This window comes from Protopterus annectens, chromosome 2.part2 (genome assembly GCF_019279795.1).
Source record: "Protopterus annectens isolate FY-2018-M chromosome 2.part2, PAN1.0, whole genome shotgun sequence".
Classification (NCBI taxonomy): domain Eukaryota; kingdom Metazoa; phylum Chordata; order Ceratodontiformes; family Protopteridae; genus Protopterus; species Protopterus annectens.
This window is the reverse complement of record NC_056730.1, coordinates 883453670-883525758: the sequence shown is the minus strand read 5'-3', so window position 1 is coordinate 883525758 and position 72089 is coordinate 883453670.

Here is a 72089-nt window from a genome sequence, read left to right as displayed (position 1 = left end):
TAAAGGTATTTAAAAAAAGAAGTACATTTAAACATGACATTTGCAAGTCAATCTTAATTGACAAGGTTATATTTGTGATGCTTTGTACACGTGTACAGAAAGATAGATTCTGATCAAATGGTAGGACTAAAAATATTTACTTAATTACAGCCAGGAAAGGTGTGCCATATGGGTCAAGAATAGATAGAGGTGGGTTAGCTTTGGTTTCCCAAGTGGTACCAAATAGCATAGTTGTTTTTTTACAATTTATTATAAGGTGCATTTCATTTAACCAATTTTGTATCTGTCTTATTGGCGTTCTTCCTACATTTTGTGAAGTAGTTGTCAGATTTAAATATTATTATATTATTTGTGTAAAGTATACAGTTTACACTGGGTAAATCAAATGGTATACTACTGATGAGCATTGAGAAAAGAAGGGGTCTTAGAAGAGCCATTGGGTACTCTAGTTGAGAAGCTTCCATTTTCTGAGGTGTTTTGGCTTTGCTTGACTGGAGATGCCCTGTTATGAAGGTAAGAACAGAACCACTTTAGGGCATTTTCACTAATCCCAAACTTTGCTAGTGTGCTTAGTAATAGTAGACTTTGGTTGACTGATTAATGTTTTAGACCTATAAAGGGAGCTGCTGATATCCTGTGTTTGTCCACTCCTTCATAGATAGTCGGTTAGTGTAAATAAAACTGTTTGAGTATTTTATTTGCTATGGAATCATTCCCAGTTGTTGGAGAGGCATTGTATTTAGTAATGTGTTCTGTCAATTAATTGTAGAATATTTTTCCAGTAACTTTGCCCAAGGACCTGTAATCAATTGCAGAGAGAGGGTTATTAGTTTTGGGAATCTGGACTATTGCATCATGCTTCCAGGAATTTGGAATGGCGCTTGTTGTCAGTGTAAGTTAATGTGTAAAGTGATAGTTTTGCACATATTTTATAAAGTCTGGGGATTATATTAACTGCTTAGTTGATTTGTTAGTGTTAATATTTTGCAAAGGCACTAACTCTTGCTTTGTTGAGATGGCCATAAAATAAAAGGGTTGGAATTCACACTGTTTCGATAGATAATCAGATTTAGCAGCAGTGGCTGTTTGAATGTTGTACAAGGTGTTCAGCTTGGGCACTGAGGAAAGAAGGGTTTTAATGTCATTAAGAAAATTGGCTTGTAGGGTATTTTGATCGTTAGTTGTGGCTCAGAGATTGTTGTGGATTTTAAACTTTTCCAGGATTATTTAGGTGACCCAGTAAGGGGTACGTGTGTGCTTGTAATAGCCTGAGCTGCATTAACATTAGTGTGTGTTTGTTGTTTCATTTAAGGCATGCAATTTTATTACTATTCTCTGATGTTTACCTTCCAGGTTTATCAGGCAAGATACCACAGCTTTACTAGTTTACTAGCTTTTTTAATGTTAGTTTAAAAAACAGAACAACAAATCAAATGCTTTTTTTTTATTTTTTTTTTTACAAAGTATGCCAAGCTGCATCTTGCAGATTCTGCAGCAGGAAAATAATCACTGGAATCATTCAACTCATAAAACATTGTATGCATTTAGCCAGGCAGGAATGATCAGTTCAAGAGATTGTCCAATTAAAATTTGGGTTGGTTGCAACACTTGCAGCATAACAGCTATAGTATAGGGAATGGATGGGAAGGCACACTGATGACAGAAAAGATCAGTCTGCAACACTTATAGATAGACTGTTACAATTGATAGGAAGTATTGAAAAACAGCCTAAGGAGACATTAGGTCAGTCAGATGTATGCAGTGTGTGCTTTCTCCTGCCTAATTCACAGGCGTATAAGTGTGATGTGGTGTGTTGGTGCTTGACATGGTTCACAAGTGGAGAACTAAGTAATTTATTTCTATTTATTTTATTTGTTTTATAATTTGTTTACTAGGTAAGTGAGCTGACCTATTGCCCTTTTCATTCATGATCTGGATATAAGACATTCGCAAAGTCAAAACATGTAGTGCAGATCAAACAAATATAAAAACAAATGTAAATGTACAAAGCAGGAGCAATGGATTAACACAGAGTTAAGTTGACATGAAGTAGGTGTAGTGCATGTAATATATTAAGATTGCTGCTTCATGTTGATAATGATAATTATTTACAGAGTGTACAAGTACAGATTTTGTACAATGGCATTCAGGTCAGTAGGATGCTGTGCAGAAAATTTATGACTGAGAAAGCCGAATAGGCTTGAAATGCACTTGAAATGTAATTAAATCATTTGAGAAGCAAGAGTATGTGTTGTCCATATAAAGATATTCTTTCAGAGATGTTTTAAAAGTTACTAGGGTGAAATTTTGTTTTACTTTATTTTGAAAATGGTTCCAAAGAGCAATGCTTTTTCTGGAAAAGGCTTGTTTTACCAATAGCTTTTTAAAAATCTTGTTCTGGATAATTTGAGAGTATTATCTTAGCTACCACAAATTGAGTGGCTTTTGTTAGAATATATACATTTAAACACTTACAATAGTCCTTGTACATTTCTGTTTGTCAGAATATATATATATATATATATATATATATATATATATATATATATATATATATACATATATATATATGTGTGTGTGTGTGTGTGTGTATTAAAGGGTTAAAACTTTCTTAGCTGAAAATAAGTAGAAAAAATAGAAAAAAAAGTAGAGTAGCTATGTTCTGGCATCCATACAGTGTGCGATAAACGTTCTGTGACTAGTACAGCTGCAAGGAGAACTGCAGGTAAGGATGACTCCCATTTTCCTGACTAACACAGGTGCAAGGATGACTGGAGACAGGAATGACTTCCTAAGTTTTAAAGATTGCCCATAATTTACCTTGAAACAGAACTTAAATCAGCTTATCTGCAGACTGCATGACATCAAGCAAATACCAAAAGTAACTTCAAAAATTGTTTTCATTAACAGGATCCGAATGGTACAAAAAAGTGTATAAGAGGACAGTAAAACCGAATGCTGTTAGATCTGATACTTTGTTAGATATGGTATATTGTAGGAACACATTTGTTCTGAGGTAAATGGAGAATCATCATCTGTATCTGTATCGAAAAGCAAACCTTGTACATTAAAAGCTGTAAGCTGCAACATATAGTATCTGTTGTCTATTATATAGATAAGTTATTTTATTAGTAACTGCACTCAAGTTAATAAAGTACAGTGCTGTAAAGTATATTTATTTCATCAGTGAGTAGCCTTCTAAAATTTATCAGTGGCAAGCCTAGCCTGTATTCAAACATAGGGGCAGTGGTGCCCTGTACAGGGTCATTCCAGTAAAGGCACAGTATCTAAAATTTATGAGTTTGTCCTAAACAACAGCACTCTGGTTTTATACAGCTTTCAGGAGTATAGTTTTCAGACATCTGAATCTGGAGTGAGACTGCTTTGCAGGAAGGTCCCATTGCCATACATTCTCTAAGTAGCTGAATTCCAGGGTTTCAAGTCTGCAACTGTCAGTTTTGTTTCACCAGCTTTTTGAATGACTACAGAGATTTTCAACCATCTACAGTAAGCAGCCTGGCCACCTGTTTTTCTGTCGACTTGTATGAATTTATGTGTGTTACATAGAATATGGATGCCATTAGGGACTGCAGTAAAAAATGTAAACAGAGTTTTTCTCTCATTGTCGCAGAACAACCAGATAAAATCTGGGACAGAATGCAATATTGGTATCAACAGCATATTGGTAAATGTAAAACCTTACTAGGGCAAGTTAATGTACTTGCATTATGCAAATGGGTAGCAACATTTGAATGGTATCTCAAACAAAAAGAAGTGTAATATGACAGTAAATGTTTATTTTGTGAGTCATATGAAACTGCTTTCTATGTACAATGCCATAAAAATACAGTCCAGACCACTGTTGAAAAGTTAAACTGTAAAGAAAAATATTTTGATCGTAAAGAACCAGAAAAGGGTGATATGCTTACATTATATACAAATGTTAAACAGCTATGTCCTGTCACTACATGCGAAATGTTAATTTCAGAGCTAGAGCAACAATCAAATCAATTACTGACAGCATTTCCTGTATATCTTGTTACACCCTTTAAAGAGTATGTACAAAAGTGGAATGAAACCACTAGACAGGAAACAATAGATAAGGACAGGGACGAGGTTCATGATAAATTGACAGACAAATTTAACAAATTCTTAAAAGACAGACAAGGTGAGTTCAGAAAGTTGAAAAAAATGTACAAGAAGTTTACCAAAAGTGCATAGGGGCTCTACAATCAGCTGATCAGTCTACTAAAAAGTATCATAGAACCTGTAAAGAATTACAGGAAGAAAATACAGACCTTAAACAGAAGTTACAGGATAAAGACGATGGATTAGCTAAGCTGACATAGACTAATTTACAGCACACAACTTTAATAGCCCAGCTTAAGGAAGAATTGCAAAATACAAAGCCAGTTCTTGTCATAGAGCAGGGAACTACTGCAGATTTATATACACAGCCAAAATTGTTACAAAGCTTACCACAGTGGCATGATAAAAGAAGTATATTTTACAATATGCTTGCATTTGAAGAATGGGTAGCATACACAGCATGATCTGATGTATGGACAGATGCCTTACTCAGTTGTTTTTGGATTTTTATTCCCAAATGTTTTAAAACTTTCATCCAGTTAAATCAAAATGCTTACAAATTAAACAGTTAGGTAGGGCACATGACAGCTGTTCTCTTGGCATACACACAAGGACAGCCTCTCAAAGCTAAGCTGTTAGACTATTTCAAGATCACCATCTCAGATAAAAATTAATGGAGCAAGCTGAACATTTTAAACTAGCTTTCCAAATCATCCATCAAAAGTCAGATAGGGACATGCAACAAAGAGAAATACAGAAACAGTTAATACATTGCTTTTTAGAGCAGGTAAAAGGGGTCCCAGGGGATATTAAATGCATTTATGAGGAAAATTCAAATGCCCTCACTGACTTAGTACAAAACTAATGAGGGGATGGACTGTGGCTGAAGATGGGACATCATTCTCGTATCATATTTTTGCCTTAGAGGAAAGTAGCGAGCCATTTGAGGTAATAAGTGAAGTAAGAGGTTGAGGTAGAGGACAATGGTGTGATGATCTTCCATCAGTGAGAGCAGTGTCAGCACTTCCATCTCCAGATTTTAAAGCAGGCAATGAGTAAAAGGTGTTAACATGATTTTTCTGTAAAAAGATAGGACGCGTTAAGCAAAACTGTGACCATTACAAAGTCTGGCATAAAAAGAGGAGCATGTCATGTGTAAAATCTGAATTTTCCTTCTTCGTATTGGAACAAATTAAAAATGATATTAGGGGAGGCCCATGGGAAGAGAGGATAGAATTCAGGGAATTGTGGTGGCAAGTCACCCTTGAAGCAGGAAATTTCCCTGGGTTGAATGATTTTGTCTCTATATTGCCATTGTTGAAATTAAAATCTGCAAAACTTTGAATGGCAAGGGATGTAATTAAATTTTCTGCCAGGAGATGGCAATGCTCCCTTAATTTAAATAGGCCTATAACCACACAAAAGGAATAGTGAAACTTTTTAATTCACTTATTTTTTTAAAATATGACACTTATTTTAATCAGTTACTCAATCTATTTTTAATGAGATTTATGAACATCTTTTTTAGTTTATGAGAAGTGTAATAATACATGAAAATGGTTTTCAATGAAATATTAACAGTATTATAATATGGTGTTTTATGTTTAAATGTCACTGTTTTTTTTAAATGTACTGTGTACAAATTCATTGGCCCAGCATTAATAAACTTCAATATAAATGATGAATTGTTCCTACACTAGTCATCTGATAAAGTATTTTCTATTGAGATGAAAACGCAAGTGAATGTGTAAAAGTGTAAAAGTGTTTATGTTTGCTTCGACTACTTTGTGTGTAATTCAATAAACGGCTTGGATATACCTTGTTGGTTTCAGCTTTGCCCCAAGCACTCTTTTTGTGTTTTATTGACTTACAGAAGGTTAATCAGTACACAACTTCTAGAGCACACCTAATTCTGGGAGTTCCAAAACTGTCTGCACATATTAAACCACAAAGTAAGTGGTTTACAGTAATAGATTTAGCAAACAGCCTTTTTGCTGTGCCACTCAGAAAGAAAGACTGGCCAAGATTTGCCTTTACATTTAAAAATCAACAGTATGTCATGATGAGGTTACCTCAGGGATTTAAGAATAGTCCAGTTATTTTCCATCAGATGGTAGGGTCCATTCTGCAACATTTGGAAAAAGATGATTCAGTACTGCATTATACTGATGATATACTAATTCAGTCTGAAACAGTGGAGGAGTACGTACAGCTTCTTAAAAAAAGTTTTCCATACTCTGCAGAAGGCAGGGTTTAAGGTTAAATGTGAAAATATTCAGTTCATGAAACAAGAAATTTCTAGGTACTATCATAAAACTATCAGGAAGGTCTCCTTGCCCAATTCATGTGCAAGGCATTTTACAAATGGAAAAGCCACTGACAATAGCATGTCTACATAAATTCATGGAATCATGAATTACAGCAGGGAATTTATAGAGGATTATGCAGCTGTGGCTGCTCCTCTATACAGAATGTTACAGGAACAAAAATACTCCACCCTCTTAGAATGAGGACCTCATGAGGACAAAGCATTTTCACAAATAAAGGTAAAACTAGCACAAGCTACAGGTTTAACAGGACCGCACCAAAGTTACTGTTTGCCTTGCAAGCAGCATGGATAAAAACATTATCTGTTGTACATTTACAGGAATGGCCACATGGTGGTGACAACAGAATGGAAAAAATATTATGTCCAGTCACTTTCTGTAGTCACAAAATGACTCCAGTGGAATTAGGCTATCACTCCTGCATTCAACAACTGTTAGCCATTTACTGAGGTATTAAGCAAACTGAGTATTTAACTGCAATTTCCATCATTATAGTACAAACACCACATCAAGCAGTAAAAGCTCTGACAGTCAATTTTGAAATGAATAAAATCGCAGATGGTATTGGTCAAGCAGTTTTTGCAAAATGGATGGCACTTTCCGGAATGAAAACTGTCACCATACAGACAGGGGACAAATATTATTTGTCAAATCACATGGGATATGAAGGAAAACAACATATCTACTTAGAAAAAATAACGTCTCCTGATGAACAATTTCTGGCATCTGACTTTGACCATTTTAAGCCATCCATCTTTATGGATGGAGCACAGTTTTGGGGCAAAGATAAATACCGGACAGGATCTGCCGTAGTTCCGGCAAATGCAAAACTGGGTTTTACCAAACTAATCAAGTTTCCAGGACATGTGTCAGCTCAGAGAGCTGAACTGGAGGCAGTACTGTATGAGCTCAAGTATTACAATCGTGTTAACATTTTCTCAGACAGTGCTTATGTACAAAATTATTAAAGACTCCATATGGACACATGGGTAAGACAAGGATTTACAGACAGTCCAGGCAAACCGTTATGGCATGCTGAAGTATTAAAAGACATACATAAAGTAATAACAATGTTAAATCAACAGGGACAGTAAAGCATTTTAAAGGGAAAAGCACATTAGAGACCAACAAGTGAAACTTTCAGGATGCGTTAGCTGAGACGTTAGCAAAATAAGCAGCACAAAATGAAAAAGAACTTTCAGAATATATAGATACTGAGAAGAAAGATCTCATAAATATTCAAAAACAACAATGCTTAAAAGAAGAAACTGATCCGTGCAGGCTAGCAGGAATACCATCAAAGGAATATTATGCATACACTACTTCTAATGCATTACAGTTGCCATATGTGCCATTTCAGTTGGCATGACAGTTGGTCAAGTTAAATCACCAAATACTGGGACATCTAGGAGCTAAGCTATGAGCAGTTGTAAAAGAAAAATACTGGAATCCAAGTTTAAAAAAGGTCTGTAGGTTAATTGTAGAAGAATGTCTAATGTGCTTACAGGTAAATGCTAAGAGCAAAAAACCTGTTACACTGAGTACAGCCAGCAGATGGGCCATGATATGCAGTTCAAACAGATTATGCAGGTCCTTTGCCAACAACAAAGGGAGGTTACAGATACCTACTCGTAGCAGTGGATGTTTTCTCAAAATGGGTAGAGGCAATCCCCACCAAAAGCATGACAGCAAAGGCAATGGCAGAAGTCTTATGAAAAAATATTTTCTGTCATTGGGGATGGCCAAAAGTCATTGACTCAGACAGTGGTCCACAGTTTTTGAGCAATTTAATAAAGCAAATGTATAATCTGTTAGGAATTCAGCAAAGATTTCATGTGCCTTATCACCCACAGTCAAACAGAACTGTAGACCGAATGAAGCGTACACTCAAAGAGTGTCTCAAAATATCATGTCTTTAAAAGGGAAACGTATGGATGCATCATTTGCCAGGCATTCTTATGGGCAAACAGGCAACACCCAACAGTAAGACAGGAATATCTCCTGATGAAATTATGACAGGGAGAAAAATGCCATTACAGTTACTTTTTGATCCTGACACACCAGATGATATACCTATGTTAGAAATCAACAAGCATCAGGAATGGTTAAAGCAACTTACAGAAATATGTGATTACAATGTAAGAGTGCAAGCTTTCCATCTATAGAGAAAGGTCCCAATATTACTGCCAGAAAAAAACCTTCCCTATGGAACAAAGGTATTAGTGAAAATGTTCCAGACTGAAGAGTCCTGAGATAGCAATTTGCAGGGACTTTTTGAAGTAGTGGAACAAATAGGTTCACTGGTGTACAAAATAAAAGGTAAAAAGAAAAACAAAACAGTTCTAGTGCATAGAGATCAAATGAGAGTAGTTAAAAGCAGTGAAGACACAAAACCACAAAAGTGACATGCATGTATTTTCTTTTCAGAAAATGAAAATTAAGCTACGTAAATTGCACCTGTTTGGAATACAGAAGAGTAAAATGCAGACAACAGCAAATGTAAATAATTATGTAAAAATGTGTAAATTTAAGCATGTGTTAATTAAACCAATCTCTATATTGTTTTTTTACAATTTTTTTTGTAATTGTATAATAGCATCAGGAATAGCAGAGACTATGGCAGAAAAGGTATACAGAAGTAACATATGGCAGAAAAGGTATACAGAAGTAACATTACTAATGTAAAGTTGTACTGGGTACATGATACTACAAATAGAAGTCATGGTAATTTTTCTTGTCCAGGAGGACAAGAATGTCACATTGGAAACCTTTCCCTAGACCAGAGTGTTAACGTCTGGAGGACAGCTAGAGAACAAATATATATCCAACTTTCACCAAGATATAAAGATACAGAAAGTTCCAATAATCCACTCCACGATCTGGAAAAACACAGGTTTAATGCAGTCACAGGTTAAGCACTTTCATCCACACAAGGTAGACTTCTTCAGAACCAATGAATACAATGATTGAGATACATATATATAGCGGATTTGGCGCCAAAAAAAACAATTAATATACTTAATTTTAGTTAATTAAAATTACGATTATAAAATCTACTTACACAATTCTCATACACTCAAAAAACAATTGTTTAAATAAAATAATCTTATAAAAGAATCCTTCTAAAAAATTCTAATATGGATTACACTGACAGGAATGTATAAATAAACCAAAATGTGTTTCACATGAAATATACTATAAATAACATTGTAAGGAAAAAATATAAGGGAAAAATATCACACTATGTGATCAGATCATGGGGGGACAAATTTCTCCCGTTATTAGGAAGCACATTTGCTGGAAAAAACACCCACAAGGAAGTTATGAGAAACAGTAAGAATGTGTGTGTTGTTATGTTTAACCCATATTCCAATTTGGTTAAAGAGATTTTGAAAAGGCATTGGGATGTGTTTTCAAGTATTGATGATATCGCTATGGTGCTAGGTGACCATCCTGTGAGTGTATTCAAAACCTCGTTTAACCTCAAAAGAATTATTGAAGGTGGAAAGAAAAAAGGTGTTATGAGTACTAAAGATGACCATACCAGGAAATGTGGTAGTTGTAAGTACTGTCAGTACATTAATGTCAATAGGATTACGAAATTGGGAAACAACAATAGAACCATATGCTATGGTAAAAAAGGAAATTGTAACACTATGCGGGTGGTTTATTTGGCTTCTTGTTCTGGTTGCCAAGCTTACTATATTGGTAAGACGGAAAGGAAGCTAAAAACTCGTATATATGAACATCTATATAAAATTAAAAAAGCGGATATGAATAATGCACTTAGTAAGCACATTAGTGAGAAAGGACCTCATCATGGTTTCACTTTTAAAATCATTGACCAAATTGGGGTGAGTGAACATGGGGGTAACTGGAAGGTAGGACTGTCATGTTTAGAGACGAAATGGCAGATATTGTGTGATGCCACTTCTTGGCCAGGCCTAAACGACAGTATTAGTATAAAACCCTTTCTCCTTTTGGATAGGGGTTAAACACACAATACATTATTGTAATTGCCTTTTGGGGCTGTTGGTATCAGTATTTTGTGCCTTATAGCTTACTATATATATATAAAAAACTTTTGTTAATATAAAAAATAAAAAACTTTTGTTAATATATTGTATTAGTTAGTGTAGGATCTTTTTACTAGTGTGACACATTATTTTCCCTAACAAAGTCATTTATAGTATTTTTCATGTGAAACATATTTTGGTACACTTATATATTTGGTGTACAGTGTAGGACTTTTTTATTAGTGTGATATTTTTTCCTTACAATGTTATTTATAGTATATTTCATGTGAAACACATTTTGGTTTATTTATACATTTCTGTCAGTGTAATCCATATTAGAATTTTTTAGAAGGATTCTTTTATAAGATTATTTTATTTAAACAATTGTTTGTTGAGTGTATGAGAATTGTGTAAGTAGATTTTATAATCGTAATTTTAATTAACTAAAATTAAGTATATTAATTGTTTTTTTTTGGCACCAAATCCGCTATATATATGTATCTCAATCATTGTATTCATTGGTTCTGAAGAAGTCTACCTTGTGTGGATGAAAGCGCTTAACCTGTGACTGCATTAAACCTGTGTTTTTCTAGATCGTGGAGTGGATTATTGGAACTTTCTGTATCTTTATATCTTGGTGGAAGGTAGTATCCTAGCTCTGTCTGCTCGAGCTACAATGGTCTAGGCGGGCCTTTTTGTGTATTGGTACTTGGACTGATTTCATTTCTTTATATATCCAACTTTCACAACATAAAGCAAATGTATCCTTAAAAAGCAATACTGCTATAAAATGCTGCATACTGAAAGGACAAATGGCACTCTTTCAATTTTACACTGTGTATACAGTATTGCAGAAGGGTCTACATAGAGCTACATGAGAGAAATATCAATGATTCAGTAATTATCAGGAGACAACCTTGTCTTTTTAAGTTTTAATAATAATCCCACAGCCAAGTCTGATCAAGTAATCAGGGTACCATCGACATGTATGGTAGTGGGACAAAACTACCAAAAAACAGTAATACACTTTAATATCTCATTCACTCCTGACATTACTGGCTGTAGAAGATGAAGAACATGGTATGATACTCTTTTAAGGGGAATGGGAACAGGCTTAGGTGTATTGAACTCGATCAGTATAGAAATACTGGCAAACAGATTAAAACTGACAGGGCAGGATATTTCAGAAATTGTACATTTACAGGCACAATGGTTACCTACTATATGGACATCACAGAAGAAACATGAATTTTCAAAAAGGCTTTTTGCAACATTTTAATGACTCTTTGATTAGCAGGTTAGGGTCTGATGTTAATATTGCTAAATTTGTAGATTGGACTAAATGTACTTTGCAGTCTTTGTATGTAGAAATGCAAAAGAATTCAGTGCAAATGAAATTAATGTCCAGCAATGAATATGTGTGGATAACCATGTTTAAAAAATGTATCCCAAGTACCAACTGGATTGAAATGCATGGGCGGCAAATAGTCTGTACAGATAAATACTGTACAGGAAAAGTTACACATTATAATATAACAAGTTCAAAAGTAATATGTCAAGTTGTAGTTTTCCCACTAGTTTTTGGACCACCATTCTATCCGTACTGGTACTGGTTACTTCAGTTAGAGGGAATTATATGGATTTACAAAACAGAACTCACAAAATTGAATGTTGTACACATACAGCTAATGGACTGGTCTGTGGTCAGCACTCACCAGTACATGATCCATGTTTTATACAACATTCTGTAAATTTATCTTCTAGTTTTGAAATGTTTACAGGAATAGTCCTGCAGTTTGTATGTATGGTAACAAATCAAAGCTTAACATTTACTAAACAATGCCTTTTTGTGGTTGTCTTAACAATGTCACTCCTCTGACATGGCATAATGACACATATGTGTTTACTCCAGAAAGCAAGGCTGCAATGCCTTTGCAATGGAATCCAGAAGCATTGTCAATGATTAATGTAGGATTTTCATTACATAAAGTCATAAATGAAAGCAAACAGTTAATTCAACAATTGCAAAAAGTTAATAGAACAAACCTAAGTCACAAATTAAATTCTGTAATTGTAAAAAAATAAGTTAAGTGAGTTAGTGGAAAAAAATGAAGTAGACACAGCCCATTATTGGTGGGATATTTTTACAGAATGGTCTGCAAAAGGAAAAAAAAGTTGTTAGACTGGATTACACACCCACTTCTGGTAGTAATGCTTGTTATCATTGTATTAGCCATGTGGAATTGTGTTTTAACTTGTATCAAAAGAACCCGAAAGGTTTTGTTTCCTAATTTGTTTTCTGTAAATCATGATGGAAATTATGATCTGACCAAATAATACATATCAATGTAAACTGTTTTGTGTGTTTTTAAAACAAAAGGGGAAACCGTTAGAATATATACATTTAAACACTTACAATATTGCATGTACAATTCTGTTTGTCAGAATATATATATATATATATATATATATATATATATATATACATATATATATATATATATATATATATATGTGTGTATGTATTAAAGGGTTAAAACTTTCTTAGCTGAAAATAAGTAGAAAAATAGGAAAAAAAGTAGAGTAGCTATGTTCTGGCATCCATACTGTGTGTGATAAATGTTCTGTGACTAGTATAGCTGCAAAGAGAACTGAAGGTAAGGATGACTCCCATTTTCCTGACTGTGGTGCAAGGACGACCGGAGACAGGAATGACTCCCTAAGTTTTAAAGGTTGTCACATAATTTACCTTGAAACAGAACACAAATGAGCTTATCAGCAGACTGCATGACATCAAGCAAATATCAAAAATATCTTCAAAAGATTGTTTTTATGAACAGGATCCAAATGGTACAAAAAGTGTATAAAAGGACTGTAAAACTGAATGCTGTTAGATCTGATACTTTGTTAGATATGGTATTTTGTAGGAACACATTTGTTTGAGGAAAATGGAGAATCATCATCTGTATCTGTATCGAAAAGTAAACCTTGTACATTAAAAGCTGTAAGCTACAACGTATAGTACCTGCCGTTTGTTATATAGATAAGGTATTTTATTAGTAATTGCACTCAGGTTAATAAAGTACAGTGCTGTAATGTATATTTGCTATTTCATCAGTGAGCAGCCTGCTAAAATTTATCAGCCTTAGTCTCTGAGTGTATGTTTCCTTTTCAGAGGTAGGCAGTAACCTAACTGAAGAATTTTAAATGCTAGTGTGCCTAGTAGAAGGATAGCTCTATTTTATATAGGGAGCCAGTAGAGTTTTCCAGATGGTGACAATGGTCTGTATTTTGTCTGGCAAGGAGAGCAACATATAAAATCAAAAGCCTCTAATGAAGGAAGGAAAAAGAATTAGAAAAACAAATTTCCGATTTGAGTGCTTTTGTTCTTTATTTATCAAACTTCATCAGAAGTCTTTCAGTATTCAAATGAATACTGAAAGATTTCTGATGAAGTTCGATTAATAAAGAAAGAAAGCGCTGAAACTGGAAATTTGTTTTTCTAGTTCTTTTTCCTTCCTTTGTTGGAGTTTTTTTTATTTTATATAGTATTCAGTAGTACCCTCTTGGATAGTTTTATCACACTACATTTTCAACAAAGGTCACTTAAACTTCAAATTAATTTTTTTCAAAGAATTTACTTGTGCCCCTAAACAGTCACAGATTACACTTTAATTTAGGTGGTACGGTAAATTGGATCGAGAGTGGAAGTTATTTTTAAGAGCCTGAGGTATGTTGCGAGTATATTCCACACTGCAGAACCTATTTTAGAGAAGGCCCTGTCACCGGCTAATAGCCAAATGTCAGAAGGGTTCTTCAGTTTTGACATCTTTGAGTATTATGTGATATTTACTCTTAGTTTGTTGTGATTGAAGGGCAATACTCATGATAATCACAATAGATACATTCAAGGGTAAGACAAATAGGAGCAGAATTGTTTGCTGTGTGAGTGAGTTATCTTCAGGAAGTGTAAGTATTCTTCACAACTGCTGCCATTTAAGCATAGCATTATGATTTTCACCCTCAGATTTAACTGGGTTCTTCCTAGATTTACTGATTTCCTCATAAAGTTAGACCTGGTTTTGTGGATATAACTTGTTAACTAAATGAACTAATCCTATACAAATATTCCCTATCAATTACTATGTAAGGTCTAGTATACAAAGAACATTTGTTGCTAAAAATAAGGAAGGGCCTCTCTTTCTGATACTCTGCTATGGTTTTTAAGGGTCAAAGCTGAGATTTATAATAGTCAGAGGTTGAGAGTTATGAGTGTAAGACAAAGGTGCTTCCCAGAGTCTAAGATATATATATATATATATATATATAGAGAGAGAGAGAGAGAGAAAGAGAGAGAATGTGAAGGAGAGAGAGTGCATGAGAGAACAAGTGAGAGAGATCTACATACCCTGTTGATGTAGTTTGTTGTATTCTGCTGTTATATAAAAAGATGAGAAGCTCAAACCAGTAGTATTGATTTTGGATGACTTGATAGCAGTGATAACACAGCACCCCGATCTCTGAGTAGCAGCAATTGTGGAGCTTACCAGTTGTCAATGGGAGTTAGAGAAGTCTGTGTGATTGGAAGACTGACTTACTACCTACCTACTGACTCTAACCTTACTGGAAACTAATGGGCTGATAGGGCTCTCTGGATGGGGAATGAATGGGTCAGGGAGCACTCTCCCTCTCTGAGGATGTGTGGCTTCCACTCTCACGAGGAGTGAATGATTGAAAGGGGCAAAAGGAGGGAAGTCCTTGGGTAAATCACACAGATTAGTGGGACAGGGGGTTAAGAATGAGAGAACTGATTAATAAATAGAAAGATATATGTACACTCAAAGATCTCAGTAGGGCATCTAAAGTAGGCACTGCAAAATCACGTTCAGTGGTCCATAGGCATGCTCTAGTGGTCTTTTTCAGAAAATTATTTTTAGCCCAGGTCAGTGATCATACCTTAAAGTCTGTTTCAGTGAGCATCCTTTAAATGAACGTGATCAATGGTTTCAAATGTCCTTTTTAGATTTAGAAACGCAACACATTATAGAGACCTTTTTTCATATTTGAAAATATGGGGTCAGTCATTTGTTTAATAGTTGCAAGAATGCTATAACCTCTTCTAAAGGCATGGTGGGGCAAAGAAACTCATTAACATGGTTTATCATGAAAAATTCACCATTCTGAAGCTTGAGTACAACTGTACGAATCCTGCATGTTGACAGTTGGCATGTCAAATACAAGCATTATCGACTGTCCAAACATGCCCTATTTCTGGACCGCTGTTAGCACTTGCTCTTGAGTCTGGAGCAATAGGGAGTTTCGGTGTTTGGTGCTATGTTTGTGCATGTCAGTATTCGTCATGCTAACTTTTGAGGAAAGGTTACTGTGATATATGCATTCGAACTTTTGGATGAGAGATTTTGATAGTAAATCTACTGATATATCTTAATATCTGGCAACAGACAATCTTTTCCAAAGTTCTCTCCAGTGGTTGCATACTTAGGATGGGTTAGAAGTGGTCCAGTAAGACTAGACATATTGAAAAGTCATAAACTAATGGTTGTTTTTGCATGAATGGGATGATCCCAGTGTTCATACAGAAATTATGACTAAGTGCAAGGGGGTTAACTAATTTTGGGGCATCTGTTTTTTTTTAGAATAGCAGTGACATTTCACTTTCCTACTAAGGTCCTTCCAGGACCCTAATCATGGAGCTTCTATAGGAGTTCTTAGATTGGTCAGGTAATTATGACTTTAAATCGAAATCCAGGATTGGGAAACAGCAGTCCTTACAGTCTAAATTAGCCTCCAGGATTGCAGGAGTGGTTGAGGTGGGAATGGGGGATTGCTACATAAATCCTTATGATGTTTAGTCCATGAGTTAAGGGCTAGGATTTTCACTAATAGCTCACTAGTGGTAGGTTTTGGTTTGACAGCTGACTTGCATATTCTCTAGCTAAAGGAGGATCTATAAGAAGTTTTTTCACTTCTAGGTTCTTATGCAGTGCTGCCATGACGTCTGACCACAACAACTCGACCACAATGTAGGCAAATAAGGCACCAGCTTAGGAACACGAAGATAAAAAGATTTTTATTCCTTTCGATAACAAAAGACTGAGCGCTTTCACCAGTCAACCTGGTATCATCAGAGTCATAATACCACATACAAAACTGATCTCATTATATACACACCCTAATTTCCTACAGCTTAATTTATTAATTAATTATTCAATTATACAAATAATTGATTCACATGCCTTCAGTGAGTTAGTCGCACTATACGATAAAACAGGTATGGAACTACTTGACATTATTATACGTAATAATGATAACAAATTGTCTAATTTACGTGAAGAAATCAATACGTTGCATACAAGTATAACAACAGATTTATTATTTTTCGAGTATAAAAACAACTTCGAAAAAGCTATTAAGAACATTGAATTGTTTGTCAATCAAAGTAGGGCAGTTAAACAAAAGAAACTGGTTAGGGACACCGCGGAATATGCTAACAAAATGGCCTACCCTCCAGGTAGAAAAAATAACAATATGGTAACAGATACTGTTGAGAAATTGTATATGGAGGACACAAGAGCACCTTTTGAGGTATCCATACCTGAAGAAGAGGAAGAAGTTTTTTTAGAAGCTCAGAATTATCCACGCAGGTCAGAGAGGCTTCTAAACAAGAAGCCACAAGGGAGAGAAGTCCCACAGTTTCATCCTATGAGAAACAGGATGCAACGATATTGACTCTGAATAATAATTCTATCATTGATTTTAATATTTGTTTTGATTTAGGTTTTGAAGTATCATATGTTGAAAATGGTTATATGAATGAAAATTTTGAGAATGTCAGTTTTATTGTAGATGATTTGCAAGGTTACAATATTAGTTATGGACAGGAACGAAATGGAAATGATTGTAATGTTACACACACATCTGTTACACTGGAAAGTGAGAGTAATGTACATGAGAATGAATATCAAGGGAATATACTTGAAAACACACTTTTTGGGGAAAATGAAATGACAGAAGTGAGTCAAAATATAGACATCATGAATATATACACAATTGTCAATGGTACTACATTTGATGAGATTTTAGAAAATAATGATGAAGGGACAGAAACGTCTCAATATAGGGTAGTCAATATTGAGCCTGTTTTGAAACATGAAATCCTCAGAAACAAGGGATACACAATATATAATTATACTGATTTGGATATTAGTCAGACTCATTTCGAGTTATTTAGTAAGGGGATTAGTTTCATTCCTAATTTTAAATTAGATATAACACAAGTGCTCATTAATTTGAAACTTTACATGAGAAAATTGAATCTCAAGTTATATTTCTCGGCTTTAGGACCTATGAAGGGAGTTTTAAATACTGACCCTGATACATCTGTATTAAAGAGAAAGAGTACATTTATGCCACCATCCAACAAGGAAATAAGTGTATTTGAGCAAATGGTTGAAAGAGATTACAGGAGAATATGTTCACAACGTAGTCAGACTCAGGATAATTTAAAAGAAAATGAAAGAAAAATATTGTATGATTTGACTACAAATAATGAATATAGATGCATGCGCCCAGATAAAGGTGGTGGCATGGTCATCATGAATAAAATGGATTATATTGGACATATAATGAGAATGTTAGGAGATGAACACACTTACGACCTAGTATCATTACATGAAGTTAATAGGACATATAGCAAGATAGACATTCATCTCCTGGATGCACTATATCAAGGGGCAATAAATGAAGAAGAATTTGAGTATTTAAATGTTAAATTTCCAAAAATGCCTAAAATATTTGGGATACCGAAGGTCCACAAAGGGACTGACAATTTACAATTTAGGCCCATAGTATCAGCGAAAGGTTCTAAAACGGAGCCTATGGCAGCCTTTGTGGACCATTTGTGTAAGAAAGCCTTGATTGATGCCCCACACATCCTAAAAGACTCCTGGCATTGCTTAGAGAGGCTTAAGGAAATTTATGAGTTAGACATTAAAACATATAGTTTCCTAACTATTGATGTCGTAAACCTTTTCCCAACAATTCCACACAAAGAAGGTTTAGAACTATTTTATAATAGTCTAATGAGTTGTCAGAGTTTTAATAAGGAAAGAATAAATATTTGTCATGAATTCATGGAATTGGTATTAACAAGTAACTACCTTTCCTTTGAAGGTGAAATATATCAACAGACCAAAGGAGTGGCAATGGGGGCCAGGTGCTCCCCAGTTTATGCCAATTTGGTTCTGTTGGCATGGGAAAGGTATCACATTTTTTCATCTAAATTTATGGATTACATTTTAATGTACAACAGATTCTTAGATGATGTACTAATTATATGGAAGGGTAGTGAAGATACTATACGTGAATTCATGTCATACATCAACAACTCTACTGAGTTTTTTAGGTTTACTTATTCATGGAATGAAACGTCTATAAACTATTTGGACATTTCCATATTGAAAAAAGATGGGAAGTTGATGAGTAACATATACAGGAAACCAAGTTACTCCAATTCTATGTTGCACTTTAAGAGTTGTCACCCCTTTCATCAAAGGAAAGGGGTGATAAAAGGACAAACAGTTCGTTTATCTAAACTAGTAAGTGACGATGAAACATTTAAGAAAGAAATGTACAATATGATAGGGCTATTCCTGGAGAGAGGATATCCCCTGGCTTTATTGATTAAAGTTAAAAAAGAAATATATAAGAAAAGAAGAACTGTTTATATTCCGATACTAAGAGGTAGTAACAAAAAGACGTCACCGACTGGTAGTGAAAAAGACACGAATACACAGAAGAGCGAACTTAATTTTGTCTTGAGATTTAATGACAAAGCTATGGAATTATGTAATAGCTTGAAAAATATATGGGATCAATGTATTAGTGCACAAACTAGAGTAATAATAGGTGAGAGTCCAAATATAGTTTTCAGTAGAGGAAGTAACATGAAAAACATCTTAGAGAAAGAAAACACGAGATACAAGAGGTCTCGTATGAGTAAATGTGGTAAATGTAGTAGTTGTAGATTTATAGCTGAGGGAGTATACACCTGTGTGATTGGTTATAAATGTACAATAGCATGTCCAGGTTTATGTAATTGTAACACAAAGAATTGTGTATATATTGCAACCTGTATGACATGCGAAGCATACTACATAGGTATGACTACTCGGAGATTGAGGGATAGGATTGGTGAGCATAACAGATGTATAAAAAGATGAGATGAGCACAATGCTTTATATACACATAGCAAAGTTTGTAGTAATTTTAGTAAATTTTTATTTTTTGTTATCGATAGAGTGATGCCTTTCACAAATGGTGACATTGACAATAAAGTGGCATTACTGGAAATGGAATGGCAGTTAAGGCTTAATGCCACAAAGTTTCCAGGACTGAATGAGTATATTTCTTTAAATCCCCAACTTAAATACAGAGCAAGTATGGTATAAATGAAATGTAATACATTATGAATTTACAAAAAGTATTTACAGTTCAACATATACATATGAAATAACAATGTATTTATTTAGTATAGATAGTGAATTCTATATATTTTATATTATTTGTATAATTGAATAATTAATCAATTAAGCTGTAGGAAATTAGGGTGTGTATATAATGAGATCAGTTTTATATGTGGTATTATGACTCTGATGATACCAGGTTGACTGGTGAAAGCGCTCAGTCTTTTGTTATCGAAAGGAATAAAAATCTTTTTATCTTCGTGTTCCTAAGCTGGTGCCTTATTTGCCTACATTGTGGTTGAGTTGTTGTGGTGAGATTACAAGTTTGGATCCTGTATTGGCTCCTCATTGTTTGTTTCTGCCATGACGTCTGGCCTGTTTCAGGAGGATGGTATGTTTGTTTTTATTGAATGCATTTTTTTTCAATCTTAACCACAGTTCTATTTGTCCTTTTCAGAATTAATAGATATGATGAAAGGTATCTAGTGCTACTGTTTTCCATTGCCTCCAAATGTTATAATTTAGCTAAGTCTTTAAATCCATTGTTAGCCATGACCATCTAGAGCATGTGACTGTTCAAGTGGGTATTGGGAAATGTTACTTTGATTTCTAGAAGGTTGGTTTTGAGCTAGTGAGAGTCCATTTCAGCATCAGAGGAGAACACTATGCTACCAACTCTTGAGGAGTGAGTTAACTAGGAAGGTCTAGATCTTTGCTGGGGGATGTGATGACCTAACATTAAAGAAGGGCTGAGTTTAAGCTTTTTAAATGACACATGACAGAGCAAGGGGCAGTGATTGCTTAAGGTGTTTGGAATCCATTACTCCATACCATCTTACTGACCTGTTTGTAGCTATAATATCTAAAACTGAGTCTTTGTTCATCAGAGGTTTAGGCCTAGTGATTGAGTCTACCATCCAAACTAAGACATACAATGCTACATAATGACACAAATTGTCTAAACAGGGAGTTGATTCACTTTAGACTGATGTCCCAAGAAGGGATCCTCTTATCCTTTGGCTGTTCTCGTTTTAAACTCACTGTCTTCTCTAGTTGTCCACCCTTATTTTATTTTGAGCATGTAATTCTTTCCCTCACCTCTTTCATTGGCTGTTGTCAGTAAACACAAAATTATTATTTTGTAAAGTCACCTCCCTCAAACTATTCAATTTTTTTTCTGTCCCATTACATTCTGTACACCCAGACTACGGAGTGGCCAACCCCTATCCAACCCGTCTTCTTTTAAAAATATTGGTTCTCCCCCTTTTAGACTGCAAAAGCTCAAGTTAGCCTCTTTAATATCTTCCTAACTGCTTACTGCATACTGCCCCGGGTGCAATGTGTTAGATGATGCAATCCTGAAGTGCCATTCCTGCATACATTTTTCTGGACTGGCATTTCTGAATGCCAGTACAGAAACCAACTTGCAAACTTTTTTTCTTGTTATTGTTTTTTCACTCTTTCTCTAATGAAGAGCTGTGGCAGGGAGGGGGACTGTGTCTAGGAAGAGGAGTATGCTTCAGACTACTATAAGCAGTCTATCAGAGCTGTACTCTTTTTTTGGCTCTTCCAATGAATTGCTGTGGCAGAAGGGGGGGGTGTATGGGAAGAGGCATGTGTCTGGGAGGGAGATTGTGTTTCAGACTGCTGTGAGCAGTCTGTCAGAGCTGTGGCAGGTAGGATGTGTGGTTCTGGGAGCTTAAGGTGGCATGTGCTGTGCTTCAGACTACTGTAAGCAGTCTATTGGACCTGCCTTTTTTTTTTTGCTCTTCTATTTCAGAAAGGGGCTGTGGCACTTGTTCAGGACCAGCCCAGGGTGGCCAGCTATGCCTCTGTCATACTTCCACAGCAACCAATCAATAGCAGCACAGTACTAGACCTATAACGTATGCTGAGGCTGTAAAGAAAAAAATTGCCAAAGCCTCCTAGAACTCACAGTAAAGTATCACAGCCTTCAACACACAAGGCAACAGAAACGTCTCCTTTCACACATTTTGCAAATCCACAAAACTCAGCTAGGGGTCATCAGGAAAGCAGGTCTAAGTTCATAAGGCCTAATAAGTCTGCTTTCTCACAGGAAAATGTTTTAGTCATAGGTGACTCTATAGTTTGACATAAAAACTTCGCACTCACCAGTCTGGACAAGAGGAGGGTGACTGTAAGCTGCTTGTCCAGTGATGTTACAAGGACCCTAAGGTTACTTAAGCCAGACAGATGTGACTACAACCTAATGATTGCCCTTTTGGGAGTGAATGACCTGAGGAGCTCCATCCAGAGGGACATGCAGAGCGACATGATGGAACTTACAAGCATGTGTTAAAGACAGGAAAGACAATGGTCTTGAGTAGTATCTTGCCTTCACCGAGACTGATGCCTAAATACAAAGATGGGATAATTGGTTTTAACAATTGGCTAAGTAGTTTGTGTGATTCTAAGGGGATCCAGTATGTGTTAGCCTGGGATGATATGATAAATAATACCTCTTGTTTTACTACGGATGACATACACCTGTCATAGCAGGGCTTCTGCATACTGCCTAAAGCCTTTGCTGCCCTCATAGTGCCTTTTGTAGGCACAGCCCCCCTACCAGACACTCCTAGAAAAGAAAATTCAAACTTAGATTTGGACAACATCAAGGTGTTATTACTCAATGTTCAAAGTCTAAATATAAAGGTGCCAGGCCCTCCTGTGACTGGATTGCATTCTTATTTATACTGTTAATGAGACATGGTTTCAGTGCAATGACAGCACTCCCTCTATACCAGAGTTTAGCACCTATCATGCCTTTAGACCCTATGAAAACTGCAGGGGAGTATCTATATTTGTTAGAAACACCATTAGTTCACATCAAATTACCCTCAACATATACAATACATAACTTGGAGCTTGTAGATATGGAAATTAGCCTTAACAAAGCCAGCTATTACTTCACCGCTAGTTACAGATACCCATCAGTGTCACCAAAAGATCACACAAATTACCTAAACACCATTGAGGAATTAAGTATTGATCCAGATACCTGCTTACTAAGAGACTTCAATTACCCAAGCATCAATGGGCACACTTACACCTCTACAGATAGTTATGATCAGCAATTCCTAGACTTCATTAATATCAATGCACTGGAGCAAATTGTAAAAATACCCAAAAGAGGTTCTAATATTCTTGACCTGTTTCTTAGAAACCTAGTCCCTGACTGCACCCCACCTTTCATCTCTTCATCACTGGTTAAGTCTGACCATAAATCAAGTCATCATCTCTATCAGGTCTAGTGGTACCACCCCACCACCAAATGAGACCATCTTTCGGGACTTCTTCAATGAAAATCTACTTCAGCTATAATAAGACCTATGCAAAATTCCCAATAATCCTGTGCAAATGGGCCTAACAGAGAGGCCTGCTGCATTCACTTCTGACTTTTACCAGTACCCGAACAGTTGCATAGAAAAGTCAGTACTCATTCACCTTAAATATAACTGTACATTTGGGAATTGACCTCTCTGGTGGAATTTCCATATTAATAAACTGCACAACAAAAGAAGGAAAATAATGAAAAGTTGCTAGAAATCGCCATCTTCCTACCTCTAGACTACACTGAAACATGCCAACAAGTACTTAAAAACACTATTAGAAAATATAAAGCAGACTATGAACTTAAGATGGATTCAGATTCCAAAGGAAACTATAACTCTTTCTATAGATAGGTCAGAAAATTAAGGAATAATGTCCAACACTGCACTGAACTCATTCACGATAATATCATCCTTTCTGACCCCAAGCACATAGCTAATGTATTAGGACATAGCTAATGTATTAGCAGACAGATTTAGTGCTAATTTTACATCTTCTACCCACATTGTTGCCCCTGAAAATTTAATTTTCTTCTGATCACCTTGGAACAAGTATTAAAATCCCGGTCAAATCCTTTCATGGCTCAGAAAGTGCGACACAGGTCACCTCGCAGCAACCTGTAGACTATAACGCATAAGGAGAATTATGCTAATCTATCAGGGTAGTTGAATAAGTTAAAACTTTTCACTTTCTTGGTTAGGAATCTTTGGGGCCTTTCCTGTTGAACAATATGCTTGTATTTGTACATACCAAAGTGGCACTGTATTAAAGAATGGGTCTGAAAAGGGAATTTTTAGGATTTGACAGGTCATGCACAGCTTTATTCAGTTTGAGAAGTGAGTACTATTAAGTGCTTGAAAAGGGTGGAAAGAACTTGTACATTTGTCTTCTTAAAGGTGTATATTGCTAGGCATCTTATGGTCCATGTGATCTCTTGCACATTAGATTCATATATTTCTATGTTTCTATGTTCTAATAATTTTGTAAAGAAGAGGGTTGGGGAACATAGGCAGCTTTGTTAATTATTTTAGTGTTTCAACCAGTTGAATCTGAGAAATTACTGGCATGATATTTTTCAGATGAGCCTGTGGCTTTCCCTATTACTTGATGCATCCTGCAGACTAAAAGAAACAACACTCCCACCACCTTTTGACCTAGCCTATTATTTCTGAAGGTTAAGTAATTACTGTTAGTTAGACAGTTAAGGGGAAATCATGTTTAAGCCAGGATTCAGTCGTAGCTATAATGTCTGGTTATCTGTCCTGACCCAGCATGAAGAAGGCCCATCTTACTTTTGCTACTTATTCTGAGATGTTCAGTCCTGAGAGCACCATTCCTCAACTGTATTAGAGTGATGAGAGAAGTGACATCCATGAAAGAGTAATGAAAGGTAAGTAGAGAGTGATTGGACAGGGATGGAGGGGTTCATGCTTGGAGCTGTCTACTATGGGGCCAAGACTAAATTCATTATCTCTGCTGACAGAGATTCTGAATTGTGCTGTGCACCAAACCAGAATACATTTCCACTGTGCTCTCATTGTAGCATACACAGAACAAAGGGACTTACCCAGGACTTAGGGTGTGTTTGAGATAATAGGGGTAGACACCTGTGGAGGGTTTTCAAGTAAGCCTCAGGACCAACCTTAAAATGAAATTGAGAAGTTTTAATGTGGAATAGATAACTAAATCTAAGGGTAGCCATGTTGACATAAAGAGTCAAGAAGGTGGCAGATACGATGGAAAAACGCCCCAAGAAAGGATGATGTTAACAACAGTGTCAAAGGATTCATTTTTACTAACTTCTGGGACTAAGTAATAGTTACTGACGTTAATGAGTTTTCTGTTTTTATTGTTTCTTATTTGCCTTTTGTATATGTACCTTTTTTAATAAAAGAAGAAAACGTACACATCTGAGCCTGATGTAGGAGACAGATTATACTGAAAATAGGTTAGGTGATGTGATGTCAGCATTTGGTGAGCATGCATTTAATTAATGAAGTGATGTGAGCACAAAAGTCCAGTAATTGTTCCAGAAATGTAATAGTTTTTTATTTATTATTATTTATTTATTTTATTTTACATTTCTTTACTGGAAAAGTCTGAGTGGACACATGTCCTTTTTCAGTGGAGGCCCGGGCAGAAAAGCTCCAAATACAGAAAGTAAGTATTCCATCAGTCAGTTATGATGGTGCAATGGTGCAGCGGTAGCATTGCCATCTCACAGCAAGAGGTTCTCCAGTTCTATTCTCAGCTGGGGAGCCTTCTGTGTGGAGTCTGCACATCCTCCCTGTGTTCATGTGGGTTTTTTTCAGGTGCTCCAGTTTCCTCCCACATAGAAAGACATGCATCTGGAGCATTTCTCTCCAGGCCTCGCTGAAAATTGGCTTCATTCCATGTTGGACTTTCCTGGTAAATAAATAAATAAATTATGTATACATAATGCAATTTGGAATACATAGTAACATACATATATACATAGTTTTTAACAGTGAAAAAGCTAGCTACTTGTACATACAGTATTTTGTTTTTGAGTTATAGCAGTTTGTACATGTTTTAAAATTATGAATAATTACATATTTAGCGTGCTATGCAGGTTACAGGATTTCAAAGCTGAGGATGAAGTACAAATAAATATAACAAGTGAGGGGGTAAATGAAAGCAGAATGGAGAAGGAAGAAGTATAGTAGTGGGGGACTAATGAGTTGAGAGAGAGACAGAGGGGGTTGGTAGAGAGGAGTAGGTAGTATAATGGTTAATCAGAGTTTTAAGAATAACAGAGCCAGGTTGCTGAAGGTGAATTTTAGGCTGCGGATGTTATACATGTTAGTATAGGAAGGTGGGAAGCAGGGGTAATTAAAGTAGGATGGAGAAGGGAAGAGGTACCTTAGATGGAGCAGCAGAGTGCTGTGATAGGGGGGAGTGTTAATAGAGTAGAAGTTAATATAAGAGATTAATCAGGGTTGGCACAATTACAGAGCCAAGATTGCTGTAGGTGGGATTTTAATGCCTTTTTGAAGGAGGTGGAGGAAGTTGTGGCTGAGATGTTGGGGGGAAGGTTATTCCACTGCTTGGCAACAGTGTTGCTGTAGAGGGAAATACCTGTGGAATTATTGGCTTTGGTCACATCTAATAAGAGTTTCTGACTGGATCGCAGGACTCTAGCTTTGGTGCTTTGGTGAAACAGGTTTTGTAGAGCAGGAGTTTTCTCAGGGTTGTGAAGTAGTTTGGAGGTTAGTGTAAGTTAACTATAAAGAATAAGGTTGGGAAGTTCCAGCCAGTCAAGTGTTTTAAGGGGAGTGCAGTGGTGTGTTCTGTGAGCTGTATTGGTTGCAAATTTGGCAGTTTTATTATAACATTTTTGCAGTTTGGAAAGGTTGGCTTTTCTGAGATTGGTGAATATTGGTGAGGCATACAAAAGAGTGGAGATGAGATGGGTACATGCAACAGTGGCTCTGGTGGAGTCTGTTAAGAACTGTTTGCTCCTGTATAGCATGACAAGTTTCTTATGTACTTTCATTATGGTATTGGATATATGTATGTCAAATTTCATGTTGCTGTCAATAGTAACCCCTAGTAGTTTGGTGTGATAGACAGGAGATATGACTGTGTTATTACTGGAGGAGATGTTGAATATAATGTTATGAGAAGTGTGTTGTGTGGGTGGAAAGATAATAAGCTAGGTCTTATTGGGATTTAATATTAATTGTGATTCAGAGAGCCAACTTTCAATAGCAAAAAAAGAGGATTGCGTTTGTTCTAGGAGAGCCTGGGGGAAGGGGGAAGCACAGATTAGTGTAGAATTATCTGCATATTGGATAATGGAAGTGTGAAGTGTGGCAGTACGTAGGCTATTAGTGAAAACAGAAAACAGCATTGCCCCAAGAATGTAACCCTGTGGGATTCCTAGTGAGACTGGTAGTAGTGGAGAGACGTCCTGGTGCCAGACCTCTCAACCGTCCCGAATAACTGGTTTTTACCGAGTTTTGAGGTCCCAATAATGAGGTGCCACGATTCCTGAGTGGCACCCCATTATTTCTGATTTTTCGCATCTATTTTTTAAATTTTCGCTCTTTCGGAGGTGACGTCATCCCCTGCAAGATGACATCAGCTCCGTCAGCATGCCATGCATCTTTAAATAGTACTGCTGTTTCACAGGAAGATTTACTTAAGCCGGGTCTAAGATTTTACTTCTGTTCTGCCTGTGATTTACTTTACTAAGCCATAAGTCACATTTAAGATTTACTTCTGCCATTCGGGCAGAACAGGAGTTACTTTACAAGCCACGTCTAAGGCAGAACACAGGATTACTTTACTCATGCGGGTAGAACAGGAGTTACTTTACAAGCCGCGTCTAAGGCAGAACACACGATTATTTACTTCTGCTGTTCGGGTACAACAGGAGTTACTTTATAAGCCATGTCTAAGGCAGAACACAGGATTACTTATGCAGAGCTGCCGTTTCACCGTTCGGGCAGAACACAGAAGTCATGCACTTTTTAACTGCAGAGCGCTAAGGTAGGGTGTGTGTGTGTGCATAATACAGAAGTCATGCACTTTTAACTGCAGAGCGCTAAGGTAGGGTGTGTGTGTGCAGAACACAGAAGTCATGCACTTTTTAACTGAAGAGCGCTAAGGTAGTGTGTGTGTGTGTGTGTGTGTGTGTGTGTGTGTGTGTGTGTGTGTGTGTGTGTGTGTGCAGAACACAAAAGTCATGCACTTTTAAGCGCTAAGGTAGGGTGTGTGTATGTGTGTGTGCAGAACACAGAAGTCATGCACTTTTAACTGCAGAGCACTAAGGTAGGGTGTGTGTGTGTGCAGAACACAGAAGTCATGCACTTTTAACTGCAGAGCACTAAGGTAGGGTGTGTGTGTGTGTGTGTGTGTGTGTGTGTGTGTGTGTGTGTGTGTGTGTGTGTGTGAGAGAGAAAATGCCCCCAACGGGATACATCTGGTGGCTAGAGGTACTCAGGCTCAAACCCTGTACCTTGGGTACAGGTAAAAAGAGCCTAAAGTCCCTAGCCACCATCACTTGTGAATTTATATCTCACATTTTTGTTCTGTTCCTCATTAAATCTCTGGTTTTCAGTGGTAAAACAAAACCTTTTATTCTAGCAATTTTTCAAGTTTATAAGATCAGTATTTGAAATGTGTCCCTAATTTGGGGCTGTATTCCCCCATTACTGGCTTTGTTCTGTATTTTTGTGCTAAGAGGTTGATAACTATGGTGAAAACTGAGAACTGAATTCACTAAATGATAGCCATTTAAGTTTGTCTTCCTGAATTTCAGGCAACTGCTGATTTAGTTTAGTGGTATGTTACTGTGACTGGAGTGTACAGGGTTCTGGATTCAAGACATGGCAGTGAAATGCATGGTGGTAACACAACATTTTATGCAACCAACTTTCCAAAATTATAAAAGCAATGTTTAAAATGTGTCCCTGGTTTTTGGCCTTTTGCCCCCCCAATTGAAAATAAATGCAAGAAGCTGTGCAACATGACTATGGCTTACACTACTGTGATTCTGTATTTTTAATATATATATATATATATATATATATATATATATATATATATATATATATACACACCCCCAAAGCAATCCAGCACTCCACAGTTGCAAAATAAATCCAAACAGCCAAGGTGAAAAGAAGTTTATTCAGCGTCATCAGTGTGTATATATATATATATATATATATATATATATATATATATATATGGGTACCTATCAGATTGCCAAAAGCTCATTTCACCGAAACCAAATTGCTGAAATCTCATTTCGCCGAAAACTCATTTCACCGAAAATAGTACAGGCAGTGTATATGCCCTTTTCCCCACTGTAGTGTGACCCTGGAGTTAGAATATATATGTAGGATGGTGTGGGGGGCATAGCCCCCCACCTAATGTTGTTAGAAACTACTAACTTACCTAGTTAATAGGAACTGGACAGTATAAAACTAAGCTAGGTGGGGGGCTGTGCCCCCCAAACCCCCCCCCACTTATATATTCTAACTCCAGGGTCGCACTACAGTGGGGAAAAGGGCATATACACTGTCTGTACTATTTTCGGTGAAATGAGTTTTCAGCGAAATGAGTTTTCAGTGAATTGGTCTAGGTGAAATGAGTTTCGGCGATCTGATAGGAACCCATATAGGGCATTTATAAGCCTAGCCAGAGTGTATTTGGCTTCCGCCTCCCTATTAGATTAGCCTACTGTGCCTCTGTAAAGTAGGTCACAGAAGGTACCCTTTTAAGATTAGTTTACTGTGCCTCTGTCTAGCAGGGACACTGGGGAGATCCCAGGGGTGAATTTGCGATTTCCCATCCACGCGTCCAAATTTCGCTTGAAGAGGGTCAGCGAGGGGCTATGTCTAACATGAATTGGGATTCTATTCCAGAGTGAGGGGAGCCTCTGGGAAATGAATCTGTCCCTCCAGCATGTCTTATTTATTTTTGTGCTGAGGTTTAGGTCCCTGGAGCGTGTAGCTCTAAGGGACTTGGATTTTTTGAGGTGGAGCATGTCCATTAATTCTGGGTTTGACATGGCTTTGTACATCAGGCATAGATCGCCTCTGAGTAGGCGGTAAGCAACTGAATAGAGCTGGAGTTTCTTTAGTCGAGCTGCATAGGACATCTGTTTGTAGCCCATGATCCTCTTGGTGAGGTACTTTTGGGGTCTCTCCAGTTGCTGCAGGTGTCAGGTAAGGTACATCCCCAAAAGGGGCATTGTATTCAATTATGGGCCTGATGAGTGACGAGTAGAGGGGCACAATGACCTCTCTTGATCTAGATGCGAACCCTTTCGTGATAAGGTGGGCTATAAAGAAGGTCTTTCTAACCACTTTGGCAACGTGATTATCAAAGGAGAGATTACTATCTACATTGGTCCCCAAATCTCTAATTACTTCTTCCATACTTAATGGATTACCACCTATGTGGTAATTTGTGGGCACCTTGTTTTTCCCCAAAGGGGATGACTATGCACTTTTTAGCATTTAACTTGAGGCCGTGGCTCTGGCACCAAACATCCGTCTCTGTGAGACCCTTTTGGAGAATGCTTGTGTCAGCTGGAGATTCGATTATGGCCCCCAGTTTGCAGTCATCTGCGAACTTTGTCAGCCATAATCCCCCTGTGTTAGCCTGGACCTCAGAGAAGTATATACCGAACAAGAGAGGTCCCAGAACTGAGCCCTGTGGGACGCCACTTGTAACTGGTTTGGATTCGGACATGGCACCTGCGATTCTGACCATGTGGGTTCTATCTCTGAGCCAGTTTGCAACCCATCTTGTAATATAGGGGTTGATATTTATGCTGGTAAACTTATTTATGATACCCGAGTGGGGTATTTTGTCGAAGGCTTTTGCGAGGTCCAGGTAGGCTGCGTGGACTACCTTGCCCTCATCTATGGCTTTGGTAACTGTTTCAAAGAAATCAACTAGGTTTAAGAGGCAAGATCTGCCCTACAAAGCCAAATTGGGTAGGGTCCAGTGTCTGGAGGCTCCCAATGTCTTTGTTTATGAGTTCCATGATAATACGCTCCATAGCTTTACAGACCACACTAGTCAGGCTTATGGGGCGATAGTTTCCGGGGTCTGTTGTGGCACCACCTTTGTGGAGTGGGACCACTGTAGCTGTACGCCATTCTTTGGGTACATATCCTGTAGTAAGGCTAAGTTTGAACAGTGACTTAATGTGAGGGTTCAGTTCTTCTTGGAGCTCATGTAAGACACAGCCTGGGACACCGTCCGGTCCCATAGATGCTGTGTTTTTTGCTTTGGAGAGGGCAGCTTTCACCTGTGCATCTGTGATGTCAGGGAGGTTACATTCAGTTGGGATAGGCATTTGCTTCTTTGGGGGGGAAGGGGGGGAGAAGTTTGCACTGAATCTGTCTGCCAGGATGTTGGCTATGTCTGTAGGTTCGGTATATTTTGTACTGTTATGCAACAATTCAGAGCATATCTGGGAGGTTCCGCCCATGTTCCTGACATAACTAAAGAAGGCCTTCTGATTATCTTTAGTGTCCAGGGCAATTTTTCTTTCGAAACTGTCCTTTGATGATTTTATGAGGGATCGAAGTTTCTTGCTAATTCTTATCAGAGATGCCTTCCCTTTTTGGGATTTTGCTCTGTCATGTAGTAGCTTCCTCCTTCTGTTGTATAGCTTATTTATGGCTGGGGTCCACCAGACCGGTCTTCTGTTTTTGGAGGAGTGAGTTTTGGTTTTATTTGGGATAGCATGATCCATGCATTCCTGCAGGTGCTCATAGAATGCATTTGTAAAGGATTCTGCGGATTGGGCTGTATTATACTCTGGCCCAGGGGCTTTGAAGGATTCCACCTCAGTCTTGAGAAGTGCAAAGTTGGCTTTTGAGAAATTCTTTACAGTGATTTCCTTGGCTGGGGGTGGGGACGGGATATGGATGTCCAGGGAAATTTGTTTATGGTCTGATCTTACCAATGAGGGGTTTACCTCTGGTGTGGAACATAGAGTCCCCATGTTGGTGATGACCAGGTCCAATATGTTGTTCCCTCTTGTGGGAGTGGTGACCAGTTGTTCCATTGCATTAAGAGTTTATAAATTCAAGGAACCGTTGGGTGAGGGTGTTAGGGCTTGAGTAGTTTTCCCAGTCAATGTTTGGGTAGTTGAAGTCACCCAATAACATAGTGTTTGGAGAGACCTTCATATTCTCCAGTGTTCTCTGGAATGCCAAGTGGGGTTCCTGTAATAGGGAGGGTGTTCTGCAGTAGGCTACAAACTGAAAGGCAGTTTTGCCCGCTGTTAGTTGCACATGGATGGTTTCTGATGCTTCGTGCAGTGCCACTAACCTGGAGGTGTAGGTATCTTTGATGAATATAGATACTCCACCTCCTTTTGTGCTTCGGTCCGAGTTTTGGGGCCGAAACGCATGGTATGAGTTATAACCTGGTAGTGCTGGGTTGCTCTCAGGAGCCTTGAACCAGGTTTCTGTTACTGCACAGACATCGATTTTCTCCATACTGAGGAGAGCCTCGAGTGCATGCATCTTGAGGTTTAGACTTCTGGCATTGAGTAGCATTACCTTCAGTTTTTTTATCCTTGGGTTGTCTATGGAGGTGGGTTTGTCCTTTGAGCCTTGCCTAAAAAAGGCACTATGGGGGTGGCAAGAGCCTTGGCCAGTATACGAAAGTCTAAGGGTGACAGGTGCAAGCCGTCCCTAGCGAAGCAACATGGCTTGTCGAGCATGTCATCCCAGGCTGACAGACACTGGATCCCCTTTGAATGACACCAATACTTTAGCCAATTGTTGAAACTGATCATTTTGTCTTTATACTGTGTCATCATTCTTGGTGAGGGCAAGATGCTACTCAAGGTCAGGGTAATACCAGCCTGGGCTACATGGACAAAGAGCTCCTCTATGTCTCTTTTCATGTAGTCCAGGGAGGTATGTCTCAGGTCATTCACACCAGCATGGACAATGACGGAGTCATACTTGTACTTGCTTTGGAGTGACCTGAGTGCTTGCATTATGTGGTGGATCCTGGCACCCGACAGGCAGCTTAAAGTGACCTTCTCCTTGTTCAGTCTGGTGAGCGGGACGTCAGTGTGCCAGACAATGGAGTCCCCTATAACAAGTGTATTTGGTGTGTTGTTTGGCCTTAAGGGCTGTGGTTGTGAGGCACACTGATTTTGTGAGATATGTGATTCATGGGTATTGTTGAGGGGTGGCTGTTGCTTGGATATCTGCTTAGGAGGTCTTTGCTGTTTAGGCAGATTTTTATTTAGAGCCTCCGAGTATGTTTTTGTGTGTTTATGTGTTGGGTATGCAGATGCAATAGGTCAGTGTGAGACTGGATTTGTGGTGTGGGTGGTTACCTTTTCCTCCTGACTGACTGTGCCAGTCTTGGGTTGAGAGAGCTCTGCCTCCAGTTTGGCTGTGTAACTGCATCTCTCCACATGTATTAGAGTTTGTTGGAAGGAGGAGAGGGTTGTCTGTGTACATAAGGCAATTGTAACATTGCTTCAAAATTCCCAGATTCACCAGCTGGACTGGAGAGTAGCCTTGAAACTGACCCTTGGACATACCAGATTAGTATAGGGAACTGTTTTTTTACTGATCAGATGATTAGGAAAGGGAACTGATTTTTCACTTGATCAGGAAGGACCAATCGGGAGTCTAATACTTATGAGAAGTCAAGGAGGGTGTAGTGCTTTAGTTAGTTAGTGTTTCCTTATAAGAGCTGAGCAAGTGCAGGGCTTTAGAAAGAGAATAGAGTGATTACTTTGAGAGTTTGAACAGTTCTAAGGGAAAAAGTGAAGAGCAGACTTTGTGGAGCCTGGAATAGTTTAAACCTGTTTAGGCGGCGCTGCCCGACGCTGCTCAGTGCGCAAAACCACGCAAAAAGAGAGTTGTAGGGTTTTAAGAGAGAGAGAGAGATCAAGGAGTTTAGAATTGACCCAAAATGGCCAATAAAACTACAGCTTCTAGGTAGTAACCACTCCTCCAGGGACAGGCAGGCTGTTCAGTGTTAACCAGTCCCACCGGTGAACACAGAAACTTCCCTTTAGCCCAAGCAAGCACTGGCCTTCTAGAAACTTCCAAACAGTTCAGAACAGCAAATCTGCAACTGAACTTTCTTAACTTTCAGAAAGCGGGAAAAAAGCAAGATTTTTTTTGTTTTTTTTTTCTTTTTGTTGTAGTTTAAAGGTATCAGAGATACACAAGCAGCAAAATAATCACAACAGTGCAATAAATGACCCCACACTTGAGTGCTAGGCCAAAATCAGGTAAAATGCAGTTTTTAGAGAAAAAAAAGATTTTAAATTAAGTGCAACACAGGAAATGCAGTAAACAGGCTCTAAGATGTGTTCCAAGTACTGTTACTGTTACAGATATAAACTTTAGCAAACCAGAAAATGCCAAAAAGTAGGCGGCAAAGCTTTGGAAGGCAAACACCTTAACCACTAGGCCACCCGTATAGTGTGTTGAAGTAGACTGTTATCATGGAAATGTTCTGAATAGGGCAGTTTTGTCATTATTGGTGTATGCATTTTTCTTCATTGCCTACTGGAAAAATGTTCAAACAATACATTTAAAATGCACTCTAACTTAAGTCTAACAAGTGTGCTGTATTATACAAGGAATATAATTTAATAAAGTCAGGAAGGTGTATCAAAGAATGCATGTATGTTTCTTGTTTTGTGTGCAAGGGGCTTCTGATTTGAAAACAGCCCAAAGGTAATCTTTATCCACCGCTTGGCAGATGCATTTTCTTTGGATGTGGTGTGGGTTTCAATGTTGTTTCAATAAACGTGAGTTTCAAGGGCAGAGAGGTTTTAATGCCAAGTCTATTTTCATGGTTACAGTATTGCTTTGTTTAGCAGATATCTATTAGTGTTTGCGCATTGTGCTATAAAATGTAAAAAACTAAAATCCAAATAATCATTGTAGAAGTAAAGCAGTATGCACACACTATTGTTTATGGTAAATGGGGTGAAATAGCCAGGTAACGGGACATTGTAATGACTGCAGGGGGACTCTGGTGCTATATTTTGGTTCTGTTCTTCAGTTTGCATTTCAAAGTTGGTATCCCACAATTCCATTGGAGTGGGTGGGGTTGTTTAATTATGTATGCACATTTTATGTTAATCAGCATATAGATTTGTACCTATTTTTCATGGGCCTTGTCCAGCTTTTTTGATGTTTTCAGATTGAGAGGTATGCCTGGTGCCATCTGACTGCCTGCTGTCTGTCTGCTAGGTCATTTTTAAACCAGGAAATGGTAGGTGGGCTTAGCCTAGGTTTAATTCTCTGAGGATGTCGATGAGTTTAACATGATTAACCATGTCAAAGGCCTTGGAAAGGTCTAAGAATATGGCTGAGACATAATTTCCATTGTTTGTGTGTGTGTTGACTGTCTGTGTGAAAGATATGAGAGCTGTAGTAGTGCTGTGTGATGGTCTAAACCCATGCTATTTGTCAGTAGATTATGAGAGTTTACGAATGACATGATTTGTGTGTGTACACACCTTTCAAGGATTTTTGACAGCGGGAGAGTACGGCGATAGGTCGGTAACTGGTTACTTCTTTACAGCTGACTCCTTTGTGTACAGGAGTGATATAGGAAATTTTCCAAAGGTGGGGTACTATATTTTCAACTATGAAGCGATTAATGAGAATTGTTACAAGATGTGCAATAGCATTAACAGTGATCTTTAAGAATTCTGCTGGTAGATTGTCTATGGAGGGAGCTGTAGGTTATAGCTTATTAAGCATCTTTTTAACAGTGGAGATGGGGACAGGTTGAAGTGAGAAGCTCAGACCAGTAGTATTGATTTTGGGTGACTTGATAGTAGCAGAGGGTTTCTGAGAGCTGGCTAGAGTTAGGATGGAATCTGTAAAGAATCTGTTGAACTTATTGAAGCTTAACTTTAACATCACATGGTTAGAACAAGCTAGTGTCCCAGTTGTTTCCAGAAAATTGACTTCCATCACTTCCATGGCTGCTTTGAGGTCTGTAATAACACTGTAGTTCCCAATCACAACTCTCTAGAGATGACCCATACATATGGAGTGAGGCCTCAAATCCCTGTTTACCCCCTATCTCACTTCCATGAGCACCTCCTCCTCCTTGGTTGTCTGAAGCATCATCTCTGACTTCTTCTGTTCAAAATCTGCAATAAAAAAGCATGAACAACACAAAACATATCATTTTGCAATGGTCAGCTGATGTCTGTTGTTATTATGACTATATTTGGCATATGTATCGCAGTGGTACAGCGGTAGCATTGTTGCCTCACAGCAAGAGGTTCTCCTGTTCGATTCACGGCTGGAGTGCCTTCTGTGTGGAGTCTGCATCCGAAAGATATGCGTGAATGGGCATGCCTTCGCTGAAGGCTGGGTGTCAGGCTGGCAACTCGGCACCATAAAAAGCTACTGCCAATCATTAGCGGACCGGAGTTCCGCTGTGGCGATCCCTAACCGGGAAAAGCCAAAAAGACAAACAAATGAAAAGACAAACATTTGGCATATGTATACAGACACTGACAACCATACTTTAATAAAATAAGCTCTTTCCCTCTAACATCTCGGCCGTAGCCTTCAAGGAGTAAAGAACCTTAGAAACACATGTGCTTTAAATATTAGCAGCAATCAATGTTTGTCTTTTCGGCTTTTCCCAGTTAGGGGTCACCACAGTGGAATTCCAGTCCGCTAATGATTGGCAATCGATTTTTATGGTGCCGAGTTGTCAGCCCGACTTCCAATAATTAATTAATTATACAATTAAAAAAGTAAACAATGAAATAGAACAATTAAATGGCTAAATTAATACTTTCCAATTCAATTCTTCATACCAGATTTTAATATATAAACACATTTGTTAAATAATAACTGTTTTTTTAAATTATTTGCATCAAATTGGGATACACTGATTTTCTCTAAAACAGTTCCTTTTAACCCCTCATTACTGCCTTGATGGAATTTCTTAAAATGCATTGCTACAGAACTTTCTTCTTTACTATCTTTACTATTGCTGATATCCCTTGCATGCTCCATTAATCTTACTTTAGCTTTTACTTTTGTAACCAATTTTATATTGGGGAGACAAAGAGGTCATTTAAAGTAAGATTAATGGAGCATGCAAGGGATATCAGCAATAGTAAAGATAGTAAAGAAGAAAGTTCTGTAGCAATGCATTTTAAGAAATTCCATCAAGGCAGTAATGAGGGGCTAAAAGGAACTGTTTTAGAGAAAATCAGTGTATCCCAATTTGATGCAAATAATTAAAAAAAACAGTTATTATTTAAAGAATCTGTTTATATCTTAAAATTTGGTACTTTATACCCTTATGGGCTGAATGAAGAATTGAATTTGAGAGTATTAATTTAGCCTTTTAATTGTTCTATTTCATTGTTTACTTTTTTAATTGTATAATTAATTACTTATTGATTGCTGCTAATATTTAAAGCACATGTGTTTCTAAGGTTCTTTACTCCTTGAAGGCCACGGCCGAGATGTTAGAGGGAAAGAGCTTATGTTATTAAAGTTTTTGGATTACTGACCGGTTGCATTTTATTAATTTGTTTTGCTTGGTGGCTGCCACTGACAACCATACTGATTACTGCCAGAAAATACTTCATTGTCGTACCAATCCTACCTTGTGAGTTTGTCTCCAAGGGTTATATGATAAGTGTACAATGTAGATTGCCACTGACATCACACATGCCAATAGACCTACAATGTCAATGTATCAAACCTTATCAAAAATGCATATCATATACTATTATATGAGTACATGATTGACTACTGTATCCTAATGTGACACTTGTTCCCCCTTTTAATGTGGACTTGAGTATGTGTACAAGGTCAATGTTCTCAGAAGTGTTGTACAAAGATGTAGTAGTAGACATGATTTTTACAGGTACACTGGGCCTGCATACCCACATGTGCATGCATCATGCAACATGGATGCCATGAGCACACACTGCATACCTATGGTTATATACATCACAGTTTTAAAAACAATAATGCACAACTGTTTAAGGAGCTACATTATCTGAATATAAATGAATACAATACAATATATGGAGGAATATATTAAATGGATAAATAAAAGGAGAAGTACAGTATAGTAAAGAAGACAAATATATTGTACTAAACAAGGTAATGTGAGTCAATAAGAAAAGGAAAAAGAAAATAAATGAGAACAGCCTTACATGCACACACACACACACACACACACACACACACACACACACACACACACACACACACACACACACAGTCTAAATAATCTGTGTCAAAAATACTCTACAATCATAGGTATGTCTGTTACAAAATGCAAATACGTTAGATATGTGTACAACAAAGCTTAAGAGATTATCCTAAATCCTACAAGCAGCTGCAATTGAAATCCTTTTAAAGATGAGATTTAAATGTTTTTTTCCTTGAAAAGTGCCAACTCATTAATACATTTCATTGCTTCAGGCATAGCATTCCAGAAGAATGGTAAAAAGTTTGAAAAGCTTTTACAGTATTTGCAAGTCTAAATGGGGCTCTAGAGCAAGAGACATAGAGGTAGAATGTCTTACAGAATAAGGCTGATCTCTTTGAAGCAATCTAGTTTTAACTTTGTCAATAACTGTTATGTGAGAGTTTGAAGGCAAGTGTATTTAAATTAGCTGGACTATACCAGGTGCAGGCCACCAATGACAGCTGGCGATTGTATTGGAGTGATGTTTCCTTGTGAATGTAAGCATTTTATTTTCAGTGATTTAAAGAAAATTAAGATTATGAGAGAAGTAAAGAAAGACTAGAAGGAGCCTATCCTCAAGCCTTGATAATAAAAAAAATTTGCTAAACCATTTATTTATTAGTTGACATTGATTTACAGTGAAAGTCTGACTGGGTAAGCTGCCCATCAGAGGAGGCCTTGTGAGAAATACCCCACAAGAAAACAGAAAGATACATACATTTTTTTTTTTTTTAAAACAAGAAACATTTCTATTGCCGTATCACTTATGACATAGGCAATCATACTTTTATATAAATAAAAACAAACCATACTGACATACTTTCAGTTGCAAACATTATACATCACTTATAATCTATACAGTCATTGTCAGTCAAACATTACATAGCTCATTCAATTCCTATCTTGTTTTAAACCTCATTCCTCCTCCAAAACATTATTCTGCATGTATTGTTCCCACAATTCCCATTTTTCTATGTAATTTGCTCCTACCTTTTTCTAAAAATCCAACTTCCAGTTGTTTTATCTCTGTGACTACATAGTTTACAGCCTTTGTCTTTGTTTTATCTTCATTAATTTTCTATCCCCTAAAAGACCTGAAACTGTCTCAGAAAGTTCCACAACAGTGAAGTGTCCTTTTCTGGTTTTATCAGAAATAAAATAATATCATCTGCAAATAAAACCAACTTTTCCTGATTACAATACTAATTATATCATTGAATGTCTGAGTCCCTTATTTTCTTTGCCAATGGTTTTAAATATAAGACAAATAATTAAGTGGAAGAGGACACTCCTGCCTAGGTCCTCTGCTCAAACAGAAATTATCAGAGAGGAACTTCCCTACTTTAATTTCCACCTCTGATCCCTCATTTACCCTCCTAATGAACTGTATAATTTTATCAGGGAATCCAAATGCTTGCAATGCCCTACTCATAAAACGCTTACTCTGTCAAATGCTTTCTCTGCATCAAGACCTATCAATAACAGTGACATTTTCTTATATTCTGCTTCCTTCCGGATCATCATTGTTCTGTTAATGTTGTCAAATGTTTGTCTCCCCTCCATAAAACCACATTGATCAATATTTATCAATTTTGGCATCACCTTTGCCATTCTTTTAACTATTATAGATGTAAACACTTTATAATCATGGTTTAGAATCAAATGGACCTATATGAAGCTAGATCTGATGGGTATTTACCATCTTTGGGTATTATAGCCACTACTACTTTCTTCCAGGATGCTAGTGTTTTTCCTCTTTTTAAAATACTGTTAAACAAATCCCTCTGGATTTTTTATCACATTCTTCCCTCCAGCTTCCATACTTCCACAGGAATGCCATTTATTTCTGTAGATGTTCATGTAGATTAGTTATACATCACCATTTTTATTTCATCTCCTATCTTAACTGTTAATAATTAAGCCTCATCTATCACTGACCTTGGCATATTTAACTTTTCCATAAATATTTCCATTTGTACTTTTTCTTGATTTCCACATTTGCCTGCGTTATAAAGATTCTCATAAAATTTCTAAAATATTTCTAATACTGCAACAGTACCTCTAGTTATTCTCCTAGTTACAGACTCCTAAGCTTGAGAACAACCCTTTCTACTTTCTGTTGCCTGAGCCTTTATGCTAAAAGCTTTTGTGCTATGGAGTTATTATAAAAAAAAAAAAAAAAAAAAAAAAGTTGCTTAGCAGCAATCTTTCTAAATGTATGCATATTATCAAGGTAGTATCTTATTTTCTCTGTAGCAGTCTGTAATTGCACCTCTTGTGTTGTGAGATTCCCCTTTTCTGCAATACTTTGACCTTTATCAGTCCCTCTAAATAATTCTTGTTACACCTTTTTTTTATTTCCACCTATTTTAAACTCCACTTTAATTTTATCCCACTACCTAGCTATATTTTCAGAAGAAATTTCTATCTTCCCTAATAATTCCTGAATAATTTCCATTACCCATTCCTTTTAAATTCTTCTCTATTTAACAGATAGGTGGGGAAGTGCCATTGTCTCATTTTTATTTCATTACCCTACATTTTTATTTATTTATTTAACATTTGTTTACCGGGAAAGTCCGACTTGGAACAAAGCCAATTTTCAGCAGAGGCCCAGGGAGAAATGATCAAGATGCACGTCTTTGTAATGTGGGAGGAAACCAGAGCACCCAGAGGAAACCCACACGAACACAGGTAGGACATGCAGACTCCGCACAGAAGGCACCCCAGCCGAGAATCAAACTGGAGAACCTCTTGTGAGGCGACAACAATACCGCTGCACCACTGTGCTGTCCAATTATTATTGACGAATGCTGTGAAATAGTTATTGGATGTATATCAAAACTTTCAATTAAATGCACATGCTCCTGTGAAATATAATTTCTGTCTAGTCTAGCCTAGTTTTTGTACCTTGGAGAATAATATGTAAATTCACATATTCCATACCAAATATTTTCATAAATTTCTTCAAACATCTACCCATGTTATTATATTTTCTCTTCTAGACTTCCCCAGATACATCTCCTCACTATTGCAAATCAAATTGTAATCCCGACCTATGAGTAATATTCACTGCTGAAAGCAGATTATTTCTCCCAGAATGTTCTTAAACCCCATTTTAGCAGTTTTAGTTGGAACATAAATACATATCAGTGTAATCCTCGTCCCTTTCCAGTAAACCCCTAATGCTATAAATCTATCTTTTTCCACTCTTCTATCACTATTGGGGCTCCTCTCATAATTAATATAAGTATTCTCCTTTTCCTTTGTTCCATATATTCCATTGAATAACCATCCTGAAGTAATTTCTTTATCAAATTCACATGCTCAGTTCTTTCAAAAAGTATCTCCTATAGCATAGCTATTTTCACTCTGCATTTTTAATACAGTTCACTACTCTTTCTTTTTGTACATATCCGTGAAACCATTTGTAACAAAAGGAGATACTGCCAGCCCAGCTATCTGGAATTTTGTAAGTAATCATATGTCATTTGAATATTAATATGATTTATATAGAACTGTGATGGGGGGGGGGGGTTCTGCCAGCCCAGCTATCTGGAATTTTGTAAGTGGTTGTGTGTCATTTGTGAATATCAGCATGATGCAATTGCTTGTGGTACAACTGTATTAGAACTGTATGTCATATTGTACAGATGTGTGCGGAAGAGATATTTTGTAAAAAAACTGAGCAGAAATGTATATACACTATTGTAACAGTTTAGATGTATATGTATTTTAACAATGGGGACTGAAACACAAGAAGTTAACTTCAGAAGAATAGCTGAAAACTTAAATGACTTTATAACCTCATAATAAAAGACATGTTACCTTTCAGTTTCAGTGCAACAGGAGACAATGTCTAGAACTAGAAGTTTTTTGTATTGTTTTTAAATGTGGAGGAATGTAAATTATTTTACGACTTCCACCATTTGCCAAAAGATATAGGGTCTATGTATCTTCACAGGTAGATGCTAAAATCAATGGTTGTGATCCTGGGAACTGATAGTCAGATGACAAGAAGTGATGTCATGCTGCCAGCTACCCCAACAGTAATATTTGAAATATTAATTTAAGAACTCTCTGAGAAAGAGACAGTGCATTCTGTATTTGTCTTTGACCTGACATCAGCTGGAAAACCTAATCACCACATCGGTCTTGCCTTGCTATGAGTAAGTAAGTCTAGGGTACAGTAATTTCCCTTAGATACAGTTAGGAATATAGTGAAGTATAGCTTAGATGTTTTTTTTATTTTTTGAGACTGTCCTGCAATGTTGTTTTAAATATTTCCTGTGATTTTGAACTCTGATGTAACTGTGATTATTTACTGAGTATTATCTTGTTATTTTATTTATTATTAAATATATTTACACCTTTCAATTGAGGCTGGCCTATTTAGAGATATTTAAGCTCTTAGTGTAATGCATATCTATTTGGTGACACTGTACAGGCCACTCCTAATAGCCTTGTTCTTGGTCAAACTACCATTTAGATTAATAGTAACATTACGCAGTAAGATTGAACACCCATTGTTAAGGCCCTTAAAGTAGCTGATAAAGAGTTGGCTGGTGGCAGTAATAACTACCTTATAGTCTGGGCAAAAGGGGGCATAGCTAGTAAACTTATGCCAGCCTTTCCCAGGTGTGTGTGTGTGTGTGTGTGTGTGTGTGTGTGTGTGTGTGTGTGTGTGTGTGTAAATCAAATCTCAAAAAAGTGCATGTGTCAGCTACTTGGGCAGGGATGGTAAGCACTGGTTGGTCAGAGAGGGTACTGGAGGTCTTGGCTTGGCCACTCAGCTGAGATCTCAACTTTATAGCTGTGCCACTGGAGATTCTTATTGGGGATCTGGAGAAAGAGGGAGAAATCACCCCTGGACTGACTGTGGTCCCTGTGTGCTCATAAGGGAAACTGCATTTGATGCAGACAGCTGCATCTGGAAATACTGTGCATGTAGCTTGTCATCCTCACAGTGTGTATGTCCCCCACTGTTGTCGGTGGTGAGGACTGAGGTTGCTTGATTACTGGGCCAGTGATGGAGGTGTCACATCATTCACATTTAAAGACAGTGTGGGAAGTGCTGTCACTGTGATAAGTTATTATTCCCACTTGTTAATATATAACAGCTTTTTTAATGTTTAGTTTCAGCTCTTGTGTTACATGCACACACTAATATTTGGCAGGTTGGTCTTTTATACAGTTGTTTTTTGTCATAACCATTTGACCTTATGTCACATCTTACAAGACTTTTTGTTTTAATGAAAACCCTCAAAAAAACCATCCCCGGGGCACATTAACTTAATACAAATATGCAAAACTATATACACCTTCAAATAATCAAGTTTAACTCTCATAATAGGAACAATTGCCCCAGACTGACAGCCAAACTCACAGGCTTTAATTAACCTATAATTAAATGTATCCATGCTAAGACACATGGTACAGCCTGTGCTTCTATTTACACTAAGTGATGACTGTTTTGCCTTATCTTTATTTCTCTCTTAGATGTAGAAAACAATTTGAATGCTTTCAGAAAACATTATCTCCCCTTATCAGACTGTCTCCATAGAAACATGAGAACCAGATACACAGTTGCCTTCTGCTATAAGCTTCTCATGTTGCATTATGAACATTTATTTTCTAGAGGAAAACTTTGCATTATATTCAGAGTTCTTATATTTACTTGCTTCCCCTTAAAACTTGTTTTTAGGTCAAGCCAAGGGCCTTAATCCAGTCATTCCCCTATGCAAAAGCAAGAAAAAGCATATCAGCTTTAATTATATCATGGTCTACATGCAAAAATTTTAAGACAGGATCTTAGGTAAACAGAAACATACACACAACGTTTATATTTCTTTGTTAAACATAAGACAACACAGCTGGTGAACTATGCAAAGTATTATAAAACTAAACAGTGTAGCAGTTACAGAGAGATAAATTTTATGTGAAATGTAGTTAGTTGAATTGAGAATGTTAGGATTTTGGAGTTACGGGGGAGCTAAGGAGGATATCAAGGGGAAAAGAAGATGGGTGGAGGGGGAAAATAGTTAGGTGGAGGGAAAGACGGATGTTTAGAGATTTAAGTTATTTTAGGTTAGCATGGTGTAGAAGAGCATAGCCAAACATGTATTTTTAACAGTAGGAAGACTGGAAATCAGTATAAGCAACTCTGAGTGTTTACAAAGCCTTGTTAACTGTTAATTTTGTATGTTGTTAAAGCTAGTTAGAGAGCCAAAGTAATTCCTAGCTATTTTTGTGAATTGGTCACAGGTAAAGGACTGTTATTGGAGTCAATAATAGAAATGTTTGAGGCATTCCATAGCTTTTTTAGAAATTTCAAACATAATATTTATTTTATATGTATTAACAATGAAGTTGTTATGGATTAACCATTTTTAAACATGATCAAAATTATCCTAGAGTCTCTGTAACAGATAATGCATTCTTACATGAATGAAAGAGGACAATGTCATCAATATAAAGAAGACAGTTAATGTGAGGAAAATCCCGAGAGAGATCATTGATAAAAAGTGAGAAGAGAAGAGAACCTAAAACAGAGTCCTAAGAAACATTAGTGGACAAAGAACCAGTGTTTGTTTGTAAGTCACCAGAAATAACCCAGAAGGCCCTACCTGTAAGATAGATTTTGGACCAAAGTATAACTTAATTAGAAAAGTCATAGTTAGACAATTTATTAAGCAACATGCTGTGGTCAACATTCTCTAATGCACACTTCATATTCAGAAAGTTAGCGCTAGTTAGTAGACTGTTCTCAGTATAGCCATAAGTGTGATTGGTTGGTATGCAAATTGCTGTAAGAGTGCTACAGATGGAAAAATGTTCAAGCAGTTTATCCATATGTCATATTTAAGAATGCAATCAATGATTTGGTTACAGATAATCTTTTCCTAGATTTTAGCTAAAGGGCAAAAGTTAGTAAAAAAGCAGGCTACTAATCAGTGATGCATCATCAATTCTCTGAGGTTTTCAGTCATTAAATATACCCTTCTGTGAAATATAAACTTCCCAAGGTGCATCTCCCTCAAATTTGGTTATATTTAGTTGAAGGTATTCGTTGTCATAGAACAGATTTTGTTGAAGATCTTTTGGGATGCTTGCAGAGCAGGACTCTATTTGCATAATATTTAAATAGGGTGATCTAACACTGGAAGCTCCTGTTGGTGGTGATTTCTTTTTGTGTGTGTGTGTGTGTGTGTGTGTGTGTGTGTGTGTGTGTGTGTGTGTGTGTGTGCCTGAGATGGCTGGGTTGCACTACAGAGTTTCTGTGCTTAGGAAATTAACCTCTGGGGCCGGGACAAAGGATTATTTTATGTACCTATGGTTTCATGTGTGTTCTGTCACTGTTGTTGATGCCTGGTGTTGCACTGCTGGAAAAATGTATAGGGGTGTGGAGTAAAGTGAAGGTGAGGGAAAATGAGAGTAGTTATTTATTTACTTGACAGGATATCGTCTATGAGATCTATGAAAATGTTTATAATGGTAAAAGACCAAAGGACAAGAATACCTAAATGCATCATATGTGGTACAGGATTATTTGGAATTGAGAACAGGAAAAGTAAATTCTATTGAGAGGGGTTAGCTTTTCCACTTACCCGTGATTTCTTAGCAGTATGCTTCTTTTGCCTCTTTTAATACCTGCTGCACATCCTCAGAAATAAGGTCACTAAAAGGTACCAACCAGGTACCTATCAACCAGACAGTCAATTGAAGAAGTTGAAAGTCGGGGTATATCAAACTACCCCTGTCGTGTGTGAGTAAGTCCATTCCGTGAGAAAGCTTGTGGGAATTGCACTTGACCATTTTCAAAAGAATGGAGAACCTCTGAGGCCTGGGCCAAATGAGGTCACCAAAATTATCCTTGGAGATGCATTCTGCACTTTTAGAAGAACCCTCCATTTATCAGAGAAAAGGATGGAAAGGCATACAGGAAGATTTCCAGCTATGAGAATGAAAGGTATCTGTCTTCCATGCCTATGGAGTCCTAGAGCAAAATTTCTTTAACTGTCTGTTATGGCTGGAGGTAAATAGATCTACTTGAGTTCCCAACAGATTGTCCAATTCTCAGATGACCCTCAAGTGCTACTTCCATTTGAGGGGGTTTATTTTGGTCCTCCTCAGCTTGACTGAGATGTTTTGCTTTGACAAAATATAGTTAACATGAAGGTACAGATGAACTATGTCTCTAATTCTAAGGCTACTGCAGCTAGTCTACAAAGGGGGTAGAAACTCACTCCCCCTTGTGTGTTTATGTACCACATTGCTGTGGTGTTGCCTGTCACTACTAGTGGAGGGCCTGGAGTCCAAAGATGGTTCAGAGATTTGAGAGCAATTGTTAGAGCCATCATGTCTTTTGCATCTATGTGCTTTGATTTGTCTTGCTTGTTCCAAAAGCCCTAGACTTTCATCCCCTTAGACACAGCTCTCCAAGCAAATTCTGATGCATCACTGGTTACAGACTAAGTAGTGACTGAAAGGGAAAAAGGGAGACCTCTTTTGAGAAACAGCTGATTCACCCACCAGAGTAACTCATTTATTACAGCTCCCAACACTGGAATTTTAAATGAAAGCAGTGCTGGTGTTGGGTCAAAATTGATTTTGTGAACCATTGAATATCCCATATGTGAAATCAGGCCAAAGGAATCATTAGAATAGTAGAGACTGTTAAGCCTAGCATTCTGAGCTCTTCCTAAAAAAAGGAAAAAAAAGAAAAAAAAAGAAAAAAAGGAGGTTATTACCTCTCTATACTTCTCCCTCATTAGACCAATAATTGAGTACAATGCCCAGTTTGGGATGTACTTCTACAAACATTGGCACCAACTGGAAAGGCCACTGAAATATCTCACAAAGAGAATCCATGGCCTCCAACACCTGTCCTATGCAGACAGGCTCAAATCATTATCACTCTACTCTGTATTGTACAGATTGCTCAGTAGTGATCTGTGTCTTGCCTACAAGGCAATCTCGGACCCTGCCCTACTGGAGATGCTCCATATCCGTAAGTCTAACTCCTCATGCACTATCCGCTCAATAGGCCTGAATATAATATGCAATGTCAACAAAACCTGCTGAAGAGACAGGTTTGTCTCCCAGAGGCTGCCCCGTCTCTCGAATAGACTTCCCATACATGTCAAACAGAGCACCTCACTGACCCTCTTCAACCACAACCTTGATGAGTGAATGGGAAATCACAAATTTTTCCCAAGGTTTCCACCTGTGCCCCTCATTGACAGGAGCGACAAGTGCTGACCGAGGTTTCTTTTTGAGGATAAACTCTTGGCTAGGCTTGTAAGGGCCCCAGGGCCATTAGCCTAGTAACTTCCTGTGATCGTATGATCCTATTATCCTAGACAACTGTCAAACTCTGGTTGGAAAATATCAGGAACTGTTGCTTGTACCATTCCCAGTTTGCCCAGAGGAGGAAAAGCCATCATGAGGGATGTGTTCAGTAGACATACTAGAAACTCTATCCTGTGAGATGGCATGACAGAAGATTTCTCTATGTTCACCTGAAAATCTAGGGTAAGAATTTTTGTCAACTCAAGCCAGAGATTCTTGAAAACATGAAAAAATCCGCAAAAATGAGGTAATCTCAATATGGAAGAATGTGAATGACATACAACCTTGCATGGGGTGTTATAAGAGCCAGGCACTTTGTAAAATCTCTTAGAGTTGTTGACAAACCAAAGGACAAAGCAAAAATCTGAAAATGTAAACCAGACCCAGAAAAACAAAAAAGGGCCCAAATTGTTTCAGAACTGGAATGTAATGTAATGTTTGGAAAGAAAAGTTTAAGACAGGTCTCCAGGTTCCTTCTTTGTTTGACACTAGAATGATCTTTGAATAATATCCTTTCCTTCTTAGTCCTAGGGGGACAGGTTCTATAATTTAGCATCTGATCTAGAATAGCAGGGAACAGGGAGATTTGATTGGTTGGATGAAGAGGAATCTCTTGAAAAAAGGAAGGGAATCTTGCTACCAGTTATAGACTTTTTGAATGATTCTCAGAACCCAAGTGTCTGAAGTTATCTGGTGCCACAGAAGAAAAGGAATACCTAGACCTGGGAAAGCTTTGGAAGATTGCCAGGGTTGAGAGGACATATAGTTAGTATATTTCCATATATTGTAATTTATTTTTGAATGGGCCTCCTTTCTTCTTTGAACCTTCCTGCCAATGATTTTTGAAATATTGTTTGCATGTGCTTTGCTGGTAATGCTTATTCTGTTTCCTGAAAAAAAGGAATTTGATGTAGAAGAAAATGTTCTATTATATTTTGGCAAGGAGGGTTGAAAAACCTAGTAAACTCCCTGAATTAATTGTTTCCCTTTCCTCCAACTTTTTAAGGACCTCAGCAAAGGAAGGACCCAAAGACACACTTTTTTATCCATGGGAGAACTCAGCATCTCATCTTTGGCAAGCTGTTGTAAATTCTGAGAAAGTAGCCATTCAATTCTTATCACTGACCCAGTGGCAGCTGCTTTAGAAACAGTGATAGCAGCATTATAAGCACATTTTAGAGAATGCAGAATTTTCCCAGGGTTAGAAACCACTCTCCCTCTAGCACTCTGGAACACACACTGCACTAAATCAAACCCACCCAAGTGGGGGCTTTGCCCCTCACCCCCAACTATATATACCAAATCAGAGATCGCACTACGGTGGGGAAAAGAGCAAATTTGTGTCCATTGGTTCTTAACCGTGGGAAATATTCCATGCTTTGCTCTAATGTACTTTGCTGTTTAGCTGTTGATTAATACATATTTGACGAATATGTATTTTGATGAACTAATATAGACCCCCCCCCAAGACACAGGGGATAATAACAAATTCAGAAATGCTTTACTTTCTGAAGAAGGGATGTCAGCAATTTCTCATATTATCAAAGGAAGCCAACAGAAATGTAGACATGTGAGCCCAGCAATTCAATGAAGGTTAAACTATAAACTTTCTTCCCAAACTATCAAGGCTTTCCCACCTTGTCAAAAGGAATAAGGCTAGTTACCAGAAAAAGCATGGCAGAAGCTGATTTTGACAGAGAAATTACTGCAGAATCTCAAATGGGGACAGAAACAAGAAATTTGTGGGTTTGAGGCATGTAATATAACTTATCACTTTCTGGGAGCAGGTGGCCCTCTGTCAGACAAATGTTGGATGCACAGACAGAGCAGCTGCAAGTTGAGAAAATCCACCAGTAACAATTCATAATATCTTAACTTGAATTCTGGTATTTCTTTTGTTCCAGTGAAACAAGTCTTTCATTCTGAAAATAGGATCAGAAAAAGACACCCTTCCAGGAGGGGGATCTGAAGAAAACCTTTCCACAGATTCAGATTTCCCATTCTGTGATGTGGGAGTTTGAGAAGCACAGTGTAAGTCTAAATCCTGCCATTCACACTGGGGATCAGAGTTTGAGTAAATTCACCAATGCCTATTTGCACACATGGCAAATAGTTTACAAGTGACCAGCACTGCCCCAAAAGTTACAAACCAGATACTGCTGGTATTACTTTATATTCTCAATGCAACCATCTTGTGACACCCACCACTACTGCCAATATATGATGGGCACCACTATGTGTCATCCCCACGCTGGGCCACTAATCAAGGAGCCTGAATCCTCACCACTAACACTGAAGAGGGACATGCACTTGGAATACAAATGGATACACTCAGTATTTCATAGGTTCATAGGTTCATACTAGGCTATCTGCCCTAGGGCATTTATAAGCCTAGCCAGAATGTGTTTGGCTTTCGCCACCCATTTTAAATTTATTTTGCTATGCCCTTTTTAATACTGTGCCTCTGTCTAACAGTGACACAGAAGTGATACCGGGGTAAACCTACGATCTCCCATCCACTCATCAAGATTCCTCTTGAAGCGAGTCAATGAGGGACTCTGCCTAACCTGGACTGGGATTTTATTCCAGAGTGAAGGGAGCCTCTGGGTTATGAATCTGTCCCTCCAGCATGTCCTATTTATTTCAGTGCTGAGGTTCAAGTCTCTCGAGCACGTAGCTCGATGGGATGTGGATTTTCTGAGGTGCAGCATGTCCATTAATTCCGGGTTGGACATGGCTTTATACGTCAGGCACAGATCGCCTCTGAACAGGTGGTATGCCACTGAGTAGAGCTGGAGTTTCTTTAACCGGGCAGCATATGGCATCTGTTTGAGCCCTTTGATCCTCTTGGTGAGGTACTTTTGGGGTCTTTCCAGTTGCTGCAGGTGTCTGGTAAGGTACATCCCAAAAGGGGCATTGTACTCAATTATGGGCCTGATGAGGGATGAGTAAAGAGGCACGATGACCTCCCTGATCTAGATGTGAATCCCTTCATGATTAGGTGGGCTATATAAAATGTTTTTCTAACCACTTTGGCCACGTGGTTGTCAAATGAGAGATTGCTATCAACTTGGGTCCCCAGGTCCCTAATTACTTCTTCTGTACTTAATGGATTACCACCTATGTGGTAATTTGTGGGCACTTTGTTTTTGCCAAAGGGGATGACTATACACTTTTGGCATTTAGCTTGAGGCCATGGCTCTGGCACCAGTTGTCTGTTTCTATGAGGCCCTTTTGGAGGATGCTTGTGTCGGCTGGAGAGTCGATTATGGCACCCAGTTTGCAGTCATCTGCGAACTTGGTCAGCCACAGTCCTTCCGTGTTGGCCTGTACCTCCGAGAAATATATACCGAACTAGAGAGGTCCCAGGACTGAGCCTTGTGGGACACCACTTGTAACTGGTTTGGAGTCTGACATGACTCCAGCAATTCTAACCATGTGGGTTCTGTCCTTGAGCCAGTTTGCAATCCATCTAGTGACATAGGGGTTTATATTTAAGCTGGTGAGCTTATCTATAATGCTCGAGTGGGGTATTGTATCGAAGGCTTTTGCGAGGTCCAGGTAGGCTGTGTGAACCACCTTCCCCTCGTCAATGGCCTTGGTGACTGTTTCAAAGAAGTCAACCAGGTTTAAGAGGCAAGATCTGCCCTTAACAAAGCCGAACTGGGTAGGATTCAGTATCTGTAGGTCCCCAATATCTTTATTTATGAGGTCCATGATGATCCTTTCCATAGCTTTGCAGACTAAGCTAGTCAGGCTTATGGGGCGATAGTTTCCAGGATCCGTTGAGGCACCACCTTTATGGAGAGGGACCACTGTTGCTGTACGCCACTCTTTGGGCACATATCCTGTAGTAAGGCTGAGATTGAACAGTAGTTTTATGTTTGGGTTTAGCTCTTCTTGGAGTTCATGTAGGACGCAGCCTGGGACACCGTCTGGTCCCATTGATGCTGTGTTTTTTGCTTTGGAGAGGGCGGCTCTTACCTGAGCATCTGAGATGTCAGGGGGCAGCACTCTGCTGGGATAGATATTTGCCCTTTTGGTGGGGAGAAGTTTGCGCTGAACCTGTCAGCTAGGATGCTGGCAATGTCTGTGGGTTCGGTGTATTTTTTGTCATTTTGGACTAATTCTGAGCATATCTGGGAATTACCACCCAGGTTCCTAACATAACTAAAGAAAGCCTTGTGATTATCCTTAGTGTCCTGTGCAATTTTTCTCTCGAAGCTGGCCTTAGACAATTTTATGAGTGCCCGTAGTTTTTTGCTGATCAGTGATGCCTTCCCTTTTTGGGATTTTGCTCTCATTTAGTAGCTTCCTCCTTCTATTGTATAGTTTGTTTATGGCTGGGGTCCACCAGACAGGACGTCTGCCTTTGGAGGATTGGGTCTTGGTTTTATTTGGGATCGCATGATCCATGCATTCCTGAAGGTGTTCATAGAATGCGTTTATAAAGGATTCTGCAGTGTGGGCCGTATTTTCCACAGGCCCGGGGGCTTTGAAGGATTCCACCTCAGTTTTGAGGAGTGTGAAATTTGCTTTAGAGAAGTTTTTCACTGTGGTTTTCTGGGCAGGGGGTGGGGTCGGGATGTGAATATCCAGTGAGATTAGTTTATGGTCTGATCTTACCAGTGAGGGATACACTTCTGGTCTGGAGCATAGAGTCCCCATGTTGGTGATGATCAGGTCCAGTATGTTTTCCCCTCTTGTGGGAGTGGTAACAAGTTGTTCCATAGCATTTGAGTTTATAAATTCTAGGAACCTTTGGGCTAGGGTGTTGGAGCTAGAGTAATGCTCCCAGTCTATGTTTGGGTAGTTGAAGTCGCCCAGTATAATGGTGTTTGGAGAGACCTTCATATTTTCCAGTGTTCTCAGGAAGGCCGAGTGGGGTTCCTGGGTTTGGGAGGGTGGTTTGTAGCAGGCTATAAACTGGAAAGCAGTTTTACCCACTGTTAGTTGCACATGGATAGTCTCTGATGCTTCGTGCTTTGCCACCAACCTCGAGGTGTGGTTATCTTTGATGAATATCGATACTCTCCCTCCTTTTGTGTTTCGGTCCAAGTTTTGGGGCCGATTTCCAGATGCATACCTCTCTGCATCAAGTACAATTTCTCTTACAAGCACACAGGAAACACACTCAGCCTTGGGTCTGGATGTCTCTGTACCTGTCACCCTCCAGAATCCCAATAAGACTCCCCACTGGTACAGCTGTAGGGTTAGACCCTCATCTAAGTGTCAAGCGAGGTTCTGCAGCACCCTTTCTGTAAATCCAGTGATTTGTGTCCCTGCCCCAAGTAGCTCACACACACACACACACACACACACACCTGGGAAAGGCTGGCACAGATTACCCACTCTACCATCTTTGTCCAGACTATAAGGTAGATTCATTGCCACCAGACACTTCACAATCAGCTATCCTAAGGCCCTTAAAAAGGGGTGTCCAATTATACTGTGCAATATTAATACTAATACAAATGGTAGTAGTCCACCAAGATGGTTAGGCCTTCTGAAGTGGCCCACACAGTGTCACCAAATAAATATAAGTGCTCTCAAAGGTTAATACTTTCTAAAAAGGACTGGCCACAATGAAAAGTTTAAATATATTTAATAATAAATAATAAAAGAACATGAAAATACTGAATATATATTCACAGTAAACCACAAGAGTTCAAATCACAGAAAATATTGAAAACAACACTGATGGACAGACTCATACAAATAAAGAAAAACAATCTCTAAACTAAGCTTCACTATATTCCTGACTGAATCTAAGAGAATTTTACTGTTCCCTAGTAACTTACTTGAGCAAGACTAGATGAAATATGTGAGCAGTCTTTCTAGTCAGGCTCCCAAACAGAATACTCTATATTCTGAGATTACTCCATGTAAAATATAATATGCAAGATGACTTGCAGAATGACCTCATCTGGTCACCTGTCTCAAGGTTCCCACAATATCTCTTTTGAAGTTTGAGACAAGACTTTAGCAGACTGCTACAATACACATTTAGAGCTTTTATGGCAATGCCTAGGAACCAGAAATATTTACAACACATCTCTCCTTCTTTACAAAAGCTAACAGATAATGGCTGCTTCCATACCTATCGTCTCCGGGCCTACTCAGCAATGTGGGATACTGTTCAATGATTTAACAGCTCATTTACATTTCCCTTATTTTTCTTAAAATAAGCCAACTGGTTAACCATTGCTATGCCAGTGTCCTGTATTAAAACATATACATTTAATTCAGATACCATAATACATGTACATTTCTCTTCATTTCAGCAGGGTGCAGTATTGATACATTTTAACACAATTAACACAAGCAAAGCTCACAAAAACATTTTCAGCACAAGCATCTGTACAAATCAGCTTGATATACAAATGACATATAATTATTTACAAAATTCCAGCACAAGCCATACATCCACTGCCCTACTTCTCCATGGCAGGGCTGTCAGTACTGTCTATTGTCACACATCTAATCAACAAAAAAAGGGCCCAATGCCAAGGATATAAAGTTTCCCACTATCTCCATTACCAGCTTGGTGGATATGGGCATCCTGAGGCAATGTAGAAATTGCCTCATGTTTACTGACAACCAGCTAATTCTCAAACAAACTGATAATTTATTTGAGAGTTGTATTTACACAATGTCACTGGAGGTAAAGTCCACACATAACAGTGCTCTTACTGTTAGTCAGGTTGTCCATGCTGCACCCAACACACTCAGTACAAAGTAGACACATAGACCCACATATGCTGAGGCACTTAAATATAATCTTCCTAAACACAAAGACCTCCTAGATGAAGGACACTTAACAACTACCCTCAGCAGCCCAAATGCACTCTTTAAAAACAACACTTACATCAACACATACAACCACATCTCATGGAGCCTCTACTTCTACGCCCCTAAGGCAAGCCACCACACAAACCAACATTCTGGTCATAGGAGACTCAGTTGTGAGACACAGTGATGTCTCTCTCACCGGGCTGAGTAAGGACAAAGTCGCGGTCAGTTGCTCATCAGGGGGCCAGGATCCACCACATTATGCACACAATCAGGTCATTGGACCACAATGGACCACAACCATTGGCCTTAGTCATAGTCCACGTGGGAGTAAAGGACCTGAGATGTACCTCCCTAGACTATATGAAGAGAAACATCATGAAGCTTTTGGGATATGTGTCCCAGGCTGGAATAATCTTAGCGCTGAGCAGCATTTTACCTTCTCCAAGGATAATACCAAAATACAATCAGAAGATGACTTACTTTAATAATTGGCTTAGTTTCTGATGCCATTCTAAGGGGGTGCAATATTTGTCAGCATGGAGGGAGATGGTCAACAGACCACACTGCTTTAAAAGGGATGGTCTGTACCTCTCCTCTCTAGGCTTTTGGATATTAGCTAAAACATTGTCCTCCCCCATACTGCTTTTTTAGGCAATACTAAACTGAAAGTTATTCTTACATAGCAAATTAAAATCAGTAAAATCCAAAGGTGTTACTGATCTATGCTAGGAGTTTAAACAAGAAATTCCACTCCCTACAAGCTCTCCTCATCCTAAAGAATACTGACATCTGTGCAGTCACTAAGACATTGATTAAAGCCATGGATAACACACCAGCAGTGCAAAGTTATAATGGCTTTCACACATTTAGAATAGCCACTACACAGACAGCTACTAAAGGTGGAGGTTTCTCAATTTACATCAAAAATAAATATACTTCAAGGCTAGTTAAACAGGCTGATGCAGTTGAGCTTCTCCATGTTCAAATCACCATGGGCAAAATCCCATACCATTTCCTTGCAAGCCATAGGTCTCTCTCTGTGATCCAGGAAAGCTGTAACATGTATTTAAACATATGGAAACACTCACCATCCAACCCAATATCATATTCATGGGCAACTTTAATTACTCCACTATTAACTGGGAATTATATATGACATCAAACCTGCAGACACATATATTCCTGGATTTTGTAAATACAGACTCCCTGGACCAGATTATCAGTATACTGACCAGGGGTGCAAACATACTGGATCTGGTCTCACAAATATGGAAGAGTGCTGCACACCTCCTAGTGTAATGTCCTCTCTGGTAAGGTCAAACCACAAAACAATCTACTTTGAAATAAAAATAAAACCCGGAAGCCCAGCTAATCCTGAAATGTTCAGAAACTACTCTAAGGCTGACTTCCTACTATTAAATGATAACCTGACAAAATTTCAAGTCCCCATAAATCCTAAGAACAATATTGCATATGTGAAACTGTTCACAGAGACCCAATACAAGCATGTTAATAGCTGCACAGAAGCAGCTGTACCCTCCAGGAAGAAGTACAGACCTAACTCAAAAAACAAGCCACCTGGTGGAATCACAACATCAGTAGGCTGTATAACAGAAGGAAGAACATCATGGCAAAAATTAAGAAGTGCAGCACCCAGCAGGATAAAGCACTGTCAACAAATTAAACCAACAACTCAAAGAAAAAATGAAGTCCACCAAAAATAAATTTGAGTTAAATTTGGTGTCCAAGGCCATGGACAACCACAAGGCATTCTTTAGTTATGTCTGCAACCTCAAAGGCACAATTGTGTGCAAAGCTCGTTTCTAATAGAACCACCCATATTGAGCCAGAAGACATAGCAAACCTTCTTGCAGACAAATTTAGCTCTATCTTTTCCACCCCACCCCTTAACCTCCCCTCAGGAAATACCATCAAATATAACTCCCCCTATTATCACTAGGGAACAGGTCCACAATGCTCTCTCTAAGGCCAATAATGCTGTATCGATGGGTCCAGATAATATCCTGGGATGCCTTCTAAATATTTAAACATGACTTATCACGATCTCTGGAATCACTATTTAACTGTAGCTGCCAAACAGGCTAACTTTTCTTTTTTTGTGTTCAAAGAAGGAATGATCGTGTTACCAGAACCCAGGTCAATGTCCTTATTGCAAAAGGTGTCTGACAAGTAGGTAGTGTAGCTTTGTAAAGTCAGTCTTACCTTCTGTCAGGAAAGTTAAGTTCTGAGGCAAAACTTTTAAGTGACAACCACCAATCACACAAGCTGTAGCGTCTAATAACACTTTTTGTAAGAAAAGTGACACGTTTCCTCACAAAATATGAAAAATAGTAAGGGATTCCCATCAGGTACTCAGGGTAGTCTGTCTACCTATAAGGGTGTCTGACAATGAAGTAGTGGAGCTTAGGATAGTCAGTGAAAACTTGACAGGGAAAATAAGTTTTGCAGTAAATATATTTAAAAACAACAACCCAAGACTGCAAGTTCTGCTCCTAACCACAAATTCTGAAGAAACAGTAGAACTTTTTTCTCACAAAATTCAGTTATTTTAAACATGTTTCCCACAGGGACCCATGACCAAAAAATGCCGGATATGAGGTAAAATGTTTTAGTGATAACCACTAAAAACATCAGTTCTAGCCTTTGTGAAGTACTAATCAACTGTTGATCATTTGAAGCCTGCAGGGAAGAGTACACTGTCTGCAAGAAAAACTCTGATGTTTTGGCACCCTAGACACAGAGTTCATACTGCTCTGCTTGAGCTGTACAATGGTGGAAGGCACCTAAAGCTTTGAAAGCTAGCCATCAGGTCTGATCCTTGGCAGGACATCCCATACAGCTTAGGCTACTGCAACAGTACTTTCGTGATGAACATCAGTTTTTACTGGCCACCTTGGTCTTCTGGCTTCAACTTCATTTAAGTGTTTGTGAAAAGCCATACAGAAAATAAAATACAAGCAACAGCATGAATAAATCACAAGCTTCAAATAGCACAACATAAAACACAATCAGATAAAATGATGTGACAGACAAACAATAAATAAGCAGAAATCACATCCCTTCTGCATCTCCCTCTCCCTCTACCCAGCACAAACCATACACTAACACCTTGCATCCTGCCTTCACAACAATAATCCTTCATCCTCTTACTTAATTTTCTCCAGCCTTCTCCCCTCTCTACCTCTACCACATTCAATGCATGATCCAACCACTTTCTAAGCTGGCACCTCTACCTATTTCCTTGGTGGTGCCTCTCAAATTTGCCTTTTTACACTGCTTCTGTTGCACACTGCTGTATAATGATCACTTCTGCTAATCCATTCCTCAAACCTCACTTTTTAAAAGCATCCTATCACAAATGAATTTTTCTTTTCTTTTCTCCCACTTTTTTGTTTTGAACCATTGTTATAACCATGTTGTAGATTTTATTTACAACCAACAAAATAAAATTATCTATCTATATGTACTGTTGTCTTTTGAAAAACTCTGTTTTCCTATGTGTTATCCTTGTATTCATTCTGTTACATTATTTAAAGTAATTGTATTTTTTAAAACCAAAAATTCCACATGAATTTCACTGCCTATGAGAGCCAGAAATGCTCCAACAATATACAATGCTGAAAATAGGCACCAGAAACGCTATCACACGATGTAACCAAGTAAAGAGGATTTATTGTTACAAACACATATAAAATATTATATATGTTTTTGTGTTTGTAACAATAAATCCTCTTTGCTTGGTTACATCATGTGACAGTACTCCTGGTGCCTATTTTTAGCATTGTATAACTGTATTTTTTATTATCGGCTTTTTGAACCTTTTGTACACGTATTATACTTGCAGCTTTTTGCCCTGGGGCTTGGCTGAAAAATGTAATTTATGCCTAGACAGACTATCCAAGTAAACAAATTCCAATAAATAAATACATACATACATGCATAAATACATAAATATACTCAAGGGCTAAAATCTCTGACATTCTAATGCCTGAGCCCCAGGGAACTCAATTGCATTTCTGCATCAGCGTCCAGCTCCTAGGAAGCCAAGTACAGATATCTGGCTGGTTGATACCAGCTCAGGATATCTTTCAGGTATGGGAGACTGAAACTATGCAAAGATAAAAAGACCAAAACAGGAACTTTATAAGTATGTTGTCTTATAGGCCATCAATGATGTTTCTGCAGAGCTGGCTTAATATGGTGGTACCTCAATACCCCAGCCAAAAGCCAGACAGTACAATTTTGTGCCAGGTGCAAATGAACAAGCTCTGCATGAAAAAGCCCAAGACAGATGATTGCAGTAGGCCAGCTGGAAGGAGACTAGGGCATTTACCACAGTACATTGGTCTAAAGGTGGGATAAGGTGTTTGATAAAGGTGATGTTACTGAGGCAGAAAAAATTTGGTTAAGGTGTTTGATAAGGGTGATCCTACTAAGGCAGAATAATCAGATTTTAAAACAGCTGAGATTTGGTCATTTAGAATCCATTTGTTGTCAATGATTGCTTTTATTTCATGTACCTTAGACTTGAAGTGCAGCTTGTCTAATCTATAGATAGTGTAGGAAGACAAAGCTGGCATTAAGGAATCCCTAAGAGTGACATGAATGACCACAGTTAGCATCTTGGACGTCCAGAGCTTCAACTGATTATTGACCATCCAAATGTCGATACATTCCAGATTATGAGCTAAAGAGTTGACTATTAACATAGATTCCTGACGAAACAATAGATAGATCTATGTTATCAGCACAGCAATGGTATTGCAAGCCTCTAAATTGAAGGATGGTGAATGGAAGACAGTATAGTGCCCTACAGAACACTACAGTTGAGAGGGTAGAAAACTGAGGAATTGACCCCAAAAAACACCTTCTGGGTTTGTTCTGAAAGGTTGGAGACAAAGCAGTCTGGAACAACTCCACTAAAGCCACAGTGGTGCTTGAGTCCATTAAAGGAGGTGGAATAGCCTACTGTATCAACAACCAACAACAGATGGAGCAGGACGAAGACAAAATAAGACCATTGATCTCTTGCTATAAGGAGATCACAAAAATCTAAATGAGAGCCATCTTAGTACTATGCCTGGCACAAAAGCCGGACTGCAATGAATCACTGATGTTATTATCACTCAAGCAAGTTTCCAATTGTATGTACACTACTTTCTCAAGAATGCTGTCATCATATGGAAGGTTTGGCGTGAGATGTTCAGATCATCAGCATCTACTGCTGCCTTTCTGAGGACCAATGTAATCCAGTCATCCTTCAAATGTGGTGAAAGTTCTCCACCCTTAAAGGAGGTAAGGATGGTTTGGTAAAGGACTGGGACCCATACCACCAAGCTAGCCAAAACAAGCCTGGCTGAACATGGATCTGGGACATAAGTGTTAGCACACATATTATGTCTACAACTTCCCTGTTAAGTTTGGTGCACTTGATCTGCATTTACACTCCATCCATTTAGGGGATGTCCTACACACAATATTCCATGCACAATATTCCATGATTTACACTTCTATGAATTAAAAAAGTTAAGTTGGGAGGGGGTTACTTTGCATGCCTAGCACATACCTGGACTCTTCCAAGTATACAGTGGAGTAAGGCATTATTATGTAGAGTTTGGGTATGTCTGTGAATGGTATAGGGCTTTTGTATGTGATTTCTGTTGAATACAAGCCCTATGTAATTTTGGATATTCTTTATGAATCTTGACCATAGCATGTAATAGCACATACATACAGCTGTGGCATCCTATTAACTTAGATATGTAATTTTGGATATTCTTTATGAATCTTGACCATAGCATGTAATAGCACAAACATGCAGCTGTGGCATCCTATTAACTTAGATATGTAACTTTGGATATTCTTTATTAATCTTGACCATAGCATGTAATAGCACATACATACAGCTGTGGCATCCTATTAACTTAGATATGTAATTTTGGATATTCTTTATGAATCTTGACCATAGCATGTAATAGCACATACATACAGCTGCGGCATCCTATTAACTTAGAAGTGATGAAAACTCAAACTGGATGAATCACTGCTTACAATACAGACAAAAAAATGTGTGGTCTGAAAATAAATACTCACTGTGTCTCCATTAGAGGCATTCCTTGTGTTCCCTGAAAACTCACTGTAGTTACTGTCTTTGAGTGCTGAAATAAAAAGTACATGCGACCTTACATATATTATTGGTGTGACATATGCCTATTGCTTGCAATGTCTCACACTACTTTACCTCCTTTATACATACAAGATATTTTGGCTAAATCCAAAATAGGCCAAACCATTTCTACTGAGACTGCTTTCCATTTTTGAGGGTGTCAGTATTAGTAGATAGGGTCTAACCTATCTCTTTCCATGTATCCACTCTTGATCATCCATTAGAAAGGTAGTATTATCCAGAAGTGCACCTTTCAGGGCTGGCAAACAGCATCATCTTCTGTTTTACCCAGGCTGGTACCCGTAGTCCTCAAGACACTGTCACATCCATGTCTTCATTTATCTTTTTGTCATTACCTGATTGGATGCTGACACTGGCATATATCCTCTTTGCACAGTGTTGCCATATGTATGCCCATCCATGCATCTCCTTGAACAGTTACCAAAGTTCACATACTAATTTTTGACTATTGCAGCAGTTTGAGCAGCACTGTGAAATCTGTGCTCCAGCATTCATCTATGGAGTTGTTGGTACATGACTGAAAACATGATCATTTCATGAAAATAATAATCAAATTATCCTGGATGGATACACATGAACACTGGCTGCTGTTGCTTGCATACTGTTGTGTTATCAAAATATACTGTTACTCTATCTTTTCGTAGACTGTTTTGGTGTCCCTTACAAATCATATGAGTGCCAAGTGGACTTTGGTTATAGATCAGTAAGTAATGTGTTTGCATGGCAGGCCAATTTTTCAGTAGTATCATGAGTTATATTACACTGGCCACTGACATTGTGGGTTTATATTCACTGAGCAGCAGATGTTGTAATACATTGTTCATTTCAGCAAACTGCAACCAGCACGTGACTCTTTTGTATTTCCTAATATTGTGATATGTGATGAATGCGTTTGAGTTTGTGATTACATTTATCCCATTTCATGGAATGACCTAAAGGAAAAGAAAGGTAAACTTCCTGAACCAGGAAAATGAGTCTCTAATATATGTCCTACTTGCTGATGGTGCACCACTGTTAATAGGTCATGGGGGTAAACAGGATCCAAGACAAAGGAGGTAGGCTGAGCTATTAATAGCTGGGAATGTGGTATGAGAATATGGTCATTTAAGCAGTGAATGCTGAAAATTTGCCTATGCCATGAAGAATCAGGCAAAGAGGAAGATCCTGGATATCTAGGTCTTGCAGAAGAGTGAGAGCACACCACCACTAGGTATGCAGCTTGTCACAGATTATAAGCTCCTAGTGGGTTTTGTCTGCAAAGTGTCTGTGGGTTATGGGTGTATCACTACAGGTTCTTTTTCATATTCTGCATGTATATTTCCTGTTAATAGCACCATCTAAGGTTAGATTTATTAGTACAGGTGCAACTCCTGTTTTGCAGTCTGCAGCTGGGTTGTCCTAGTTTGTTTCTCCACGTACATCCACACAACAACTAACTGATCTTGTAAGTTTATGTGGTAATGTCTGTATTTCTATTGGTGGGGAGGAGTATCTTGCATATGTGACTATGAATTTGTGTTACAGATTCTGTTTTGACTGTTGGAGCAACGCAGCAGACTGCTGAGGGCTCCCTGGTTATGAAGGACCTGGCAGTTGTGGGTTTAACTGCTCTGCCACCATAATGATGTTACTGTTGTCATCATCATGGCTGAGTCTGTTGTAGACTCCTAGGTTATAGCTGGACAAGGTCAGGGCAGAAGTGGTGTTGAGGCTATATCTGCTGGCATGCAGACCCATACATTTAGACAGGTAGGTACACACATGTGATGGATACAGCAACCACTGATTCATCTGCACCATCTGCTGGTGTGTAATCTTTTGTTGCCTATGCTGCAGTGGGCAGGTTGGGGCCATCTTGGTTGGGTGTTTCAGTTGAAACCAGCAAACTATGCACATATAATGTCAAACGTGTAATTTTACAACCAACAAGTAGACGTGGTTTCACGAGAGTGGGAAAAACACAGTAAACTGTCAGCCACTGCATGAAGGAGATCACCACACAGCATACAGATCTACTGCAATCCACCATAGATTTGCCAGCTCAGACAGCACGGGCACTTTGAGGACTGTGCCATACATGGTCCATGCTCAGCAGTAGGATGCCAACAGGAAAACACATAAAACATCTGCTGTCCAGAAGTTAAACAGGTGTAACATTACCTTTATAGGACTGTGTGGGAGGTTAATATTCTGAACAATACTCTCCATAAGTTAATGTAGTTATAGACAGGCATTCAACAACAGAGCATCCACTGTTCTGCATCTTGCAGAAGCCCACTGACAGTGGTACATCATGGGTTGCATCATTCTTTTTGATGCCTATCAGCATTTTTGGAAGGCAGCCTGCAAATGGTTCATCTTCCAGGCCCCTTCTTGTAAATGTTTCATCTCCCAAGCCCCTACTTACACTTATCAAGGGTACCAGAACTTGTCAGAGATTTGGGGTGCATGGTTAGGCTTAAAAAGTCCCTTGTGGTTGTTAGCATAGTAAACACACATGAACCTGTACCTATTCCCTCCCTACAGCCTCATGGGAAACTAATCTGTTTGGGAAGCCTCTTTCCAGTATTGTGCGGAGTCACAGCAGCTGACACTCTTTCACATACCCATAGGGGTAGGGCAGCTCTTTCCTCACCAGCTCAGAGAGGTACACCTCAGAGACATATTTGCAAGGAAACACATGGCTGAACAGCAACTGAGTGTTGTCAGTATCATACAAATCACTGCTACAGATGGCTATGGAAAGTGAACAATGTGAGGGACTGGCCTGCAGTAAAGGATTGCCTGTAATGTGCATGCCATCGGTGTCTGTATATATGACAGGAGATGATGAAATGTTAACTCTGATTCCTTGCATTATAGTTTACATTTCTTGCATGGTCCCATCACACATATTTGTGAATGGAGTTTCATTTCAGTATGGGATTCCAGCTGTGCAATTTAAGTGCACACTGCACCCAATACTTCCTGAATAACCCTCTATGAGTCAAGTCACAGGCAACTCCGTGGCATCTGGGAGAAAAGGCAGACAAATAAGAATGCTTGTCTTAAATGTTGTGTATGTTACACCAGTAGAGGAAGTCTGCAGATTACTGGACTCACCTTAGCTACATACTGTTAGAACAAGTGGGTGTTCCATTCCTTTAAGAAAAATGACTTTGCAAGACATGCATTTAATTTAGTGTTTTTTTCTAGCCTTACAACTCTGCTTGAAGTAAGGCACTTCACTTAAGGCTGGAGACTGCCTTTTTATTAATGCTCCCAGTCTGATAATCAGTCTGCCTCAGCTTCTCCTATTAATGAGTCCCTAAATAACAGACAGGGTGTATTATAGGAACCTGGGCACCAAATTCCATCTGGGAGGGGGATTATCAGCAGCAGCAGTGCAGCAAAGGAAGGATCCATTTACATTTAGTAGGCAAACAAGTAACACCAACTACCCATTCTCCCCTCCAGATTTAGAATAGGTTCTTAGTTACTTGGTTTGTAGCCCAGGGGACCTTTTTGGAACCTAGCTCAAATTCCTAGCTGCTCCCAAGCACTGTATGGCTAAGTGACTTGCTTAGGGTCACACTGCAGATAAACGAGGGATGAGGGAATCAAACCCTGTACCGCAGGAAGTACCTTATTAACACCTTATTAACAGTTCACAGACCTAAGCTTCCTCACCAACTACCAGACAAATAAAAGCTCTACGGTACTATTATGACCTTCTTCTACACTGTTAGTTTTGGTGAAGGCTTATGTTAATTATAAATGTGTGTGTGTCTGTGTTTGTGAGTGTGTGTACAGGTCTAGGGCATTATACTGAATACATATTTTATCAAGATTCAATATTTCATTGTAGAAACATCATACCCCCATAAAATGCAATGTAACACAATAGACTTCTTACACTCCTCAGCAAGGTACACACACATAAATTTATACTTAATAACATAATAACTGTAATATCACAAAACAGTGAGAAACATAACAAAAACACTTACTCACTGTACCACAATTTACCAACACAAAAAGAAACTATACTGCAATATACCTATATACCAAAAAAAAACATAAAACCCCCCAGAAAACACAAAGTTTTTGCAGGAGGACAATATTCCTTTCACTCGACATGTCTGGGGCTATGACATCACAACCAGCATGCTGACTAAATATACCAAGTCTGAAATCTCACTATGGTGAAGAAAAGAGGAAAACTATAATTCCCACTGTACTGTGATATCCATATCCACTCTAAGACACATTTTGATGAAGCAGTGATTTGATTAAACATGTCATTGAATCATTGGTGCAAGTTAATAAGCAATTGTAAAAATATAGGGCTATTCTCTCTCTGTATATATAAATAAATATATATATATATATATATATATATATATATGTGTGTATGTATATATATATATATATATATATATATATATATATATATATCTGCAGAAAAGGGGAAACACCATGTCACATCTATTATGTGTGGGGCGGTCAGCTGTAAAGATAACCAACTTTGAACAAGTTGTGTTAAAAAATTGTTCTACTTTTGATTTTAATGATAAAATCTTTTGCCCTTTATATTGTAGTTTGCATTTCCAGCTTGCTAAGTCTGGCAGACATTAGCTTTTTATTATATCTGCTTAACGCCAATAATCTATCTTTTGAGGACAATGTTAGAAATTTGTGCAGTTCAAAAGTTATGGACACTTTCAGTGACCGAATTGTTCGCATTCATTCGAAGCTGCCTTTCACAGTTCAGAATGACTAGCTATTGCATTTGTGATGGCCATTTCAAAAGGAGTATTGAAACAATTAGACTATGATATTTTTAAACTGACAGAATAAGATGAAGCTTAAGAGTCTCTTAGACACTATCTGTGATGGTGCTAAGAGGACACTACACTTTGGGTCAATGTTTTTGGGTGCATTACACTTTCTTAACCTTTCTGTACATAGTTAAATGGGACTGGAACAAGTTTCAAATGGCTATGATCACTTTTACAACCAATATAAATTCCTGCAATGTTCTCTGAAACTTTTACGTTCCACATCACACTCCATTGATCTTAAAAATAAACAGCAAGATTAAGAATCTTCAATTATTGCTACATCTACTCCATCAGATACATTTATTTAAACCTTTCAGAAAAAGTACAGTAATGGATGATGGTAAAATTTATTGTATTTGGTATCAGTTTGTTGTTTACATTTCAGACTGTAACAGACAGCAAAAACGGTTGTTGGCAAACTTTGGAAGGTTTAACAAGAAAAACAACAAGAGATCCTGTAGAGGTACTAGAGATATTTTGGAAATGTTATGATAATCTATGTAAATCAGAGGGATGTGTAAACAAGAAAAGGCTCAAATGGAAATAGTTATGAAAAACTTATTAAGCAGAGGATAGAGGAAGATGAAGATCAGTAATTAATAGCAACGATAGGAACAGATGAGATAAAAATGGTGATGTATAACCAATCAACATGAAAGTCTCCAGGAAGAAGAAAGTGATATTGATCTGGAAGGTTTTGTTTAACAATATTTTAAAAGGACGCGGGGAGGGAATACCAACATATTGGAAAAAAAGCTATGGTGGCTGTATTACCCAAAGAGGATAAATACCCTTCATTCCCAACTTTGTATAAACTCATTACAATTTTAAACCATGATTATAAAGTCTATACTGACTAAGTGAATAGCAAAAATGTTGTCAAAATTGATAGACATTGTTCAATCTGGTTTTGTGGAGATGAGGAAAATCTTCCACAACATTAAATGAACAATGATGATTCAGAGGGAAGCAGAGTGTTTGTGGCTCTTGATGTGGACAATACATCTGATACAGTCAGCAGGGATTTTATAAGTAAGTTAATGACAGCATTTGGTGTTCCCTGATAGAATAATAGGGTTGACTAAGAGGATGTATGAAGGGACCAAGGCAAGAATTAAGGGGGGAAGGGGCCCTCTCTGACAAGCTGTGTTTTAACATTGGCATAAGGCAAGGATGTCCTCTTTCCTCTTTGTTATTTGATTTATATTTAGAGCCATTAGTAAAGAAAATAAGGAATTCATATTCAAGGATATAACTGGTTTGATAAACAAGAAAATGCAGCTTTATTTACAAATTATATTATTTTCTACTCAATAAATCCCCAAAAGGATACCTGTTGTGAAATATTCTGAGACAGTTTCAAGTCTTTTCAGGATATAACTAAATTAAGATAAAACAAAAGCTATAGCAGAAAACAAGTACCCACACATGAATTGGTTCAGCAATACCCATCTGTATGGGGCTATAATTAAAAAAAAGTATTTAGGTGTTAGGATTAAAATTATTCTGTTATGGTAGCTAAGGATATGTGGGAAAAGACTAAACAAAAGATAATGCAAAAATTGAGAAACTGGAACCTCTTGTTTATGAATATGGATAGTAAGGTACAAGCAGTGAAAGCATCTAGTTTTATATAGAGGTCAGGTATATTTTTATCAACAAGAGGAAAAGCTGTAGACCATAATTAATAAAGAATTGAAGGAATTTATTTGGGAGTAGATGAAGGAAAGAGTTAAGTGGGATAAGTTGATTCTCCCCATAGAACAATGTGGTTTAGGACTACGTAATTTTAGCAGAAGGTTATGAGTCAAAGTAGAAAATTATGATGATGACACAAGTAGAGAGTTTGAGTAGTAAGGATAAAGAGTATGATCTTGGATGCAGGTCCTTAAGGAGAATAACAACAACCATACACAGTATTAACAAACTATAGACCAATTTGCTCTTCCTGTCCTAACTTACAGTTTTGGAGTGAATGTTGGATAGATTAGATAGGAAAACAAGAAGGATGCTTCATGCTCACCAAAAGATTTCTAAAAACCAGTGCATACCAAGATTATATATTCCCCATTCTGAAGGCGGGACGGGCCTCCTTAAAATTGATTATACGTATAGATCTGCAATCGTGGGACTCCACACATATCTGCTGACCTCACAAGGCCCAAAGTTTTGAAACATGAGGAAAATAAATCTAAGATGGCTTCTCTGCTTAATCTAGCAGAAACATATTGGCATCAAGCAGGAATGGAAATCAAACCAGAAGTAGATAAAAATCAGGCAGGAACTGAATGTGCTAAAAAAGAAAAGAAAGAATATAAGGTGAAGGACCAGATGAGAAGGCAAGAAATGTGGAAAATGCATAAATATAGTTGCAAGAATAGAAAACTTCTGGAAGAACCTCATGTTGATCAGGAACAAATGCAGGAATGGTTAAGGAGAAACAAATTCAAACCAAGAAATGAAAGGTTAATATTGGCAGCCCAAGACAGTGGGCTATATACACACTGGTTTACAAAGTCCATTGACCATGTAGGAGCAACAGACAAATGCAAGTTTTGTAAAACCGAATTGGAAACAATCGCACACCTCATTGTTGGTTGTGACATACCAATGGCAGAAGGGCTGCATACTGAAAGGCATAATAATGTGGAAAGACTATTGCACTGGGGATTGTGCAAACATTATGGAACTGAAGTGGCTAAAAGCACTAGAAACATGAGCCACAAATCATCATAGAAAATGATGAAGTTTACGTCACATGGGATCACCCATTACCAACAGTTCAAAAGATATATGCTAGAAAACCAGATATAGCGGTCCATGAAAAGAAGACAAAAGTAGCATTGATCATTGAAATTGCCATACCCAGTGACTACAGTGTCCTGTGTATAGAGAGAGACACAAAGTCATAAAATATCAGGATCTGAAGGCAGAAATGAGAGCAATGTGGAAGAAAAATGCCCAGACAGTACCAATAGTAGTAGGAACAAGGGTCTTATAAAAAAGAATCTACTATCGTATTTAGATATGTTAAAAATACATTTAACCCCAAACGAATCGCAGGAGGAGTCATTACTGGGCACATTGCTCGTGCTGCGAGGAGCACTTTTGGCTGACATCAAAGATTGAAACAATACTAATTTCATGAACTTTAATCATACTTAGACTTAGGAATGGGGTCCATTCCCCTCATGGTATTAGAAACCCAAAAGACTTGGAGAAATTAAAATAATGTATTATATTCATAAAGTAGCAGAGAGTATTCTAAGAACTAATCCAACATGCAAATGGAGAGAGAAAGGAGATTTTACAAACAGGGATGTCTGCAAGTAGGGGTATAAAAACTAGACAAGGAATCTGAAATTTACTCAAGAAAATTAGCAAAGGAATCAAAGTTTTGAGAGCAAATAAGTAGGGAGAGAACTGTCATAGTGTATTATGAGGCTAACGAAAAAATAGAACAGAGAACAAAACCCAAAATCAGTACAGGCAAGAAGTCAGCGTACCAAGACTCCTAAGACCAGCAACAGTTGCAAACAATTATGCCAACAAATCGGAAATTCCACTGAAGAGCCTCCGTACAAAAATAATTCAACTGGTGAAAAAATGCAACTCCAAATGCAGTGTAAAAACGAAATCTTCTTCAATGTAGCACAAAGTGAAAACAAGCGCTTTCGCCTGGCGATCCCAGGCTTTTTCAAGTTACAATACAATATGCAGTGTATATATACTAAACTGCTAAGCCAATCAATCAATTAAAAATCACAAATTGAAGTAATTAAAAAGTCAATTAGTTGGTGCATTTATCAAAGTGACTTGAAATGTTCTGAGCAGCTTGAAAATGCTGTAATACAGTTTGTGTCTGTTTAAAACTTTAGTTTACAATAAGAGAAAGAAATTTCTTTCCACAACATGATAAAAAATAATAATAATAAAAAGAATTAAACCATAAATGTAACCACTGGTTGTCCATTAAAGAAACTGTCAAACCTTTTAGCTGTTGCTAGTTTGGTAACAATGAAAATGATAATAAAAAACTTAAAAACCATGTCCCACAATTTTACTATCAAACCACAAGGAAATTCTACAATCAACACAGGGGAATGCAACTCAGACAAAACAAAAGATGTGCAGATGTGTGTGTAAAAAATAATAAATGCAAAAGCAGTATGTTAAAAAATTGTAACAAAGTCAAATGACTGTAAAACATACGTTGTGTTTTGCTACACTCATAACCAAAAAGTGGAGATACATAATCTGTAAACCACTCAACCAAATGAATAGAGAAGACTTGACAGCTATGACATAACACATTTGTATAAAAACTAGTAGAAATTAGAAGAATTTGGTTGAGTGGTTTACAGATTATGTATCTCCACTTTTTGGTTATGAGTGTAGCAAAACACAACGTATGTTTTACAGTCATTTGACTTTGTTACAATTTTTTAACATACTGCTTTTGCATTTATTATTTTTTACACACACATCTGCACATCTTTTGTTTTGTCTGAGTTGCATTCCTCTGTGTTGATTGTAGAATTTCCTTGTGGTTTGACAGTAAAATTGTGGGACATGGTTTTTAAGTTTTTTATTATCATTTTCATTGTTACCAAACTAGCAACAGCTAAAAGCTTTGACAGTTTCTTTAATGGACAACCAGTGGTTACATTTATGGTTTAATTCTTTTTATTATTATTATTTTTATCATGTTGTGGAATGAAATTTCTTTCTCTTATTGTAAACTAAAGTTTTAAACAGACACAAACTGTATTACAGCATTTTCAAGCTGCTCAGAACATTTTAAGTCACTTTGATAAATGCACCAACTAATTGACTTTTTAATTACTTCAATTTGTGATTTTTAATTGATTGATTGGCTTAGCAGTTTAGTATATATACACTGCATTGCCACAATTGTATTGTAACTTGAAAAAGCCTGGGATCGCCAGGTGAAAGCGCTTGTTTTCACTTTGTGCTACATTAAAGAAGATTTCGTTTTTACACTGCATTTGGAGTTGCATTTTTTCACCAGTTGAATTATTTTTGTATGGAGGCTCTTCAGTGGAATTTCCGATTTGTTAGCATAATTGTTTGCAACTGTTGCTGGTCCTAGGAGTCTTGGTATGCTGACTTCTTGCCTATTATGAGGTTAAGCATAAGTTTGAACTGCAGGTTGGAGATTACCTTCCCAGGAAATGATAACAGAGTATAGGCAAACAGAAAGAGACAGGGGATTGTAAAATGAAAGACCAGATCTGGTGGTATTTTTATCTGAGCCAGAAACAGAAGTTGATGATAAAAAGGGATAGTTAGCATGGCATCTAAAATATTGCATGATAACTATAAGAATAATTTAGAGGTTAGAAAAGCTTGGGAAAGAGAATGGAAAGATAGTATATACAAAGGAACAATGGGAGGACATCTGTATGGCTCCTAAGTATCCAGCAAAGTACAAAAGGTTTAGGATTTTACTTGGAAGTATTCAAATCAGAGAATTTCTCCTCAGGCAGATATCAAATGCTGGAGGCATTATGGGAAAGAGACAGGCAATTGGAAAAAGTTTTTGAGAATTCAATTAGTCAGCAGATTTTAATAACCCCTGTGATGCCCGCGCCCTGGCCCAGCAATCAAGGAGCCTCAATCCTCACCACTAACACCAGAGAGGGCATCTCACATAAGAGGAAAGGATAACAAATACACACAGTAAAGTACAATTTCCTTTAAGTGCACACAGAGATCACAGTCAGTCTGGGGCTGGTTGCTCCCTTGCTCTCCAGGTCCCCATAAGACTCCCCACTGGCACAGCTATAAGAACCAGATCTCAGCCTAGCTGGCAAGCTAACCTCCAGTACCCTCTCTATCCAACCAGTGCTTTGTTTCCCTGCCAAAGTAGCTGACATACAAACACTTCGAGATAAATATTTATACAACTTCACAGACACTCCTGGGAAAGGCTGACACAGATTCTCCAGCTGTGCTCCATTACCCAGACTATACGGTAGTAATCACTGCCACCACCAGCTAATAATTAGCAGCTACCCAAAGGCCCTTAAAAAGGTGTCCAGTTATTACTGTGCAATATTATTATCCAATTGGTAAGTGTGACTAATCAGTACAATAAACTCTATAAATATGCAATGTACTCTAGAGCCTAGCTTATCTCTACACAAACCAGCCACAGGTAAAAGGTTTTTAAATTATTAAATAATAAATAATTAAAACACAAGACAATACCACTACATCACAGTGCTATTCAAGAGTTCAGAGATCACACAGAAACATAAAATAATTCCGTAGTACAGTTCTGACATAACAGAAAAACAATTAGTCTAATCTTTATAGCCCTAGCTATTTCTACAAGGAAACATACTTCTAAAGTAACTTACTTACATAGAGCAAGGCAGTGCCGAGTTGAATATCAAGACAAAAATGCTTAATAATCTCTGGTTCTCACTGTTTAAATTGAAATTGCAGTTCTGATAAAACATTATTTCATTTGTTTACACTTTCCTGGAGTTCCCAGGCTGACACATTAACTACATTTACATTCTTAACATCTCCCTTTTGTTATCTTGCAGCTGGTCAGGAACAGAGCAATAAAAATACATTTGCATGTTTAAGTCTAGCAATTTAACTCTTGGTTAAAACAATAGAAATAATTTCTTCATCTAGACTATTCGGCTCCACTGTTACCTTGAAAGGGTCACCACATGCTTTTACTGGGTAAGTAGAGAGCACCGTTGCCACATTTTTGCAACAGCATTTCTTTACATTTAAAACAACAAGCCTGTAGTTTACATTTATATTTACAAATACCAGAATTATGCATCAAATTCTATTTGGCTAGGCTGGCAGCCTTCACCCATCTCTACCCAATCTTCACATCTCTCCCCCCCCTGGAGAACTCAAACTAG